The sequence below is a fragment of the Triticum aestivum genome, chromosome 4B (assembly GCF_018294505.1).
Source record: "Triticum aestivum cultivar Chinese Spring chromosome 4B, IWGSC CS RefSeq v2.1, whole genome shotgun sequence".
Classification (NCBI taxonomy): Eukaryota; Viridiplantae; Streptophyta; class Magnoliopsida; order Poales; family Poaceae; genus Triticum; species Triticum aestivum.
This window is the reverse complement of record NC_057804.1, coordinates 26,784,164-26,856,252: the sequence shown is the minus strand read 5'-3', so window position 1 is coordinate 26,856,252 and position 72,089 is coordinate 26,784,164. Positions and strand designations below refer to the sequence as shown.

General features: G+C 47.7%; 2 protein-coding genes across 3 annotated transcripts; both read left to right on the top strand.

The window, feature by feature from the left end:
* Positions 1 to 27,966: 27,966 nt before the first annotated feature.
* Positions 27,967 to 32,381, top strand: LOC123090737 (uncharacterized). Of its 2 annotated transcripts, none has more exons than XM_044512075.1 (4): positions 27,967 to 29,563; positions 29,720 to 30,352; positions 30,430 to 30,596; positions 31,920 to 32,381. In XM_044512075.1, the coding sequence occupies exons 1-4, from the start codon at positions 28,327 to 28,329 to the stop codon at positions 31,965 to 31,967; spliced, it is 2,085 nt and encodes a 694-aa protein (XP_044368010.1). In that variant the 5' UTR covers positions 27,967 to 28,326; the 3' UTR covers positions 31,968 to 32,381. The 2 variants fall into 2 exon arrangements, with proteins under 2 accessions (XP_044368010.1, XP_044368009.1); XM_044512074.1 differs by having other exon boundaries at positions 31,907 to 32,360.
* An 11,759-nt stretch (positions 32,382 to 44,140) lies between these two features.
* Positions 44,141 to 44,942, top strand: LOC123094286 (uncharacterized). Its single transcript, XM_044516328.1, has one exon. The coding sequence runs from the start codon at positions 44,194 to 44,196 to the stop codon at positions 44,719 to 44,721; it is 528 nt and encodes a 175-aa protein (XP_044372263.1). The 5' UTR covers positions 44,141 to 44,193; the 3' UTR covers positions 44,722 to 44,942.
* The last annotated feature ends 27,147 nt before the right edge of the window (positions 44,943 to 72,089 follow it).

Genomic DNA, 72,089 nt, shown 5'->3' with positions numbered 1-72,089 from the left:
CCGAATCAATGGGTTCTTGTTCGGCCTCTTCTATACTGGTAAGACAAGACATCGGACTTTGAGAAATATGAAACATGCCATGATCAACATGATATCCAGATGCTTGCTGTGCCAACTCATTTGCTTTCCAATTGTCATGTCTAGATATATGTGCAATGCTAAAACAATCCAAAGTAGAAATTATATCTAGACATTTATCAAGATAAACATTAAGTGATTCGTCAAAACACTGAAAGACTCTGGATATTTGCTGCACCACTAGTAACGAATCACCGTAAGCCTCAATATGTGTAACACCTATAGCAAGTAACATCTCTAGACCGAATAACAATGCTTCATATTCGGCTTGATTGTTTGTGCAAAAATATTCTAAGCGGCATGAGGCTTCAAAAACAGCACCATGAGGAGATATATAAACAATACCAACACCTTGGCCATTGCTACAAACTGAACCATCAAAGTACAATCTCCATGGCACTAATGAAACAAGGTTCATATCAACATCATGCTTGTCATTAATCCGATGTTCAACAATGAAATTAGCAACAATTTGGCCTTTCATGGATTTTAGAGATTCATAAGCCAAATCATACTCAATCAAAGCATAAGCCCACTTGCCAATTCTACCACTAAGAATTGGCCTATGCAACATGTACTTAATGACATCGGTTTGACAAGCTACTACACAAGCACTCGGCACTAGGTAATGTCTCAATTTTGTGCAAGCGTAATATAAGCATAGACATAGTTTTTCAATAAATGTATACCTTGTCTCGGCGTCCAATAAACGTCTGCTCAAATATGTAATGGCATGCTCTTTTCCTTCGGTATCTTGAGTCAAAACAGCACCAATAACACCTTCCTCTGCTGCGATATAAAGTTTGAAAGGCTCTCTATGCTTGGGTGCTTTCATCACCGGAGGAGTGCACAAATAATTCTTGATCATATCAAAGGCTTCTTGCTGTTTTGCCCCCCAAGTGAAATCAACATCATTCTTTAACCGAAGGATAGGAGTAAATGCATCAACTTTCCCTGACAGATTAGCTATGAACCTTCTCAAATAATTGACTTTGCCAAGGAACTTTTGCATATCTTTCTTGCATGTCGGAGCCTCCACTTTCTGTATGGCCTCTATCTTTTTGGGATCGATTTCGATGCCATCTTCATGAATAATGAAACCCAAAAATTTGCCAGCTGACACGCCGAATGCACACTTCAAAGGATTCATCTTCAGTCCATACTTTTTCATCCTTTCAAAAGCTAAACGCAAATCGGCCAAGTGGGATTCAAAAGCATCCGATTTGACAACAATATCATCAATATAAACTTCAAGTATGACACCGAGTAAATCATGAAAAATCAAATTCATAGCCCTTTGATATGTGGCCCCAGCATTTTTCAATCCGAATGTCATCACTGTCCACTCGAATAAACCAAGGAAACCAGGACATCGGAAAGCTGTTTTGTACATGTCCTCTTCGGCCATAAAAATTTGATTGTATCCGGCATTACCATCTAGAAAGCTAATAACCTTATGTCCAGAAGCATCATTAATAAGCATATCGGCTATTGGCATGGGATACTCATCTTTGGGTGTAGCCCTATTCACATCTCTGAAGTCAATGCACACCCTCAACTTGCCGGATCCCTTCTTCTCCACTGGGACAATGTTAGAAATCCACTCGGCATACCTGCAAGGTCGAATGAATTTAGCTTCAAGCAGTCGACCGATCTCTTCCTTGATCCGGTCATATGTTTTCGGATTAAACTTTCTGGCCGACTGTTTATAAGGTCTAAAACCGGCCTTTATAGGCAACCGATGCTCCACTAGCTCTCGGCTCAACCCTGGCATCTCATGATATTCCCATGCAAAGCAACAAACATATTCTTTCAATAGCTCGATTAATTTAGCTTTACAATCGGCTTTCAAATTTTTGTTTATAAATGTCGGTCGACTGACTGATCCGTCTCCGATATCTACCTCTTCTAACGGATCGGCCGATGTAAAACCTTGTCCAAGTTTATCCATGTCATCCAACTCCTCAATAGACTCATACATATCGTTCTCGCTGGACCGATATTTTGCAAGACGTTTTTGTAACCACTCGGAACTAGGATCCATTTAAACATATCATACCTTGGAGCCGATTGCATTCAGTCGGCTTTAAAGACACGGGCACAAAACCATTCTTGGTCGCGCTGAGAAAATCAAACTCTGATAAGTCACGTCCCGTCAAGCAAGTAGCATTGGGATGTTGCCAATCCACCGATGCATCGGCCAAAGCAACACAGACCGAGTTATCCGCATGAATGACTTCCACTTCATCATCAACCCACTGAATCAAAAACTGGTGCATAGTGGACGGCACGCACTGGTTTGCATGAACCCAATCACGGCCTAGTATAACATTGTAGTTACCTTGCACCTCAGCGACAAAGAATGCAGTAGCCAAAGTTTTGCTTCCGACTGTAAGCTCCACATACATTACACCTTTGGCTTCAGTTTTCTCTTTGCCTTCAAACCCGTTGAGCACCATATTGGTCTTGATCAATTCTTCATCAGGCAAACCCAATTTCTTGAAGACCGAATAGGGCATAAGATTTACCACAGCACCACCATCAACAAGCATCCGAGTGAGCGGCGACCCATTGATATGACCTCTGAGATATAATGGTTTCAGATGCTTTACTGGTTCTTTTGGCTTCTCGAATATTGCATTTTTAGGACCAAAATCCAGCTGAGCAACTTCCCCTTCCTCATCTACAGCACGAAACTCAGCAGGTAAGTAATACACCATATTGATATCCATACCTTCATGAACCGGTGTAGATTCATAGTCCACCATATCAGCCTCTTCTTCAAGCGGATCGACCGATTCTGAAATCTGGTCGAGTGAAGGAGAAGTAAGAAGTGTTGCAGACGATGTAATAGCTGTCGCATCGTCCTCTTTGGATGGTGTAGGCACTTCTGTGATAGATGTAGAAGCTGATGTATCTTGTATTTGTTTTGGCCTCCACACTTGTTTTGCTGGAACCATGGGCCGAGTGTCATTGAACAACTTATCTCTTTGCTTCTCGGCCTCCTGTTCTGCCATCTCTTGACTCCTTAACCTCTGTAGTTTCCTCTTCTGTGTCTTTGTTAGCCCTGGAGGACACCACTTTGGCTGAGTGTATTTAGGATCTCTCGTTTTTACTCGGCTGGTGCTTGCTTCATGGTCATTAGCCGAGTGCTTTGGCTCGATAGAAAGTATCGGCTCAGTCGGATTGCTATGCACAATAGGCTGCTTGTATGGCAAATGTTTCGGTGCCCAAGATAAGTGAGTCGACATCCATTTTCTCCTTGCCTTTTCCCGACTCAACTGCTGCAACACTCGGTGACTTAACACGCCATTCTTTCCGACTTTCCAGATGCATGAAATTTCCACTCGGGCGCACCTTTTTACTTGGATGGAATCCACTCGGATGGAACTCAGTCGGATGGAATCTACCCATGCCACATTTTTTCACTCGGATAGCTTCCACTGGGTGTATTCTTACACTCGGATAATTTCCACTCGGTCGCATATTTTACCAGCCGACTGATAGTCACCGATGTTGAGCCGGCCATTATATGAGTAATCAAGTCGATCCCACACAGGTTGCTTCTGCTCTTCTGAAAACTGCGCCCTTGGTCCACTTGGTTTTGTATACCGACTGAACATATCAACTGATGGTGACCTTGGTCGTTTCAGATGAGTCGGTCGATTGAAACTAGAACCGGCCGACTGGTTAGCATATTTGGACAGCAACATATCAAAAGTTGGCTTGATCCGCTTGCGCTGCATTTTAACTTCATTCTTCTTCCACTTGCCAACTTCTGGACTCTTGGGCTTGACAAATTTAACACGAGTATTTTCTTGCACTTGCGGTTGCCCCCCGAGTGTAGGATTCTTGATGGTGATTTTGATCACTTCCTTGCCATCGGGTTGCTTATCAAGCACAACCTGTCTCCCCAAGACCCTGTTGTCCTCCTTGTCTTTCCTGGGCTCACCAACAATGACATTAGCTTTATTAGCAGATTCGGCCACCTCCGGCCGAATGAGTAGCTTCTTCCCCTCCAAATCCATGGTATTCATGGGAAAAGGTTGTTTATCAACTTGCATCTCAGAAAAGTTCAATCGTCCGTCATTAATGGCCGATTGTATCTGTCGTCGAAAAACATTGCAATCGTTAGTAGCATGAGAAAAAGAGTTATGATACTTGCAATAAGCACGCCGTTTTAGCTCTTCAAACGGCGGTAAAGTATGAGATATTCTAATAATCTTAGCCTGCAGCAAAGCATCAAATATTCTATCACACTTAGCAATGTTAAAAGTAAACTTCATCTCTTCATCACGATTCTTATGAATCGGTTTCAGATCATTGCAAGTAAAGGGTTTGGCCTTAGATGGCCAAACAAATTCAGTAGCAAAAACATCACCCTCATCGTCCGAGTGATTACTATCATATTCCACCATATTCATCTTTGGACGATCGGCTTTGTATCTATGCACTTCTTTGAGGTCTTTGCTTCGGCTTTCCTGAGCCAAAGCCCTTTGTAAGACTTGGTTGATATTTAAGAACTCATAGCCTTCTAGCTTTTCTCTAATGGGAGTTCTCAAACCACTCAACACTAGGTCTGCCAAGTCTCTCTCGGTTATCACCAAACTAAAACACCGGTTTTTCGTTTCTCTGAATCTCTTGACGTAATCGGAGACCGATTCATCATGCTTCTGCTTAACCGATGTTAGATGTGACAACTTGAGTTCATTGTCGCCGCTGTAAAAGTGATCATGAAATTTCTGCTCTAGCTGCGACCAAACTCGAATGGAACCATGTGGTAAAGAAGAAAACCATGAAAATGCGGTACCAGTTAATGATAAAGGAAATAAACGCACTTTCAACTCATTTAGTGAACCTGCCTCACCTAATTGTGCTAAGTATTGACTAACATGCTCCCATGTGGTTTTTGTGCCTTCTCCATTGAACTTAACAAAATCTGGAATTTTATATCCTGGAGGGCACTGGATGGCATCAAAGTACTCGGGGTACGGCTTTTGGTAAATCCGATTCCGAGGTAACTCAACTCCAAAATTCTCTCGAAGCATCTTAGCCATCTCCTCTCTAAGATTAGCTAAACCATCATCCATAGTGGACGATGAAGCTTGTGGCAGTGGCATAGGAGGAGTAGGATTACTAGCTGTAGGTAGGAATTGTGGCAGGTATGTCGACCCATAATTTGGTAGTGGTCGAGTGGTTGTAGCTGTAGGTAGGGTTTGGTTCGGCGTCACCACCGAACCTGGCATGCTCATAATAGGATTAATGGGTGCAGCCACAATCTGATTTGTTTGGGTAGGATAATAAGTCATCGGCACGGGAGGCGCCGATGAGATAGGTAAAGCCAGATTAGGGTTTTGCACACTAGCAGCTACACCATCATTACCACTAGTCGATTGAGATGTATTCTTCTGAGCATTAGTATTTTCTATGAAAGTTTGATAGACTAGATTGTTACCATCAGCAATACGACTTTCAATCTCAGCCCACTGCTCAGGAGAAAAGGCAGTACTTACAGAGGGTTTAACCTGCTTGGCTTGCAAAGGAGGGAACTTGATTTCTTCAATCGGAGTGATGTTGCCTTGGCGATCCTTCTTGAACTTTGCAAGGAACTCCTGCAAGTCCTTCTCCTCGCGCGCCTTCTTGTACTCCTCATAGACTTGGCGATGATCGGCCGATATCTCATCAAGACTGGGCTTAATGATGTTATCGGCGTCTACCTCAGATGGCTTGGGAAGATCAGACATGGTGGATGATGATGATCGATCTTCGTTCCCCAGCGGAGTCGCCAAAAAGTGTGTTGACACACGAACACGTCACGTGTACCCTCGACGCCGGGGGTGATGCACCGCAGCTCACGTCGAAGGAGACCCGACCAACAGCGCGATACGCAAGACAGTCGGCGGGTGCTTTTGCAGACCCGAAACCCCGCGCACCCGGGAGGGACCCCGTCAGGGATTGCGGCGGCTATGGGCTGCCCTAGGTCGATTCGCTCGCCCCTAGAGCCTCGGGATTCGCAGCTCTCAAACACGAAGAACAGCGAAGAACGAGAGAGAAAAACGGTGGAGAGATAAAAAGTAGACAGGAAAAAGTAGTATATTGATTTGTTCGATTGTGTGTTGTTCAATCGGCCGTCACCCCCAACATATATAAGAGGCGGCTGGACTTCCCGTACAAGTAAAGGATTCATCTAGGCTTTCCTTACAAGAAAAATTACATCAATTCGCGTCCTAGAGTCCTAGTTCTATTCCAACTCGGATTCAGTCTGAATCTGGCCCAACTTCTGTCTTCCTCCTTGTGCAGGCCGCCGAGCCTCCATATGACCTCCGATCAAGATGGCCCAAACATCAAACTTGTGCGCCTCGACGATACGAACAACTCTCATGTTGACCACTTTTTCAAATAAAGCCATCTTGAATACTTTTCGAGGTCGTTTTTACCTTCCAGTCGGACTCGGTCTTGCGGTAGACTGAATTATCCGAGTGTTGTAGTGAATTTGCAGGTCATATACTATCTCTGATGACGATGACTCCAAAACCAAAGTTTACCGTCTTGATGATACGCACAACTTCTGTATTGAACACTTCTTCATCCGAGATTATCTTGATAAACTTTTGGGCACATGTTCAGTTTCACTCGGATTTGAGCTCATCCACTCGGATATTAGAGTCTTTCACTCGACTGGACCTTTTCACTCGGATGACTATATTTTCACTCGGAAGACAATCTTTCACTCGGATGATGACCACATTTTCAGTCGGAAGACAATCTTTTACTTGATCGACCAATTTTCACTCGACCTTTTACTCAATCGACCTTTTACTCGATCGGTAGGTTTTCACTCGACTTTTTACTCGATCGGTAGGTTTTCACTCGACCTTTTACTCATCGGTAGGCTTTCGACCTTTTACTCGATCGGTAGGTTTTCACTCGACCTTTTACTCGATCGGTAGGTTTTCACTCGACCTTTTACTCGATCGGTAGGTTTTCACTCGACCTTTTACTCGATCGGTAGGTTTTCACTGACCTTTTACTCGATCGGTAGGTTTTCACTCGACCGGTGAGTTTTCACTCGGATGGTAAGTTTTTCACTCGACCAAAAACATAGCCTGATCTTGATTTGTCTCTCCAAGTCTCATACGACCTCGGATTGAGACGAATTATATATGAAAATCGATCGGCTCGACGAGACGAAACTTTTCCGTGTTGAAGGTTTTTCAATTCAAGGCCGTCTTGAAGGCCGAATTGCTCATGTATTGCGTCAGACACTTATCAACATGTGTCTGGTGTCAAGCGTAATATTTTGGTCTCTGACCTGTCCAGACCGTATTGACTATAACTTTTGCATATGAACCCGGATTGAGATGATTTATATATGAAAATCGACTGTCTCGATGAGACGAAGACAATTCCTTTAGAGCACTCCTTCATCTGAGGTCATATTGAGGACGTAATCGGCCGAAAAGCACTCAGAATATTAAATTTTGTCACTCGGAGTACAGCTTCGGCCACTGAGATGACGTCGAATGTCGATAGCCTAAACATCAAAGTTATTCCACTCGGCGATATGAAATTTTCTCATGTTGAAAACCCTTTCACTCTGTATATTGCCAAAATCAGTTGTCAACAGGAGGATGACGCTACCCGGTGCGGTCGCAAGGGGCCAGATTCGGCCGCCACTTTAACAAGAATCTTATCCGCTTTGTACAAGGGGGAAGAGGAAGAATTCCTCCATGTCAACCCGGAAAGCGGATTCTCCATGTACAATCCACCTAGTTGGGTGAGCGGACACTGTCACTCGCCTATCCACTTCTGAAATTCCCGTGGTTGAGTACTTAGTCTAGTAATGTTTAACCGCAGGAGCTGCGCCAGGCTGTGAAGGAAATAAGCAGCCCTGCTCCACAACCCGAGGACCCGGAACGGTCCCTCGATCCGGACTCCCAAGAAGATTCAGACTTATGCGTGGAGTTGATTGATGGAGTATTTCATCAATTAAGCAAGGATAACTCCTGGGTGGCCATCATGGCCGACTATCCCGGACTACTTCCAGCCTCCAAGGTAACTAAGGCCGAAGTCCCCATATTCTCATGCTTTATCTTGCATGTCGTAAACTAATAGTGTTACACAGGGTAAATCCTTGAGGCGGAAGGTCGAGCCCACGGTGAGCAGCCAACAAGGGCCGCCGAAACCAGGCGGGCCAAAAAGAAGTGCGGACCAGATCGAGATTCCGGTGCCATGGTATGGCGTGCGAATTTGACGCCTAGGGTGTATGCCCTTGAGTCTTACTAATGCTCATGATTTTCTTAGAAAGAAGAGAGCCCGCCGGACTATGTCCGCCGGCCAAGGTTCGAGGCCGGGTCCGGAAGCGGAGGCGGACATGGGACGCGCCTTGGGCGTTCCTCCGACAGAGGACGCCGATGGGCTATCTGCCACCAATTCAGAGGTGGAGAGCACCCTAAACCATAGGCGTCGCCGGACTGTTCTTTGTGACGCGTGTTTTTCCCCAGAGGCGTTGAACGCCTTTAATACAGGAGATGCGTATCTCCATGCTGCTCAAAATGGTCTAGCCAGAGCCACGGAGAAGTATGTGAAAGACATATAGGTGAGTAGAATTGAAGGTTATATATGTCAGTAGCCCCTGAGACTTGAAACAGTGAAGATAACTGTTTGAAGGATCATGTGCTATGCAGTGTCTTACAAAGAAGAATACGCAATTGTCCCAGGAGCTCGAAGAGTGCAAGGCCCAGCTTGAGGCCGCATTGGCTACTTCGGAAAATGTCACGAGGACGCCCGCAGGTAATATATGCTTCGAAAGATACTTCCGTTTTGAAATGCGGTAGGCGTGCAACCTGACGATAATAATGCAGATGAGGCCGGAGTAAATCCGGACAAGCAACAACTCCTACGCAACTAAAGGCTTGGCGAGAGCGTGCTGACGAGGGTGAGGCAAGAGAAGAACAAGCTTCAAGACACCAATACCCAGCTGGGCGAGGAACTGAAAGATGTTCGCGTTCAGCTGTCTTCTGCCGTGAAGGAGAATCGGCGACTTCGACGCGGCATTTTTAGTAAGTGCTTAAACGAATCTTCAAAAAAAAGAATTCGGCGAGGAAGTCGATTAACAGAGCTATGTCTGTAGGTCTGCTGACGGGTCATCCTGCGGAGGAAATGCCTGGTTCAATGGGAGACCTTCTTCCCGAGCTATTGCAGCCACACGAACGAGTTCGGCAGGCAATGCAAAGCATCATCCAGGCTATGTGGCCATCCCTCTCCGTGCCCGAAGGCCTTGAGGAGCTTACAAAGAAGCTGGAGGGAGTGCGTCAGCGCTTCCGGTTGTGGAAGATATCGGCTTGCCGTCAAGGTGCCAGGGAGGCCTGGGCCATGGTGAAGACTCGGTACACGAAGGCTGACCCAAACCACATGGCCGAGGTCGGCCCTATAGGTCCGGACGGAAAGGAGATCCCAGTCAGCTTAGCATATGGCCAGGTGGAGCTGGCTGCAAAGTATTCCCAGTAGGACTGTAAATTAGACCGCCTGTTGGATGGTATTGAAGAAGAATATGCCGAGTCGGATTGACTCTGTAAAAATGACATTAAAAATGCCTTCTAGCCGGATTGTAGATCGTTTGTCATTGCGGACCTTTTCGCTTCGACCTCTGGACCCTATAGTCCGGAGTGTGTCCGAATACCCTCTCGATTATGTAAGAACCGGGGCATGCATGGAGACAAGGCGTAGGGGTCATAAGTGCTTTAGCAGACAAGTGTCCAACTAGTTATGTTATATTACATGGTTAGTAAGAAACATCTTCCAGGGAGAATAGTTCTGTTAGGGGTTCCTTTCCCTGGGAGGCATGCCCTAAAGTGCATGTCCGAACTGCCAGAAAGAGCAGAAAAGCATCTGGGGGCGAATGAATAAATACAAAAGATCATCTTTTAGTTCATCGACCGAATATTCCCTTAAGAATGCTAGCTTTCGGCTTCACCCAGTCTGAGGTACACATCCGGCTGATCCGGCAGTAACAATCGCAGAGGTGCTCCCTTTACCACCTAGCCGAACGAATGGGAACGTAGGGGTAAGCACAGGAGCCAGGCAACCCAGCTTGGCCAAAACTTAAGTCATATCGATGCATATAATGGTGTATAAAAGGTTCATGCGGAAGCATCACACATGTTTTGGGCATGAGGCCCGTTTTATATAAACTTCTTGGTAAAGAAGCCCCCAGGTATTATGAGCGCGGGTAGCGTGTTGGGTATGTGCGAACAGTGCACAGGCAAGCCCCTAAGGGCTTGTAAGAAAAAGGGGTAGGGAGAAGGAACAAAATCCCGGACTGCCAATAAAAAGTAAAAATAAAAAATAAAACAAAAGGGACGAAGGAAGGAAACGAACACGGAGTCCGGCGCTAGGCGTAGAATCTTCGTAGGCGTGCTGTGTTCCATGGGTTCGGCTCGAGTCGGTTATCCGATGCGTTTCACAGACGGTACGCTCCGCCGGTCAGTACTTGTTCGATTATGAAGGGGCCCTCCCATTTGGGCTTTAATTTATCCTTTTTCTTGTCCGGCAGGCGTAGAACTAGTTCGCCAACATTATAGGTTTTGACCCGTACTTCTCTGCTTTGGTATCTTCGAGCCTGCTGTTGATAGAATGCGGAATGGGCTTTTGCTACGTCGCGCTCCTCTTCCAATGTGCCCAAGTTGTCCTGCCGATCGAGCTCGGCTTCTCTTTCTTCGTACATGCGCACTCGAGGTGAGTCATGGATTATGTCGCATGGCAGTACTGCCTCTGCGCCATATACCATAAAAAATGGTGTGAATCCGGTAGTGCGATTCGGCATGGTCCGCAGCCCCCAGAGTACGGAGTCAAGCTCCTCTACCCAGTGCGTGTTAGATTCCTTGAGGGATCGCACTAGTCTGGGTTTGATGCCGCTCATAATGAGATCGTTGGCCCGTTCGACTTGACCGTTAGTTTGAGGGTGATAGACTGAGGCATAGTCGAGCTTGATGCCCATGTTTTTGCACCAAAGTTTGACTTCATCGGCCGTGAAGTTTGTGCCGTTGTCGGTTATGATGCTGTGGTGGACGCCGTAACGGTGTACGACCCCGGATATGAACTCTATCACTGGTCCGGATTCGGCCGTCTTTACAGGCTTGGCTTCTATCCATTTGGTGAATTTGTCCACCATGACCAGTAAGTATTTTTTCTTATGGGTTTCCCCTTTAAGGGGTCCAACCATGTCAAGCCCCCAGACCGCAAAGGGCCAGGTAATGGGGATTGTTTGGAGGGTGGTGGGTGGCATGTGGCTTTGGTTTGCAAAAAGCTGGCAACCGACGCAGCGTTGGACCAAGTCATGTGCATCTACCCGGGCCGTCGGCCAATAAAAACTTGTACGGAAGGCCTTGCTTACAAGGGCCCGGGCTGCAGCGTGGTGGCCGCCGAGTCCGGCATGAATTTCTTCCAAAAGCTTCCGCCCTTCCTCTTCGGAGATGCACCTTTGAAGGACTCCGGTAGTGCTTTTTTATACAGCTCTCCCTCGTGGACCCTGTAGGCTTTAGATCGCCGCACTATGCAGTGTGCCTCATTTTGGTCTTCGGGAAGTTCCTGCCTAGTTAGGTAGGCCAGGAATGGTTCTATCCACGGGGTGATGATGGCCATTATTATGTGGGCTGAAGGTGTTATTTCGGTGGCAGAGCCTCTGATTATGTCAGAGTATTCGGTATCGGGCATTTTGGCCAGGTCTGGACTATTGTTACCGGTGTCCCCTTCCCATACCACGGATGGCTTAAACAACCTCTCCAAAAGATGTTGGGGGCACCGCATCGCGTTTTGCGCTGATGCGGGCGAGGATATCCACCGCCTGATTGTTTCCAGAGCCACATGGTGAAATTCGAGCCCCTCGAACTGAGCTGACATCTTTAGGACGGCGTTGCGATAGGCCACCATTTTCGGATCCTTGGCATCGAACTCTCAATTTATTTGGGATATTGCGAGGTTCGAATCCCCCACGCACCTCCAGGCGTTGAATGCCCATGGAAACTGCCATCCGAAGACCATGTAACAGGGCTTCGTATTCGGCTGCGTTGTTGAAGTCTGTATACAGTATCTGGAGTATGTATTGAACTGTATCTCTGGTTGGGGACGTCAGGATGACACCAGCCCCTAGACCAGCCAGCATTTTAGAGCCGTCGAAGTGCATGATCCAATTGGAGTATGCGCTGTACTCTTTAGGGAGTTCGGCTTCCGTCCATTTGGCGACAAAGTCGGCCAATACTTACGATTTAATGGCTCGCCAGGGTTTGTATGTTATGTCAAATGAGAGGAGCTCAATGGCCCATTTGGCAATCCGGCCCGTGGTGTCACGGTTGTTTATAATATCATTAAGTGGCACTTCCGAGGCTACCGTAATTGAACACTCTTTAAAGTAGTGTCGCAGCTTCCGGGATGCCATGAATACCGCATAGGCTATCTTTTGATAATGTGGGTACCGTGATTTGCATGGAGTGAGGACAGTGGATACATAATATACCGGCTTTTGAAGGGGGAATTTATGTCCGTCCATTTCTCGTTCGACAACGAGCACTGCGCTTACAGCCTGATGAGTTGCCGCAATGTACAACAACATTGGTTCGCCGAAGTTTGGCGCGGCCAGGATTGGGTTGGATGCCAGTATGGCTTTTATTTCTTCCAATCCGGCCGTGGCAGCATCCGTCCACTTGAAGTGGTCGGTGCATCGCAGGAGGCGATAGAGGGGTAATGCCTTTTCTCCTAAGCGGGAGATAAAGGCGTCTTAGAGCCGCCACACATCCTGTCAATTTTTGTATTTGTTTGAGGTCCTTTGGGGTATCCAATTGTGACAGAGCTCGGATCTTGGCTGGGTTTGCTTCAATTCCTCTACCGGATACGATGAAGCCCAAGAGCTTTCCGGCTGGTACGCCAAAAACGCATTTTTCCGGGTTGAGCTTAATGTCATATGTTCGGAGATTGTCGAACGTGAGCCTCAAGTCATCTACTAGAGTATCGACGTGTTTTGTTTTGACGACCACGTCATCTACGTATGCTTCAACTATTTTGTCGATCTGGTTGGCCAGACATGTCTGAACCATGCGCTGATATGTTGCGCCGGTGTTTTTGAGCCCGAAGGGCATCGTGTTGAAGTAGAATGGGCCGTATGGGGTGATGAATGCTGTTGCGGCTTGGTCTGACTCTGCCATCTTGATTTGGTGGTAGCCAGAGTATGCATCGAGGAAACACAATGAGTCGTGTCCTGCGCTGGCGTCGATGATTTGATCAATTCGAGGGAGTGGGAAAGGGTCCTTTGGACAGGCCTTGTTTAAGTCTTTGAAATCGACACATAGGCGCCAAGATTTGTCCTTCTTTGGTACCATCACCAGGTTTGCTAGCCTGTCCGGATGTTTTATGTCTCTGATGAATCCGGCTTCCAGCAATTTTGCTAGCTCCTCTCCCATGGCTTGTCTCTTGGGTTCGGAAAAACGCCGTAGAGTCTGCTTGACGGGTTTAAACCCTTTTAGGATGTTCAGGCTGTGCTCAGCCAGCCTGCATGGGATTCCTGGCATATCTGAGGGGTGCCAGGCGAAAATGTCCCAATTTTCTCGCAGGAAGTCTCTGAGTGCGGCGTCTACATTGGGTTTTAGTTGTGCCCCGATGGAGGCCATTTTTGTAGGGTCCGTTGGATGGACTTGGAATTTGACTATTTCGTCTGCTGGTTTGAAAGAGGTGGACTTGGATCTCTTGTCTAGTATCACATCGTCCCTGTCCACCATGGAGCGCAACGCAGTTAGTTCCTCGGCCGCTAGGGCCTCGGATAATGCCTCCAGGGCCAGTGCGGCTGTCTTGTTTTCAGCGCGGAGCGCTATGTCCGGATCACTTGCGAGAGTGATGATTCCGTTGGGTCCGGGCATTTTGAGCTTCATGTATCCATAATGGGGTATGGCTTGGAAAATTGTAAATGCTTCTCGCCCTAGCAGAGCGTGGTATCCGCTGCTGAACGGGGCCACTTGAAACGTGACCTCCTCGGATCTGTAATTATACGGCGTGCCGAACACCACATCCAATGTGATTTTTCCTGAACAGCACGCTTCCCGGCCTGGAATTATTCCTTGAAAAGTTGTGTTGCTTCGCTCAATGCGGCTCCAGTCAATTTCCATTTTTCGCAGGGTTTCCTCGTAGATGAGGTTGAGTCCGCTGCCGCCGTCCATGAGTACCTTTGTGAGTCGGAAGCCGTCCACTATCGGACTGAGGACCAATGCGGCTGGTGCTCGGGCTGTCCGGAATTTAGGTTCGTCACTGGCATTAAATGTAATAGCCATGTCACTCAATGGGTTTATTGTTGCTACTTGGTAGACTTCGGCAAGGTTGCGGAGCGTTTGTTTCCTTGCATTGTTTGATGTGAAGGTCTCAAAGACTGTCGACACCGTACTGGGGGGTGTTCTTCGGGTGGTGGAGTTAAAAGCTCCTCGCCACTTCGGGCCACCTGCCGTAGTACCCAACATGCTCTAAGGCCGTGCATTGGTGTGGCTTCCCCTGAATTATGAATTTTACAGGGTCCATTGAGCCATCCTTCCAGTACGGTCCCGTACCCTATAGAGGGTTTTTGTTTTTTGATGTTTGGCTTAGATGCCTGGCGATAATACGCCCTTTTGTTTTGGACTGGTGTTGTATTCGGGGCTGGATTGTCCCAGAATTTATCTTCGGTTTTCCGAATGCTTTCAGTCGCACAGTACTTTCGTACTATGGATGTCAAGTCGGTGAATCGTGTAATTTCGCGGCAACTTATTGCGTTGAGGATTCCGATGTCCGTGCAGTTGTTACAGAAGAGTGAAATTGCTTCTTTCTCGCGGCAGTCCTTTATCCTGTTCATAACCAGGAGGAATCTGGCCCAGTAGTGGTGTACTGTTTCACCGGGCTCTTGCCGTATTAGGGATAAATCCCGCATAGTTGGGTGGGAGGGTGGAATTAAATTCGGAACCCTGCCCGATGTAAGATTCAGGGGCCAAGCGGTTTCCGAATTCGGAAGCTTGCTTTCTTGGACATTATTCAATGAATCGGGCCTGCTGCCTGACTTTAGGTTCAAGGTTTGGGAAACATCGTCCCCTCCGCGGGTGTCCGGCTTGGAGGGATCGGGAATCCGGACACATCTGGTCCTTAGGGCGGGCGAAGACTCGCCGCATTGTTCTTCCACCACTTCGACGTGATGGGTGACTGGGGAGAGTCAATCTCTCTCTGATCGGGTTTAAGCCCAATCTGGTCGTAATCAGTAGCGACTCCCAGGGCCGCGATGCGATCCAAGAGCTCGTTCAGGGAGAGGAGCTCCATCGGATCTAACTGCTCGGCAAGCTCCGAGCTGATGTGAAGATTGCTTTCGATGGCCCGAGAGGTCATCGTCGGCGCGGCGGCCGGACAGGCGGTCATCAAAAACCTGCCTAGCCGGAGAGTTTGGCCGACAGCCAAAGCTCCTTTAGCAACGACGCCGTCTTTAAAGACGGGATGCGGCATCCTTCCTGATGGTGACGACACAGCGGAACTCTCAATAAAAGCACCAATGTCGGTGTCAAAACCGGCGGATCTCAGGTAGGGGGTCCCGAACTGTGCGTCTAGGCGGATGGTAACAGGAGACAAGGGACACGATGTTTTTACCGAGGTTCGGGCCCTCTCGATGGAGGTAAAACCCTACTCCTGCTTGATTAATATTGATGATATGGTAGTACAAGAGTAGATCTACCACGAGATCGGAGTGGCTAAACCCTAGAAGCTAGCCTATGGTATGATTGTTGTTCGTCCTACGGACTAAGACTCTCCGGTTTATATAGACACCGGAGAGGGCTAGGGTTACACAGAGTCGGTTACAATGGGAGGAGATCTTCATATCGTATCGCCAAGCTTGCCTTCCACGCCAAGGAAAGTCCCATCTGGACACGAGACAGAGTCTTCAATCTTGTATCTTCATAGTCCAGGAGTCCGGCCAAAGGTCTTAGTCCGGCCAGCCGGACACCCCCTAATCCAGGACTCCCTCGGTACCATTACCAAGTTCGCCAGCCAATCCGGATGTTTGATATTTCTGATGAATCCGGCCTCCAGTAGCTTGGCTAGCTCCTCCCCCATGGCTTGTCGTTTGGGCTCTAAAAATCGCCTTAGGGTCTGTTTGACAGGTTTGTATCCCTTTAGTATGTTAAGGCTGTGTTCGGCCAATTCGTGCGGGATGCCCGGCATGTCCGATGGGTGCCAAGCGAAAATGTCCCAATTCTCGCGTAAGAAGTCTCACAGTGCGGCGTCCATAGCAGGGCTCAACTGTGTCCCGATGGAAGCTGTCTTCGTGGGGTCCGTTGGGTGGACTTGGAATTTGACTATCTCATCTGCGGGTTTAAATGAGGTAGACTTGGGTCGTTTGTCGAGTATCACGTCGTCCCTGTCCACGGTGGCACGCAGGGTTGTTAGTTCTTCAGCTGCTAGGGCTTCAGACAGTGCTTCCAAGGCTAGCGCTGCGGTTTTGTTTTCGGCACGGAGTGCGACGTCCGGATCACTAGCTAGAGTGATGATTCCATTGGGTCCGGGCATTTTAAGCATCATGTACCCGTAATGGGGTATAGCTTGAAAGCTTGCAAACGCGTCCCGCCCTAGAAGGGCGTGGTATCCGCTGCTGAAAGGAGCCACTTGGAATGTGTTTTCTTCGGACCTGTAATTCTCTGGGGTGTCGAATACCACATCGAGTGTGATTTTTCCCGCACACCATGCCTCCCGACTGAGGATAATTCCCTTGAAGGTTGTGCCGCTTTGTTCAATGCGGCTTTTATCAAGTTCCATCTTCTTGAGTGTTTCTTCATAAATCAGGTTTAATCCGCTTCCGCCGTCCATGAGTACTTTAGTGAGCCCAAAGCCGTCCACTATTGGGCTAAGGACCAGAGCGGCTGGTGCCCGGATGGTCTGGAATTGGGGTTCATCACTGGCGTTGAAAGTTATAGTAGCGTCGTTCCACGGATTTACTTTTTCCACATGGCAGATTTCAGCGGAGCTTCGATGAGCTCGCTTGCGCCTATTGTTCGAGGCGAAAGTCTCAAAGATTGTTAGTACCATATTGTGTTCCTTGGCGGGATGTTGTTCTGCTTTATGGCTCTCGAGGAGATCCTCGCCACTTTTAGCTACCTGCCGGAGTATCCAACACGCCCTAAGGCTATGGGTTGGTGTTGCATTCAGCGTACTGTGAAGCTTACATGGCCCATTGAGCCATCCTTCCAATACGGTTCCATGCCCTGGGGCGGGTTTTGGTTTCTTGGGAATTGAATTGGTCGACTTACGAGAGTTCGGCCATTTAGTTCGGACAAAGGTTCTGGTGAGGGCCGTACTATCCCAAAATTCTGTTTGGGTCTTCCAGGTGCTTTCCATCGCACAATACTTCTGTACTATGGTTGCTAAGTCCGCAAAGTGTACTATGTCACGGCGACTTATAGCATTAAGGAGTCCTTTGTTCGTGCAGTTTTTCAAAAAAGTGAGACTACGTCCTCCTTGTGGCAGTCCTCGACCTTGTTAAGCGCAAGGAGGAATCTGGCCCAGTAACGGTGTACCGTCTCTAGGGGCTCTTGCCTAATGCGGGAGAGACGGTTTAAGTCCGAGCGAGTGTCATTGGCTGAATCCGGATTTTGATCCGATCTGACACCTGGGGGCACGGAAGGTTTCGAGCCCGACAGTTCGGGGTCCGGAGTATCACCCGATCTCTTCGGCCCGATGCCCGATCCTAAGTCCGGGACTCGGGTCATGTCTTCCTTTGAATAGGTGTCCTGCTTACTGAGTTCGGTGATCCGGACATAATTTGTCCTCAAAATTGAGGGGCGGCCCGTGTGTGGTTCCTCCACTACCGCTATCTCATGGGTGACCGGCGGGGATCTAATGTCCCTCTGGTCGGGTTTAAGCCCAATCCGGTCATAGTCCGTAGTGACTCCAAAAGCAGCGATGCGATCCAAGAGCTCATTAAGAGAGGTGAGCTCTATCGGATCCATCTGTTCGGCAAGCTCCGAATTGATGCCAAGGTTATGCGTGATGACCCGAGAGGCCATCCTTGGTGCGACAGCCAATGGGGCGGCCATAATGAAGCCGCCAAGTCGGAGAATCTGGCCTACAGCCAGCGCTCCTCTAGAGATGATGTCGTCCTTGACAATGAGACGAGCCATCGAGCCTTGCAGCGACGACACAGAGGAACTCTCAATGAAAGCACCAATGTCAGTGTCAAAACCGACGGATCTCGGGTAGGGGGTCCCGATCTGTGCGTCTTAGGCTGATGGTAATAGGAAGCAAGGGCCACAATGTTTACCCAGGTTCGGGCCCTCTCGATGGAGGTAAAACCCTACTTCCTGCTTGATTAATATTGAAGATATGAGTAGTACAAGAGTAGATCTACCACGAGATCGTAGAGGCTAACCCTAAGAGCTAGCCTATGATGGTATGATTGTAATTGTGATCGGCCTTCTAAGGACCATCCTCTCCGGTTTATATAGACACAGGAGAGGGCTAGGGTTTACATGGAGTCGGTTACAAGGAAGGAAAGATAATATCCGGATCGCCAAGCTTGTCTTCCACGCAGAGGAGAGTCCCATCCGGACACGGGCCGGAGTCTTGTGTCTTGTATCTTCACGCTTCAATAGTCCGGACGATGTATATAGTCCGGCTCTCCGGATACCCCCTAATCCAGGACTCCCTCACTCCTCCCTCCCCCTACTTATAGCCCTCGGGCTGTGAAGCCGAGGGGACGGGACGTGGGTCGTGGGATTAACTGTGCCCACGACCCCATGACCCCACGTTCGCCACCACACATACTGCACCGTGAATGCCCGCGGGAATCGCAACCGCCCGCCTCGACACAGCGGATCCGCCCATGTGCTGAGGCCTGGTGGTGGCGGGCCCAGCCCACTGTCACGTCCCATCAGGAGCATGGGATGGCAGGCTGGCCGGGCTGGCATGCGCTGCGTGGTGTTCCCATGGTGGGCGGCGGCATGGGAAGCTTAGCCGGCACGCCACCTATTCTCCCACCATGAAGTTCGAAATCGGCCAACAACCCCGCCTTGTCGAAGCTGGCCTCAAAGGCCGATGCGCCACAATTCGGACCAAGGTGTCGGAGCGTCGCAAAGCGGATCATAGCACTCTCTGGAGCTCGGTGAGGGGAGAAGCCGCTGAGTCTTCACGGCCCCTCGACAGCGACGCCTCGTCGGCTTCGGGGACTACTGTCGGAGTAATGGGTCATAGGTAGCCTCACCCGAGTCCCTTGTCACATCAAAACTTTGGGCCAGCTTCGTCCCATAGAGACCCCAGTTAAAAGCGCCGCCCTCCGGAGCCCGGCTATCTCAGAGGCCAGCCACCGGAGGATGGCCAAAGCACCGGAAGATGGCATTGGGAGCGGCCGGCTCCAGCAGGCCGGCTCGGAGAGAGGGCGGCCACCCAGCACCCTCAGAGTCTGAGCCCCCATCAAGAGTACAAAATGGCGCATGGCTACAGTGGAGAACAACGCTCCCGAAACCCAGAACCGGCATGGCTACAGTGCTCCGTACAGGCGGAGATCTCCGCACGACGGGGCACTGTGCCATGCCCCCCCTGATGTCGCCCCGAGCACGCAGAGTCCTGTTCCCCATGACGACCTATCGGTACGGCCTGCCAGCGGCAGGCCCCATCAGGCAGTGACGCGGAAGCCCAATCAGCCGGGCACGGGGAGGGTCAGCTTCCAGCAGGCAGTTGTCCCTTGTCCCGAGGCAAGCACGCCATTAAGTTGATGAGACCAGGTGTGGCTATAGTGGTCTCCCACCAGGCGGTGGGACTGTAGCCGCACTGGGATGACCAAGCCCTCGTCATCAACAGCACGGCTATAGTAAGCAGGCACCAACCAGTCGACGGGGCCCACCAGGCGGCGGACCCCAACAGTCGACGGAGAAGCCAGAGGCCGGAGACACTGACAGCCAGGCCCAGCACCCTGACGGATTACCATTGTACCCCTGGGGGGTAGGCCTATATAAGCCCCCCAGGGCACCCATGCAAAGGGTTCCAACCTGGGTAGAACTAGCCAGTTACCTAGGGTAGGGAAGAGCTTGCCTTGCCTTCTCCTACCTCTAAACACAGCTCAAGGAGCAACTTGTATGACTAGTGTCATAGTGATCATGCGGAGACCCCGCAGGAGCAGGAGTAGGGTTATTATCTCCACGGAGAGCCCCCAACCTGGGTAAAGTTCGCCGGCATACGTGTCTATGCCTTATCCCGCTTCCAGGCACCGGCGACGTTCTACTCGCTCCCACCATGATAAGCCATCCTTTGGCATATGTCGCACCCAACCCCCGACAACTTTCTTGGGTTCAGAGAATGAGACGAATGCAAAATGCCCACATAAATTTGTTAGTTGTGTTGCTCTTTGAGTAGCTCTTGAACGAGTGAGTGGACCAGGTGCATTGATGTTGTCTATTATCTTCTCAATCTGTACTTCATTAGCAACACGGGGATGTACTGGACGAAGATTTTGCCCTTGTAGATCATTATCTTCAGCTTCAGTATTGACTTCAGGCTGAGCATTGTCTTCTGGTTGACTTGGTGCAATGATGAGTTCATCATCAGCCTAAGGTTCGGACGGTATGATCTCTCCAGTACCCATGAGCTTGATAGATTCACTAGGAGGTACTTCATCTAGCACATTTGGCAGGTGCTCTCTTTGCGAGCCGTTAGTCTCATCGAACCGCACATCCACAGTTTCAATCACTTTATAGTGAAAGAGGTTGAAGACTCTATAGGAGTGTGAATCCTTTCCGTAACCAAGCATAAAACCTTCATGTGCTTTCGGTGCAAATTTTGAAGTGTGGTGTGGATCCTTGATCCAACACCTAGCACCAAATACTCTAAAGTAACTGACATTTGGCTTCTTATCAGTTAGGAGTTCATAGGATGTTTTCTTCAGAAGCTTGTGAAGATAAACACGGTTGATGACATGGCATGCAGTGTCAATGGCTTCAGGCTAGAATTTTCGTGGAGTCTTGTACTCATCAAGCATCGTTCGGGCCATCTCAATAAGGGTTCTATTCTTGCGCTCCATGATGCCATTCTGCTGAGGTGTGTACGAAGCAGAGAACTCATGAGTAATGCCCAAAGTATCCAGATAAAGGTCGAGGCCGGTGTTCTTGAACTCGGTGCCGTTGTCACTTCTGATATGCTTGATCTTGATGCCATAGTTCATCATGGCACGATTGGCAAAGCGTCTGAAGACATCCTGCACTTCAGTCTTGTAGAGGATTATATGCACCCAAGTATATCTAGAGTAATCATCAACAATGACAAAGCCATAGAGGCAAGAAGTGGCATTGAGAGTAGAGTAGTGAGTAGGGCCAAATAAGTCCATGTGTAGCAGCTCGAAGGGTTGAGATGTAGTCATGATTGTCTTCAAAGGATGCTTGGCTCTTGTCATCTTTCCAGTTTCGCAGGCACCACACAGATGATCCTTCTTGAACTTGACGCCTTCGATGCCCACGACATGCTTCTTCTTCATGAGAGTGTGCAAGTTACTCATGCCAGCATGCCCTAGCCTTCGATGCCAAAGCCAGCACTCTGAAGCTTTTGCTAGAAGGCATACGGCCATCTGTGGTCCTGCTGAGAAATATACCATATACAGATCATCTTTCCAATACCCTTCAAAGACTAGAGACTTGTCAGATTCCATTAGTACAAGGCAATGATATTTTCCAAATAGCAGAATCATGTTTAAATCACAAAGCATTAAGACAGACATTAAGTTGAAACCAAGGGATTCAACAAGCATTACTTTATCCATGTGCTGATCCCTTGATATTGCAACTCTGCCTAGACCCAATACCTTGCTTTTACTAGTGTCAGCAAATGTGATGTGACTCTTGTCTGATGGATGTAGCGTTGAATCCATCAGAAGACTTCGATCGCTAGTCATGTGGTTAGTGCATCCATTGTCCATAATCCATTCTGAAGTACGAGGTGTCATAGCCTACAATGTAGTTTGGGGGATAGGCTTCACCAAGCGAGTTGTGAAGCAAAAACATTTGGCGAACAAGTGGAACATGGAAATTCAGATCTTGGTTAGGATAGATAGGATGAGTGTCAAGGAATCCCACAATGAAATACATAGTAAGACCATTTGGGCATTTTATCTTGCGCCCCATAAGATTTTTAAGGTCCCCAGCATTAGCATCGGACGCCTTTGATTTCCGGCTGGAGACCTTTCCCTACAAAAGAGAGTTAAGTTTTCTTAACCACCCACATTTTCAGGGGTGGCTTAGAAGCAATGAGTCTAAGTGCAGCATCTGAGAACTTCGGCTTTAGAGCCCTAGTAAATAGCCTTGCAGGTGGTGAATAATACTCATAGGAATGATCAGAAAAGTTCTTTGTTCTATGAACATAGCATTTTAAGGAAACACGCTCATATTCATGGGTCTGAGTATGATTTCCCTGCAAAACATTGACGTTAGGGTGACTCAGATGAGTCCTCGGTCTGTATGAAGCTTCAGTACCATATGAAGCCTTTGGTATGGGGTTTGTCTTCTTCACAGGTGGTGTCATGATGACATTCACTGGAATATTCTCAAGACAGCTTTTGGGTACCCATATCTTCTTCATAGGTGGCCCATTCCTGCAGTTAGTACCAATGTACCTGGCAAACACTTCGCCATTCTGATTCTTAAACAGTTTATAGTTTGCATCAAAGGATTCATCAATGATAATAGGGTTAGCACAAGTGAAACCAGGTAAGGTGGATGGATCTACTGAAGGTACCTTCACAGCAACCCATGTGGTTTTGGGGTACTGCTCAGGCTTCCAGTAAGACCCATCAACATTCATTTTCCTCTCGAACCCAACACCGTCTTTCCTAGGGTTTCGGTTCAGAATCTGCTTTTTGAGGACATCACATAATGTCTGATGCCCTTTGAGACTTTTGTACATCCCTGTCTCAAGCAGTGTCTTCAACCTAGCATTCTCATCAACAATAGTAGTGGTATCCTCAGCAGAGGGATTAGTTACCACATTAGCAGTTGAAGATATTGCAACAGGAGTAACAGTAGAACATTCAGCAACAGAGACAACGTTATCACGCTCAATGCATTTTAGGCATGGTGGTTCAAATCCTTCCTGAGCGGGACTGATCTGTTGAGCGCGAAGTGACTCATTCTCTTTTTGAAGATCTTCATGAGCCGATCTCAGTTTCTCAAATTCCTGCTTCCTTTGAAGATAATCATAGGAAAGCTTTTCATGAGAAGTTGAGAGCGATTCATGTCGACCTTCAAGTTCCTGGTACTTAACATGAAGATTTTTGATGTCTTCAATTAAGGACTGAGATCGGTTCATTTCCGCGTCCAACAGGTCATCCCTTTTGTCTAACAATTTTTTAATATGTTCCATAGCTTTCTGTTGTTCAATTGCAATTTTAACAAGTGTTTTGTAACTAGGTTTGGATTCACCATCGGAGTCATCTTCACTTGATGTTTGAAAGTAGGCATCGCGTGAATTTACCTTGGCACCACGTGCCATGAAGCAGTAGGTGGGAGCCGAGTCGTCCTTGTCATTATCATTAGCTTTGGTGACGGAGCCATTGTCTTTAGTGTTGAAGATGGACTGGCGATGTAGGCTGTAGCTAGAGCCAGACTCGCAACACCAGAGTCGGACTCCCCCTCAGACTCCACCTCCGCCTCCTCAGAAGCAGACTCCTCCTCTGAATCCATCTCCTTGCCAACAAAAGCACGAGCCTTGCCAGATGAGCTCTTCTTGTGTGATGAAGACTTGGAAGAAGACTTTGAGGATTTCTTCTTCTTCTTCTTGTCATCAGAATCATATTCTTTGCTCTTCTTCTTCTTCTTCTTCTTCTCATTGTCCCATTGTGGACACTCAGAGATGTAGTGACCAGGTTTCTTGCACTTGTGGCAGGTTCTCTTCTTGTTGTCATGGGTGGAAGCTTCATCATTTCTTGAGCTGGATCATGAAGACTTTCTGAAGCCTTTCTTCTTAGTGAATTTCTGGAACTTCTTCACAAGCATAGCAAGCTCCTTTCCAATGTCTTCAGGATCACCAGAACTGCAGTCAGATTCTTCTTCAGATGAGGAAACAACCTTTGCCTTCAAAGCGCGAGTTCGGCCATAGTTGGGGCCATAGATATCTCGTTTCTCAGATAGCTGAAACTCATGTGTGTTGAGCCTCTCAAGTATGTCAGACGGATCGAGGGTCTTGAAGTCAGGGCGTTCTTGAATCATCAAGGCTAAGGTGTCAAATGAGCTTTCAAGTGATCTTAGTAGTGTCTTGACTATTTCATGCTCCGTGATCTCAGTGGTGCCGAGTGCTTGAGCTCATTTGTGATATCAGTGAGGCGATCAAATGTGAGCTGAACGTTCTCATTGTCGTGTCGCTTGAAGCGGTTGAAGAGGTTGCGGAGAACACTGATCCTTTGATCTCGCTGAGTTGAGACGCCTTCATTAACCTTGGAGAGCCAGTCCCAGACTAGCTTCGATGTTTCCAGAGCACTCACACGGCCATACTGTCCTTTGGTCAGATGACCACAAATGATGTTCTTGGCGGTAGAGTCCAGTTGAATGAACCTCTTGGCATCAGCAGGGGTGACACCTTCACCGGTCTTGGGAACACCGTTCTTGACGACATACCACAGATCGACATCAATGGCTTCAAGATGCATGCGCATCTTATTCTTCCAGTAGGGGTATTCTGTGCCATCGAAGAGGGGGCACGCAGCGGAGACTTTGATTATCCTTGCAGTCAACATAGCTAAAACTCCAGGTGGTTAAACCGAATCACACAGAACAAGGGAGTACCTTGCTCTGATACCAATTGAAAGTGCTAGTTATCGACTAGAGGGGGGTGAATAGGCGATTTTTATGGAAGTCTTCAAAACATGGGAGTTTCGAAGACAAACAATAGAAATGACACTATTCGTATGCAGCGGAAGGTAGACTACACTCGGGAAGCCATAGTCAAGTATTCAATAAAGTGAAAGCACGAAGACTATCAGCAGCTAGATAGTAAGGATCAAGATGGAAGATAGTATGAAGCCAATCAGACCAAGTAGTCACACAGTGAAGTCAAACAGATAATGCAAGCAGGCAATGACTTCACGAAGACAAACTGTAAGTAAAGAGAAGTGAGAGATAGAACCAGTGACTTGGAGAGGACAAAGATTTGTTCGACTAGTTCTAGTTGCTGTGACAACTGTACGTCTGGTTAGGGAGGTTGAGATTCAACTCAGAAGACCGCGTCTTCACCTTATTCCCCTTGAGCTAAGGACACCTAGTCCCCGTCCAATCACTCAGGTAAGTTTTCAAGGTAGACTTCCAAACCTTCACAGACTTCGTTCACCGGCAATCCACAATGACTCTTGGATGCTCAGAATGCGACGCCTAACCGGCTGGAGGATTCACAGTCCTCAAGTGTAACAAGTCTTCAGATCACGCGGACAGAAAGACTTCAGTGATGCCAAACACTCTTTGGGCTCTGGGTGGTTTGGGCTTTGTCCTCGCAAGGATTCTCTCTCAAAAGCTTCGGGGGTGGGTTGCTCTCAAACTACAAAAGCCATGCACTAACTTTGAGCTGCCACCAATTTATGGTGTAGAGGGTGGGCTATTTATAGCCACTGGGCAACCCAACCTGATTTGTCCAAAATGACCCTGGGTCACTAAGGAACTGACACGTGTCCCAACAGTCAGATTTCAAACACACGCGGCATCTTGACTTGGGCTACAAGTAAAGCTGACTCATCCAAATCTGGATAAGATTTGCTCTCATTGTCTTCGCTCGAAGACATAGGATTGGTTGAGCATCACTTCAGTCACTCTGACTTTGTTCACTTGGAACCCACTTAACAGTGCGGTGGTTCCTATGACTCAACAAGGAAGAAAAGGAAACAACAAAACAACTAAGTCTTCACGCTCTATAGTCTTCATGCAATGTCTTCTCATGTCATAGTCTTCAACATGAATAGCTTCACAGACCACCATTGTCTTAATGTCTTCACACATTTTTAGGGGTCATCTCCGGTAGGTAAACCGAATCAATGATGGACTACTATCTGTGTTATCCTGCAATTCTCACAAACACATTAGTCCCTCAACCAGATTTATCGTCAATACTTCAAAACCAACTAGGGGTGGCACTAGATGCACTTACAGATCCAATTATGTTATTATTGTTGAGAGAACTTGCACTAGTGAAAGTATGAACCTTATGCCTTGTTTCCTACCATTGCAATGCCGTTTACGCTCACTTTTACAACTTGCCACCTTGCTATTTTTATATCTTCAGATTACAAATACTCATATCTACCATCCATATTGCACTTGTATCACCATCTCTTCGCCGAACTAGTGCACCTATACAATTTACCATTGTATTGGGTGTGTTGGGGACACAAGAGACTCTTTGTTATTTGGTTGCAGGGTTGTTTGAGAGAGACCATCTTCATCATATGCCTCCCACGGATTGATAAATCTTAGGTCATCCACTTGAGGGAAATTTGCTACTGTCCTACAAACCTCTGCACTTGGAGGCCCAACAACGTCTACAAAAAGAAGGTTGTGTAGTAGACATCAAGCACCTCTTCCCATTGCAAGTTAAATAGAACAAGTTGGCCGTATGAAACCCAAATATCAGAGAAGAAATACGAGGCTATAATCAATCATGCGTATAAGAGATCAAAGAAAACTCAAATAACTTCCATGGATATAAAACATAGATCTGATTATAAACTCAAAGTTCATCGGATCCCAACAAACACACCGCAAAAAGACTTACATCATATGGATCTCCAAGAGACCATTGTATTGAGAATCAAGAGAGAGAGAGAGAGGAAGTCATCTAGCTATTAACTACGGACCCGTGGGTCTACAAAGAACTACTCACGCATCATCGGAGAGGCACTAATGGACATGATGAACCCCTCTGTGATGGTGTCTAGATTGGATCTGGTGTTTCTGGAACTTGCGGTGGCTTGAATTAATTTTCGTCAACTCTCCTAGGGTTTCTGAAATATTGGGGTATTTATAGAGCAAAGAGGTGGTGCAGGAGGCCACCGAGGTGGGCACAACCCACCTGGGCGCTACGGTGTCTTCTGGGCCAGAAAAAATTCACAAAAAGTTTCACTGCGTTTGGACTCCGTTTGGTATTGATTTTCTGCGATGTAAAAAACAAACAGAAAACAACAACTGTCACTGGGCACTATGTCAATAGGTTAGTGTCAAAAAATGATTATAAAATGATTGTAAATCATCCAAGAGTGATAATATAATAGCATGGAATAATAAAAAATTATAGATACGTTGGAGACGTATCACGGACATGCACATGACTCAATCTATGTCCAGTGGCCATTTGAAACACTGAGCCTGCCCGTCATCCGTGTCGCAGGTTGGTCACTTTGTCTACAAATCACGAACATAGGCCTACACCCCATAAACCCCAACGTTGCCTGCACACCTCGCATGCACTGAACCGCCAGGGAGAATAGCGGCCACTAGATAGGCATCAGACGCTTCTGGAGACTCCCATATTTATTAAAAAAAATGTAACGTTCATCATTTACTAAAATTGCTTAAAAATGTTCAGAAATATAAAAAAGTGTTCATACTTTTCATAAAATGCTCACAAACATATTATAAAATATTCTCAAATTTTCAAAAATGCTATGTATTTATTTAAGAAATATTTTTTTAATAAATAAATAAATCTCGTGTTTTCCTGGAAAATCAAAATAAAAAACCCACTGAAAACTAATAAAACTGAAAAAAAAACCTCAAAAAAAAGGAAAAACAAACTCACTGGAAACAACTCGCTACTGAGAGCCTTACACTACATGGGCCGGCCGCCCGGGCGTTCGAGATGTGTTAGCGACCGATCTGTCAAAATGATCTGTCTCGCTCCTTCGGTTCTTCCCCTCGCTCAATCTGTCTCCCTCGTGCCGCCGCCTCGCTAGGGTTTGGCTCCACCGTCGCCGCCGCGCACCGCGACCGCCTGCCGCCACGCACCTCGACCGCCTGCCGCCGCCGCCACCACCGCCATCCCGGCGCTTCCCACCTTCGGCCTTTGCCACGATGCTCCGTCTCCGGCCGTCCGCCCTGCCTCCCAGGCAGCCATAGTCCGAGCTCATCTACCCTGATTCCCTGACATTGCCCCCCGAGCTTCTTTCCCGTCAATTCCCAGGGCTAGGCCATTCGCCGCCTTCTACGATCCATATCTTCATCGGCGCCCTTTCACTCTTCCGTGAGGCCAATGCCCGACCATCCTTCTCCGTGTGGCCGCCACCCCCAAATCCTGCTGGATCGAAGATGTTTAGTGGGCCAGTTGAAAAATTCCACCACCGCAAAATCCAAGAACAGCAAAGGGGTTCATTTGGAGGTTTCTTTTGAAGCAGCTGACCCTCCAGCCATCTCACTGTGCCTGGTCAGTTGCGTTGATCAGACCGGGGATCGCTTGGCAGCACAGCCTCGTATACTTGGCGTAACTGGAGGCTTTGTACTGCTGGCTATCACCTTCTCGGACAGTGTCAACCCTTACTTGCGGTTCATCGACTATTTTGTTTACAAAGCAGGGCCGGATTTCGCCTCTCTTCATCTTCTTGCAAGGCCATATCCATCTTCTTTTTCGCCAAATTTGGCTGCCATCTTGCCGGTTTGTGATAACAGTGAAGACTTTGCTGTCATTTTTCCTCATGTTGAATATTTCAGACTTGAGTCTCGCAAACATTACACACTCCACATATATCGATCCGACACGAATGATTGGCACTCTCAGGTCGCTTGTATCGCTGAGGATGATGAGACAAGGAATGCCAGGGATAAGCTATTGCTTCATAATACCATGAGCGTAGCATATGCAGAAAAGGGTATCATAGGTTGGATTGATCTCTGGTGGGGAATTCTCTTATGCAATGTTTTGGATAAAAAGCCTACCATCCGTTTTGTTCCGTTGCCAGTTCCGGAACCGTGTGATACGTCTGAGTTCCATTTGATGTTCGAGAATCTCACTCCAAGACCACACCGTCATGTGACGATATTCAATGATTTGATCAAGTGTGTTGAGTTAGATTTTCATGTGCAAGATGCTTTCTGCAACATGAAGCGAGCAAAGGATTATGGCTGGATAGCTAAAACATGGACTAGATCAATTTATTCAGATGTTTGGTGTGATGGCTTGACGATTGATACGTCTGAGATATCTTTCACCGACTCAAGTTTGCCGAATTTGTTGCCTGGGATGTTTGATGAGGAAAACAATTTGACTTGGAAGAAATTGACTAGTGCTGGTCCTACATTAAGCTTGCTTGATGACAATGTTATTTACATTATGGCGAACGAGAGCATGTGCCATCCGACAGCATATGTACTTACTGTGGACACCAAAAGTTTGAAGCTCGAGTCTGGTGCGCAGTGTGCTCCTCAAAAGACGGCGTGGTTCGAACCAACATATGAACCGTGTGTTCTTTTTAGCTCTTTTGGCACGACTTCAGGTACTCGTCCCTAATAAATTTACGGAGTTAACAAAAAATTGTAATAACCGGAAAAGCACTAGTTAATATGGTAGTCTGATAACACATGTAATTAGTTGCTTTTTTGTTGATGAAAACATTACTGTTGCCTTACATTATGTTTTGCATTTTTTGCAGAGTTGGTTAAAGAATTTGAAACCAAAGGGACAATATTTGAAATCAAGGAAGGGCCGGTGCTCTCGGTGGTGTCGAAGCGTCTCCGTGTGCTGCGGAAGAAGCAGAATCGCATCGCGCAGATGGAGGAGTCCGTCGCTGCCGGCAAGATGCTTAACCAGGAGCAGAAGGAGCTCATGCACTCCAAGCCCGTCATCGCCGCGCTCATTGACGAGCTTGAGCGCCTCCGCGTACCACTCTCCACCGCTCTCACCCAGGAGCTCTCCACCGTCCCTGCACCTGCTGCCGGTTCCTCATCCTTTGGCTCCGATTTGTCCATCCAGGACCTCCTCGCACTCATCTACTTCGGCTCCCTTTTTTATGTCAAGTCACCGAACGAGTTCATCGCCACCATGGTTGCGCGCAAGCACGAACGGAGCAGCTGCATCACCCACGGCTACGTATGGGATGATACCGTGGACCTGCTCGTGGAGAACGACCTTGACGCAGTGTCTGCTGTGGCGGCCCTTGCCGCGGCTCGCCCTTCTTCCGCAGATGGTGTCTCCCACCACGACGCACTCCAGGCCTGTGTCCATCATGCCCGCCTATGGCTAACCCGTGCTGATGCGCCGATCCACCCTGGCTCCTCTGTTACATGTGAGGGTTGATGTAGGTTTGTAATTTGGTTTGATTTGAGGTGATTGCTGATTGAAATCTGTGGCCTTTTGCTGTAGATGCTGCGGTGAGGTCCAAGTTAGACAGGATCATGGCATCAGACTACTACACAGCACCTGCAGTTGCTGGGAACCATGGAGCTGAAGGTCTGCAGGCACAGATGAGCATGACCGACTCACCAGAGGGACCATCACTCAAGGAGATCCTAGCTGCTGAAAATCACAAGGTGAAATAGCAAATTGCACTCTTTAGTATTTTAATACTCCATCCATCCGGAAATACTTGTCGGAGGAATGGATGTATCTAGACGTATTTTAGTTTTAGATACATCCATTTTTATGCATTCTCCGACAAGTATTTCTGGTCGGAGGGAGTATATGCTTAGCATGGTGAAGTGATCATTGCCCTGAAACTTTGTTCTGATCTTTGTCAACGATTGATCTGCTGTAGTGCACAGTGCTCCTAGTATTATTATTATCATCATTGTTGCTGCTGCTGGTGCTTTTTGTGCTGATTCAGTAGTAATGATCAATGTGGATTATAGCTTTAACTGAAAAACTGTAAGGTCGATCCATTTGGGGTGTATATTATGCTGTTTCATATGGATGTTGTGCGCCGTTGCTTAGATATAACAGACAGTGCCTGTGCATTGGTGTTCTGGAAAAAAACGCTGAAAATAATAACTTAACAACTATGATCTTTGTATAATATTATGTGTAGTGCTACCACTATCTAGGTACAGGATGGTCTCTATTCTGATGGGTCTTTGCAGTTTGCAAACATAGTAATTGAGTTTTTGTTGTATTAAAGATTATAAATATCACGCGCTACAATTCATCATATTGCAGTCATGCAATAACATGATTGTTTATTGTACATTTGTTCCTTTTTTACTTTGTTGGCCATTACTTAATGCTGGTTGAAAAGAACAGCAATCCCAATCCCTGATATCAAAACATTCTGAAAAGGATACACATGTAAATTCTCTTGTATTTTATTATGTTTGTAAATTTAACGGAAAAGGCTGGCATTTCTGCAGCATGAGTAGAGAAACCAAGTTTAGCGCTCTGACAATATTTGTACCCATTGTGTAAAACAAGTTTCGAGGCGGCCTCTCTGCATTGCAGTGTGCAGGGGTAAGGCTTTTGCCTCATATAATCCTTCCCCAGACGGCCAGACCCCACCTGGCGTAGGAGCTTCTAGCACTGGGTCTCCTTTTTTCTGTACAAGTTTTGTGCTTCTAAAGATTACATTTTAGAGCCCAGATTTGTTTCTTTTGCTCAGGCGCAAAAAAGTGTTTGTTTTTCCAAGAAAACCTACTGGAATCTGAATGGTTCAAACATTTGCATGTGTAATTTTACCTGAATTTTAGACACTCAGAATTATTTATTTACCGTCCACTGAAGGAGCACATGCTGCTGGGACCTGGGTACCATTTTACTCCTATCTGTCATTCTTACTTCTTGTTGCTTATCTACTTTATGATTACAAGTCTAGGACTTGTGACCAACATTACTTTGATAACACAATTAATAGATCCATGATGTAGTTTGTGGAGCAAGCAATGCTTGCAGAAGAAGATGAGTGGACCACCTGATGAGTTCACTAGTAGAGGGTGGTTGATTTCAATGGAAAACACTCTCACAGATTGGTTTGGAGTGATGCAAGATTGGGAGCATGTTGTTGGAGGGGGCTTGGGTGAGCGGCGACGGGAGAGGAGGCCACTCCGCGGAACCGTCTCCGTCTCCCCCAGCGAGCAGTTATTTCATGAACTCGTTGCTGCCACAAATGCCAATGCACCTGCTGAGCAAGCTGAGAAGGCTGAAACTCTGTCTGTTTCAGCGAGCACCAAGGGCCATCTGTTTCAGCAAGCTCACGTGAGACTACTTTTGCACAGTTTTGTAACATGGTTGAACTGAGAGTACTTGTGCATGAAAAGATATCAATACATGTGCAAGAATATTGCAATTGAGACTGAACTGAACTTGTGCATTTATAATATCAGTGCAACAGTGCTTGTGCTCAAAAGATCTGAATTTGACTAAATCTTCATGAACCACAACACATCTGAACTGAAGATGATAAAAATTCATATATGATAAAAGGACAAATTACGAGAGAGTATTGAATACAGTTTCTAGAAGGCGACTGCGTATCCGGCTGGGGGAGGTCACGTTGGATTACATTAATGTCATTGGCCCCAAGGAAATCGTCGTGTAAGATCAATCACAATGCTCTTTCTCACTCATTTAAAAAGACAGTTTCTACCTTGTATATCAAGTGTTTTTCTTAGAAGAACTCAGATCTGCTATAAAAAAATATATACACCTCAAACGTAAAAATAAAATAAAATATCGAGGTCCTTGGACCACTAAATGAGCACCGTCGTCGTTAGAGATGAGCCATTGACGCGTCGTTGTCGTCACTCCCATACCGGAGCTAGTGTCGATGATTGGCAGAAAAAAGTCTTTATACACGTGCCCCTAAGGACTCACCCTCTTTACACCTACAAAGTACTTGTAGTTTTATTCTTGTTCTAGGTAAAGCAAACTTTAAGTGTGCGTAGAGTTGTATCGATGGTCGATAGAACTTGAAGTTAATATTAATTCTACCTTTAGCTCCCCGTTGGGTTCAACACTCTTACTTATCGAGAAATGCTACAATTGATCCTCTGTACTTGTGGGTTATCAAGGTGGTCCGAAGGGTCCAGACGGAACCTCCGGATGACCCGATATCCAGATGGTAGTTCAAAAATATTTTGGTTCGACTCAATTGCTACTTCATTGGCCGAGTGTTTTCTTTGGGTGGTTTGGAGCAAAGTCGCTAGGTAAGCTCAGGGAGCCCCAACGGGAAGATTTAAGGAGGTCATCTTCACCATCAGGAGACAACTTTTGGATATGACATTTGCCTAGACTTTTGATCTCTTTCCTCCACTCTCAAAGAACTAATTTCCTAAAGTGAGGGAAGGTAGATAAGAGTAATTTATTGACTTCATCAATTGTTCCTTCTATTTTCTTTCTCATTAAAAATCATGCCAATTATTCCAACAAGATGCGAGTATTTCAACAAGTGCAAGAGGTGAACCTTCTATATTCATTTTAAGGTTGGTCATTGAGGGGTTGAGCATGCTTCTCTCGCGACTCACGAGTCTTGACTAGTTTTTCTGCTCATTTTAAGGTTTGTGCACGGTTGTCCTCCAATCAATCAGGTTGTCATGTGGTCTTTGACCTAGTTTTCTTTATAAACTGGGCCAACTCTCTTCTTCTTGGTTAAATCGTAGGAGCACCCTGCCCTTTGATGAGATTCTGTAAGAAAAAAACGCACCCTTAAAATACATTTGTAATTTTTTTAGATTTTTCTCAATCTCTTAAACATGAACTTTACACGTTCTTTACCACAAGTTGGTTTTACAGAATATTTTCTATTACTTTAAGATTTTTAAAAACTCCCCAGTGGTATTTTCAACACTGTTTGGACTACAAGCATGGATGCACCGTTTATGTTTCCCATGTCCAGCGGCCATAATCCAGTTGCCGTTACTCAAAGTGCATGTAACCCCAAGTGTGGTTTTGATGGTTTGCCGTTACTCAAAGTGCATGTAACCCCAAGTGTGGTTTTGATAGTTACTTGCAATCCTTATGCACTAATATTTTTCATCCAGATGTATACGAAGGAATGTTCCATAGGTAATTCATGAGGACTATTGTATGGGTGTGTGAATGAAAGCCACCAAGATGAAGATGTCCATTGAGTTTTGGTAATGAATAGCAATTCCCGTGAACTTGAGGTTTTACTGAGTTATATATGAAGAAATGTTCCATGAGTGACACATCAAAGATATTAGATGGATTATGGAGTTCACTGGGGGAACCCAAATTGTCTAGAATGGGCCTATTAGCTAAGTCATGCAGGAGCTTTAGAAAATGGTGAAGAGAAGAATTATAGGCATGGCCTGAAGATAAAGGTTGGTCATTGAGGGGTTGAGCATGCTTCTCTCACGACTCACGAGTCTTGACTAGTTTTTCTCTGCAACCTTTACATAGAGAAACACCACAGGAACAATTTTAGTTACATGAAATTTATTGCAAGACCAATATATCTTCAAATGCTCTTAGCAACACTCTATCGTGTGAGTCATGTATGTGCCCTAGTCCCTATTGGATGAGCCACAAGTAGACATGTGCTTTTGTCGGTTAGACTTTTCAAGATGGGCTTTGAAAAGCGTGAACCTAAAAATCCGAGCTCAGGCCTAGCCCGCTTTAAAAATATTATGGTAATCACGTCCGAGGTATATAAAAACATTAAATTTAAGTTTTGTTTTGTGTGTGTGTGCGTGTGTGTGTGTGGGGGGGGGGGGGGGGGTTGAGTGTGTTTGCAGCCAGCCTAACAGGCCCAAGTCTTGGCCCCGAGCCCGACCCAACTAGCGAGCCATTGGGTCAGGCCCCTGACCACCACCGATCAACCCCTTCATTCTTCCTTCATCCAGGCCCTTATCCTCCCTCTTTTCTCTAATGCCCCTCACCTTTCTCAGGTACTCCCTCCGTCCGAAAATACTTGTCATCAAAATAAACAAAAAATGATGTATCTAAAACTAAAATACATCTAGATACATCCCCTTTTATTCATTTTGATGACAAGTATTTTCGGACGGAGGGAGTAGATGACACGGTAATGCTCATTCTCTAAGACTACAAAGCAAACATTCTGACTAGATATTTCCCGTAAAAACACCACGTGCATATTGGCACTTATCATTTGATTGGTGAATTAAGCTTAGTTCTTTCGGTGATATGGCGTATCCGATAAATGCGTGAGGTGCCTCTGGCAACTTCATCAATATTGAGGATCCGTCACCTTAATCTCTTGTGGATGTTTATAAAATAAGGTGTATGCTCGTACATTACTGTCATAGGGGTGGATAGGACGCATGTACTGTATGTGAACATGTGAACGTCTGTATTGATACGCAAAAATAAAAAGAACATATGTATTGTGTCTATACAAAAATCATACGTAGCATCGCTTTCTATGCAGATGTGGTACTGGCCACAGCAATTTCAGCATCTGTCTGCCAGCGTTGGACAGACATAATTGGCAATCAAGCCCAACCAACTTCTGCTACCTGCTGAATGTCGCCTTTAATACTTACAGCTCGATATTTTTTTCTGTGGGAGGAGACAATATCTTTCGCCAATGGCTCATACTCCGTGGACAGAATCGGCGCGCATTGGCCGTGTAGCACCCCTTCAACTAAACTAATATGCAAATCCGTGGACAGAATCAGCGTGCATTGGCCATGTAGCACCCCTTCAACTAAACTAGTATAGCTAGTTTGCCAAAAAAAATGTAAAAAAAGCTAGTTTGCCTCCAAAAAAAGTTTTTTTTAAAAGAAAAATTAACTAGCTACTCCCTCCATAATACATCAGTTTAAGCGTCAACTAATTCTGGATGGAAATGATGATAAGATGTGGGCAAATTATGAACGAGCATTGGATACAACTTCTAGAAGGCGACTGTGTATCCGGCCAGGGGAGCTCAGGTATGTACACATTATTTTGGTTCGACTACTTTAATTTTATTGGCTCCAAGGAAATCGTCGTGTAAGATCAATCACAATTCTCTATCTCGGTCATTTCAGAAATAAAAACAGCCTCTACATTGTTCATCAAGTGTTTTTTCTTAGAAGAACTCAGATCTACTATAAAAAATATATAAACACCTCAAATGTAACAAAAAATATCGAGGTGCCTGGACCACTAAACGAGCATTGTCGTTGTCAGAATGAGCCATTGACGCGTCACTGTCGCCACTCCGCTACCAGAGCCAATATCGATGATTGCCAGAAAGTCTTTATGCACGTGCCTCTGAGGACCTGCCCTAGAGCCACACTCATCATCGTTGAACCCTTGAATCGACCTAAAGAAACTAACACCGAATCTCGTCGTCGAGCGTCTGTGCACGAATCCACGATTTAAGTTTTCTTGGGATTTGAACCGTGTCTATACCTTTACATTCTCTAAGCTCCCTGGGGTAGGGACTGTTTAGTTCCTGCTTGAGTAAGGCCTTCCAAATTGAATCACGAAACTAACTAACACTCTCATTCTTCCAACATAACTCAACTCCCAAATATTTGTGGTTATCCGGTAGATTTGTTATCACACATGTGAATTAAAGCCTTAAAGGTCATGATGTCAGTTCGATCTTGAAAGATAATAAGCGTTCCTACTCCCTCGAGGGGAGCCGCGGTCTATATATATTGATATGGGCCGAAGCCAAGCCTTGGCGTACAAGGAAGACTACAAGGAGTTTGAGTAGAACAAGTAAGGAAAGGAGTTGGAGATAGCTACGGTGATTTGGAGATAGCTACGGGAACAATATTCTCTAACACCCTCCCTTAATCTTAACTATCCTAGATTAAGATTACTCTTGAACTCCTCAAATGGTCTTGCTGGTAATGCCTTTGTAAAGCCGTCTGCTACTTGATCCTTAGAAGGAATAAACCGTATCTCAAGTTTCTTTGCTGCAACTCTCTCTCGCACAAAGTGAAAATCAATTTTGATGTGCTTTGTCCTTGCATGAAACACAGGATTTGCAGACAAATATGTTGCTCCCAAGTTATCACACCATAAACATGAGATACAATTCTTCTTGATTCCCAATTCCTCAAGAAGTGATTCAACCCAAATAATTTCAGTAGTTGCATTCGCCAAGGACTTGTATTCAGCTTCTGTGCTTGATCGTGAAACAGTGGCTTGCTTTCTAGCACTCCAAGAAACAAGGTTAGGCCCAAAAAATACTGCAAAGCCTCCAGTTGATCTTCTGTCATCACTACATCCTGCCCAGTCAGCATCAGAGAATCCACTCACAAGAGAAGAATTAGAACGTTTAAAATGGAGTCCTATTCCCATAGTATGCTTCACATATCTTTTAATCCTCTTGACAGCTGACCAATGTGCAGAAGTAGGTGCATGCAGATATTGACAAACCTTGTTGACAGCAAATGAGATATCTGGACATGTGAGAGTTAGATATTGTAGTGCTCCCACAGTACTCCTATACCTTGTGCTTTCCTCCTCCTAAAGTGGCACACCTTCATATGCTGAAAGTATTTCTGAGGAAGACAAAGGTGTAGGAACTGGCTTGCAATTTTTCATTCCCATGAGAGACAGAAGCTCAGTGATATATTTCTCCTGATTTAACACAATTCCATCTTGAGTTTTCTTGACCTCAATACCTAGGAAGAAATGCAAATCACCTAGGTCCTTCAAGGCAAACTCTGAGCTCAAATCATGCAGAAGTGCATTAGTAGCATTTTGTGAAGAACTTGCAACTATGATATCATCAACATATATAAGCACAAAAATGACTACTCCAGCCTTGTTATAAATAAACAAAGATGTATTAGCTTTGAAGGCAATGAAACCAAGATATTTCAATTGTAAGCTCAATCTGGAGTACCATGCTCTGGGTGCTTGTTTTAAACCATAGAGTGCTTTGTCAAGCTTGCAAACATAATGTGGTGACTTCTTATCCTCATAACCAGGTGGTTGTCTCATAAACACTTCCTCTTCTAGAATGCCATGCAAAAACGCATTCTGTACATCTAGCTGTCGTAGACTCCAGCCCTTGGATACAGCAATGGCTAGCACAAGTCTGATAGTTGCAGCTTTAACAATAGGACTGAAAGTGTCCTCATAATCAATACCATAACGTTGTTTAAAACACTTTGCAACTAGACGTGCTTTGTACCTGTCAATGGAGCCATCTGCCTTCTTTTTAATTCTGTGAACCCATTTGCAATTGATGATATTTTTACCTTTTTGATTTGGTACAAGATGCCATGTCTTGTTCCTCATAAGCGCAGAATATTCCTCATCCATTGCCTTCTTCCATTTGGGATCATCAAGTGCACTATTCAATATTGTTGGTTCTCCTGAAATACACAACATTCCATACGGTATAGTCCCATCTTTTCTTATTTTAGGATTTTGTATACCTTTCTGTAACCGAGTCATAACTCGTGAAGGAGCTGTTGGCTGGACCACAGGAGCACTTGCCGTAGAAGATCCTGAGGAATCTGCATGTGCTGACACAGGCGAATCTGACGCCTCGTGCACAAAAGATCCCGTAGCTGTTGGTGTAGCCGCCTGTGTGTCCGCCTCCTCTGAGTGCACACGGGTGCCAGCCACCCGAGCCGGCACAGCGGATCGACCACCCGACCGCGGTTGCAGGCGCACGATGGGCGAGGGGGATCCGGCCCCGCGGCTGGTCCCGCCTGCTGCTGATGTGTCGGTGCAGGAGTGGCGCACGCTGGGCGAGGGAGATCCGGCCCCGCAGCTGGTCCCGCCTGCCGCTGAATCAGCGCTCAGCTGGTGGGGGCACGATCCGAGGCTGATTTGGTCGCGTGATCCGAGGTCTGGACGCGCACAGGAGTTGCGGGCGCCGCCAGATCAGCTTCGTCATCCATGTCGGGTTCGTCTCCTTCCTCAACATGAAATATAAGATCATCTTGGGCTATATTTTCGAAATTTTGATCATTTTGAGCGCCGTTTTCACCAGGGACCTGCACATGCAACAGAGAAGAACAAGTACCAGCAGGAATATCATCACTTTGATTAGTACAATTGTCGCCCTCATGATCAAAAGACCGAAGATATGGAGGAAGAAGGAAGATTTCCTTGCGGAGAAGTGCACCGACATTGGGATGAAGGGAAGCAAAAGGAAACACAGACTCATCGAAAACAACATCTCTGGATATGTAGACCCTACCAGTAGGAACATCTAGACATTTAACTCCTTTATGCATGGGACTATAGCCTAAGAAGACACACTTTTTTGAGCGAAAAGCGAGTTTGCGTGTGTTGTAGCGTCTAAGGTTGGGCCAACATGCACAACCGAAAACACGAAGAGATGTGTAGTTGGGTGTGACACCAAGGAGTCGTGTAATGGGTGTTTCAAATTTGATGACTTTACTTGGAAGCAAATTGATAAGATATGTGGCAGTTAAGAATGCTTCATCCCAGAATTTGAGTGGCATGGATGCATTTGCTAGCAATGCTAGCCCCATATCAACTATGTGACGGTGCTTTCTTTCAGCAGATCCGTTTTGTTGGTGAGCATGAGGGCAAGAAACATGATGTGAAATACCAAGTTTTTGGAACAAAGAGTTCAATTTTTCATATTCACCACCCCAGTCACTTTGCATAGCAATGATCTTGGAGTTCAGTTTGTGTTCAACAAGATTTTGGAAATTGATGAAGACTTGGAATACATCAGACCGTTTCTTTAACAAGTAAATTCAAGTAAATTTACTATAGTCATCAATAAAGCTTACATAGTAAGAAAATCTCCCAACTGAAGTAGGGGCTGGCCCCCATACATCTGAAAATATAAGTTGTAGAGGAGCAGTAGACACACTAGTAGAGATGGGGTAGGGTAATTGATGACTTTTTGCTTGTTGACATGGATCACAAACTGACTCAACACTATTCTCATAAGAGAGTTTATTTTTGCTAAGAACATATTTAACTATGACTGAAGATGGATGACCTAATCGACTATAACACCTTGATGATGATGGCTTGGTGACAATGTTTGCTTGTTTATTGGACCACGAAGATGATGATGATGATATGAGTGGATAGAGGCCTCCCACGCACCGTCCTCTAAGAATGATTCTCCTTGTTCTCAAATCCTTAACCAAGAAAAAGTAAGGATAGAATTCTATAAGAACATTGTTATCAAGGGTGAATCGATGAAAAGAAACAAGATTTTTTGAAGTTTGAGGAACATGCAAGACATCTTTAAGGTGCAATTTTTTCATGGGGTTTTTAACAATTGAACTACCAATGTGGGTGATATTCATACCAGAACCGCTTGCCGTGCGAATTTGGTCGCCTCCGTTGTATTTCTCCCGTATTGTCAACTTGTCAAGTTCACCTGTAATGTGATTTGTTGCTGCACTGTCGGCGTACCAATTGGTGTCCACGCCGTAGGAGACGGCATGCACCTCCTTTTCTTCTTGATCATTCTCTTCAAAGCGCCACCAGCAGACACGTGCACCTCCTGGATGATGTCTGTAGCATATCTGGCACTCAGGATAGTCATGCTGCTGCTCGCGTACCTGCTGTTGCTGTTGCTGTCGAGGGCATCCTCTGAATCCGCCGCCTCTATTTGCAGGAGAAGGCCGGCGGTCAGCGTGGTCACCGCGGCCGTGCCCTCTTCCTCCTCACCCGCGGGGTCTGCCACGGGACTGGCCGCGGCCTCTGTAGACGGCGTTGGCAGAAGAATGAAACCCGCCTGAGGACGAGTCTCCCAGCATCTCCATCCTCTGATCAAAGGTGAAGATCTGAGCAAAGAGGTCATCGACGATGATTGTGTTTTTGACAGCGCCGATCGCCGCCAGCACGGAGTCGTAATCGCGGTCGAGTCCTGCCAGTATGTAGTCCACCATCTCCAGATCAGAGACGGGACGACCAGCGTCAGCTAGTTCATCCCCAAGGCTTTTCATCTTCGCCATATACGCCGAGCTCGACATTGTGCCCTTCTTGGTGTTGGTGATTGCTATCCTCAGATTGGTGATCCAGGACTGTGATTGCGAGGCGAAGAGATTGTTCACCGTCGTCCAGAGCTCATAGGTGGAGTCCTTCCCGACGACTTGCGCAAGGATTTCTGGAGACATGGAGTTGAGAAGATATGACAGGACCTGCTGGTCTTTGGCGATCCAGGGCCCGTATAGAGGGTTCGGCTTTAGGGCCGTCGTCTTGTCCGCCTTCGTGATCTCCACAGTCTTGGGCGGAGCAGCGTCAGAGTTGTCCAGGAGCCCGGTTACCTGCGCACCTTGCAGGGCTGGGAGCACCTGGGTCTTCCAGAGGATGAAGTTTCCTCTTGCTAGCTTCTCAGATGGCGGCGAACCGAGGTTGAGGGCGACGCCGGCTGAAGAAGCCATGGAGACGATGATATGTGGTTCTAGGGTTTTGATCTGTGGCTAGATGTAGGAGAAGAGGTGGCTCTGATTACCATGAAAGATAATAAGCGTTCCTACTCCCTCGAGGGGAGCCGCGGTCTGTATATATTGATATGGGCCGAAGCCAAGCCTTGGCGTACAAGGAAGAGTACAAGGAGTTTGAGTAGAACAAGTAAGGAAAGGAGTTGGAGATAGCTACGGTGAGTTGGAGATAGCTACGGGAACAATATTCTCTAACAGATCTCATGTGCTTTTTTCTTAAGCTTCGGTGCGAGCCGGTCATCGGAGCCACTTGCCAGACTCCACTTAAGTTTGTTTGTTCCATTTTATTTGGTGATCATAATATGTTTTCTGATAATGATATCCGAACAAATGTTTGGGTAACCAAATGTTTTTTTAGTGAATGCCACTTTCTGTCCAATGTTTGTATATTTGTGAGTCTTTACCACATTTAAATTTCTCTGCCACATTTTACCCCAAAGTTGTTATATTTTGTGAAGTTTAACCTAGTTGAACAATATGTTTCAATTCTGACCGACTGGGTATACTTGTAAGGCTGATGTGGTTGGTGATCCTTATTCCAACTCAAAAGCGTGAACCAACTAGGTGTGTCCTTAGTACTCGTGAAAGCTAGCCTACAAATTGTGGCAAATCCGGCAGTGGTTGCCAGGGAGCTCTTCATCACATCGCTCCTCCTCGTGGCATCTTTGTTCATCCCCGACTCACCACTCCTAGCCTCACAGAGTGGGTTTGGCTTAGGGGCGGGGATGCATGTATGGTCGTGCGGGTAGGGAGGACAATCCTATACGGATTGTGCTTCCTAGTTGGCGGACAATCCTATACATATTGCTTTTCCTAGTTGGCACCCAAGTCACCGACCATGTCGGCATGACAAGTGGGCCTAGCCAGCCATAATCGAAGTAAATTGTTAAATGTGGTAAATCTTGACATGATGTAACGACTTAGATGAAAAGTGACAGAAAAATTTAAATAGGGCAATGTTGTCGATAATATACAAACGGGGAGTAAATGTGATACTGTTGGACAATTTTTGTGTGTGTCTAGATAAAGGAGGCAATGTCCACCGCAATTCCACAACAATGTCAAGATGAAGCAAAGGGTGGACGATGCAATCGATGTATGAAATATGATGCATAGTTGATTTTAATCTAATGATCGCAATTTCTTTTCGCGATGATATATAGGACAAGAAAGCTGCGTATTCTTCAAGTGGGAGAGGGAGATATTATTGCTTGGCACCACGAGAAAAGTGGCTTGTTCTCGGTGAAGAGTGCATATAGACTGGCTCTGAATCTTAAGGAACCGAGGATTGATTCTGGCAATTCCAGTGATGCCATAAATGGGGATAGGAGGCTCTGGAATATTATTTGGAATGCTAATGTCCCTCAAAAAATTAGAATTTTTGCCTGGAGGGCTGATTCTAATAGTTTGGCGGTTCAACTCAATAGGGTTAAACATCATCAAGCTACTCTAGATACATGATCAATATGTGGTATTGACGATGAGTGTATTTTTCACGCGTTGGTGGTTTGTCCCAAGGCTCGTGTGTTCCGTATGGCATTGAAGGAAGTGTGGAAATTACCAGCGGAGGAGACCTTCAAATATTCTGGACCGGACTGGTTCCTTATTTTATTGGATCAATTATCTTCGCATGTACGCGAGCAAACTATATTCATGTTCTGGAGAGCTTGACACTTGAGGAATGATTTGATCTTTGGTAGGGGAATGGAATCCATATCAGCCTCGGTGAGTTTTGTCAAAAATTATTGGGCATTTTTCTCGTCTTGTCATGCTAAAATGCAGGTGGAGATATGCAGTAAACAGAAGCAAGTGGAGCTGGAACTTTAGCCAACCAATACCATTGTGATGAAGGTTGTTCCTTGGAGGCCACCCACCCCAGACTTCTACAAGATTAATGTCGACGCAAGTTCTGTGGAGGCCATTGAAGCTGCGAGCGTGGAGGTGGTTGTTAGAAATCACTGTGGACAAGTGATCCTTTCCTCCTGGGATTATATTGGTGCTTGCTATAGCGTCGAGGAAGCGGAACTTAGAGCGGCCTTGTCCGGCCTATATATTGGTATGACACTAGACATGCCTGTCATTTTAGAAACTAATTGTTCCTTTGTGGCCTCCGTTTCTGGAAGAGACTGTGGACAGATCATCCCTTGTTGATCTAAAGAAGAAAGCTGTAGATGTCGCAAAGTTGTTGGTGAATTTACAGATTTCTAAGATCAACAGGAGGGCTAATATGGTGGCTCATGATATTGCAAAGTTTAGTTTTGATAATAGATCTGATGGTTTTCTTTTTCATTCCGTTTCGCCCTGCGTGGCAAAGTTTGTTACGAATGATTGTACGGACATCTTAAGTTAATTAATACATGGTGGGGTTTTTCTAAAAAATGTTTGTTAGTACAATGTACTGAAATTGATTTGCTAAACACGTCGATTTTCTAATGCATGCTTAATGATAGTCCACAAAAGTTTATGAGATATACTACGAGTACTACTATATGCATGATTGGTTCTTTCAACAACCTGTTATTATTGCGTGGTCACGGAAATAAAATTGCGTAATATTGTCCTGTCCATCCATCGTTATCAGACAGAGAGAGAGAGAGAGAGAGAAACAGTGACAAAATTTCATAACTCCGGGTAGTTGTGAACGGTGGTGATCGTGAACGGTGGTGATAGCATGCTGTGGTACCAAGATTTGAATACGCCCACATGACCGATCACGCTCGCGATCCCATCGCACGAGATCATCTATAAAACCCACCGGAATTCCCACGGAAAGGCAGACCAATAGCCAGACTCCCAAACCCGAACGACGACGGCCATGTCTCCAATGACCATCCTCCTCGTCCTCGCCGTGGCCGCGACAGCCGCGCCGATCGCACAGGCTGCATGCGCCGACGGCAGCGGCGCCATGCTGCACGGCGTGGCGAACGACGTCCTCCTGGAGTACGGCCTCCCCAAGGGCCTCCTCCCGGACTCGGTCAAGTCCTACACCTTCGAAAACGCCACCGGCGACTACCAGATCGAGCTCGCCAGCAGCTGCTACGCCTGGTTCGGCGACCACTACGTCTACTTCGACAAGAACCTCAGCGGCACCATCTCCCACGGCGCCATCACCAACCTCTCCGGCGTCATGGCCAAGAAGCTCTTCATCTGGGTCTCCATCACCAGCATGACCGCGCACCTGGAGCGCGGGGTGATCGAGTTCCGCGCCGGCTTCATCACGGAGGACGTGCCGGCGTCGCTGTTCCAGGAGATCCCCGTCTGTGTCGACGGCGTCGGCGGGCAGCTCCGCGGCGCGGCCGGGGTGGTCCGGGAGCTCGGCCTGCTCCCCGTCGCCGAGGTGTGAGTGACTTCCAAGTCCAGAGTTCGAACGCGAGTTGCTTCCATGCCTTTTGCTGAAATTTACTACGTATGGTTGGCAAAAAATATTTGCACTTTTCTTGGTAGAAAAAGAGATATGAGACTATGAGAGGTACAAACTATGAGAGATACAGTCGGGGTGCGATCTGCGATGTAATGTGGGGAATTGCATATTTGAAGTTCAATAAAATAAATCTTTTATAAGAATATACGAGCAGAAAGACAAACGGTGGTGAATCAAATGCTGGTATGATGAGATATCCAGTGATCATTGAATGTATGGTAGTACTTCTACTACGCCTTTTCATTGAAATGGAGGGAGCACCAACATGACCTCCGTTAGAGGCGGAGCTATTCGAGCTTGCGTTCCTGAGTTTTAACACGGGCTTTTTCGATCGATCAAATAGTGTTTCGAGTCGGATATAATTTAGCAGGACTGCTTACTAGCACCTGATACCGTGGTCTCATTCGATTAACCATGAGTTTTGCCACTTAGGTACCTCCCCCCATGCTTCAAACGAACTCGCTCAACTGCTCGGGCACAGCGATCTCATGAATTACGGTTGTGTGCATTGTTATGATGCACCAGACGGATATCTAAATGGCCAAACAAATTGACCACCCTCCAAGGTCGGATTCCATGATGGAGCTTTCAGGTCGCGGGGCTGCGCCAATGTGTCGACCGACAATGAGAAGACCATGCTACCCCACAACGTGCCAGTAGAATCATTGATGGGCTTTGGCCCCGCGTGAATCAATTATTTTCCTTGGCCATCAACAGTGGAGGATGGTGTCAATGGCGGCCTATGTGGCTTGGCAAATTTGGAAGGAGAGGAACCTCAAGATTTTTCAGAAGGACAAATCTACGGTTCATGAGATTTTTGTGTGAATTCATGCTGACATTGAGGCCCTTGGGCATGTGAGTAATTGCTTTTGTTATCTAGGTTTTCTTTCCTCTTTGTTTTTTCCCGATCGATGACAGCATGTACAGTCCCCCCCCCCCCCCCCCCCCCTATGATGAATTGGCAGAGCTCCTGCCGTTACCCCTAAAAAAATCAATTATTTTTGGGATAATCTCAGAGGGCTCTTTTTGTGGTGTAGTGACATGGGTAGAGAGTTTAGTCCCACCTTAGTCTCATAGCGAAAGTGTCCTTTCAGTTTGAGCTCGAGTGAACAGTAAAATCCAAAAAAAAACTGAATTTTTTTATGACAAACTTCAACAAATGTTTTCAATGCTTGCACATCATGAAATGGCATTCGTGGAATTCATGGCAAAAATAGCATGTACAAAACATTTGTCAATACCCTTCGCCCCTCCCCCGTCAAGCGGGGTTGCACTATCTTTGATCCATGACTCGAGGCATTAAAAAACAAGATGCACCAAACGGAAGAAGTTATATAGTTGTTGGAGTAAATGATCACGGGTAGCCTAGCCGGCTCCCTTTGGCCCTTAGAAAAAACAACAGGCCGATCGAGCCTTGGAGCACCCAAGACGCGGGGCCGCCTTCCTCCGGCCGGCTGTCTCACAGGCCAACTACCGGAAGGCGGCCCAGCCCTAAACTCTCTTGAAGAACGCCATGATAGGGCTGACTCCAAGAAGCCGGCCCAAGAAGACCGACTCCAAGAGGCCGGCCCCTGGCAAGCGGCCAGGGCCGTGCCCTAAAAGTCTGCATCCCCATAATGATGATGGGACAGGGCGTGGCAATAGTGGACCCTGCCACCCCCGAATCCCGGAACATGCATGGCTACAGTACGCCGTACGGGACAACCATCACCCGTCCGGCGTGGCACTGTTGCCATGTTGATCATGACGCCCTCCACGATGGGCTGCCAGTACAGCCCGCAGGCGGCCGGCCCCTTCGGTCAGAGAGACGCCCGAAGGTGGCCTTGCCTCCCCCAGCCGGCCTGAGGCATGGCCGGCTTCCTATGGCCGGCTTGCTCCCCTCCTCGGGGCGCGTGCACCATTAAAGAGACAAGACGAGGTAAGGCTACAGTGAGAGCCCGCAAGGCGGCGGCACTGTAGCCATGCTTACCTCGACAAAGCCCTCGTCATCAGAGGCGAGGCAACAGTAACCAGCCCCCGACAAGACCCCCAAGTGGTGGGGTCGGCCTGTCGACCAATGAGCCGGCAGCCGGCGGGACCGACCAGTCGGCGGGCCCGAGCGGCCGGCGGAGAAGACGGCGGCCATAGACACTGACGGCTAGGGCCCGCGCCCAGCCGGATTACCATTGTACCACCGGGGGGTAGGCCTATATAAACCCCCCGGGGCACCCATGCAAAGGGTTGATCTCATAGAGTTTCAGACACTACCGTAGGGAGAGAAGAGAGCTAGCCTTGCCCTTCTTCCTCCTCCCACCGAACAGCTCAAGGAGCCTCTTGTAGCTTCTTGTTGATCTAGTGATCATGCGGAGACCCCGCAGAGCAGGAGTAGGGGTATTATCTCCACGGAGAGCCCCCAACCTGGGTAAGATCCGCCAGCGTGCATGTCTTCACCTCATCCTGTTTCCAGGCATCGACGATGTCTTACTGGCTCCCACAATGATAAGCCATCCGTTGGCATATGTCGCACCTACCACCCGACATTTGGCGCCCACCGTGGGGCCAGGTGCACCGTCGTCCGGAGACCTGCACTGGACGGGAACCCTTTTCCTCCCCAGCGAGCGTAGCCAGCCCGGCACGCCCGATGGCGCTTGCCCCGACGCGCTGCAAAGCGTCGACGACGCCTGCGCAGTGAGCTGCCTCGCCGGATCTTCTTGGCGAGGCTCGCATCTCCGACGGGCCCGCATCCGATGCGGGCACAGGCTGCCCCGAGAGCTGCCTCGTCAGCCTCCTCGACCAACTCCACGTCTCCAGCGAGCCTGATAACCCACAAGTGTAGGGGATCGCAACAGCTTCCGAGGGTGAAGTACAACCCAAATTTATTGATTCGACACAAGGGGAGCCAAAGAATATTCTTGAGTATTAGCAGTTGAGTTGTCAATTCAACCACACCTGGATAACTTAGTATCTGCAGCAAAGTATTTAGTAGCAAGAGTGGTATGATAATAATGGTAACAGTAGCAACAGAAAAGGTAAATGTTTTTGGGTTTTTGTAGTAGTTGTAACAGTAGCAACGGAAAAATAAATAAGCGAAGAACAATATGTGAAAAGCTCATAGGCAATGGATCAGTGATGGATAATTATGTCGGATGCGATTCCTCATGCAATAGTTATAACATAGGGTGATATAGAACTAGCTTCAATTCATCAATGTAATGTAGGCATGTATTCCGTAAATAGTCACACGTGCTTATAGAAAAGAACTTGCATGACATCTTTTGTCCTACCCTCCCGTGGCAGCGGGGTCCTAGTGGAAACTAAGGGATATTAAGGCCTGCTTTTAATAGAGAACCGGACCAAATCATTAACACATAGTGAATACATGAACTCCTCAAACTACGGTCATCACCAAGAAGTATCCCGATTATTGTCACTTCGGGGTTGTCGGATCATAACACATAATAGGTGACTATAGACTTGCAAGATAGGATCAAGAACACACATATATTCATGAAAACATAATAGGTTCAGATCTGAAATCATGGCACTCAGGCCCTAGTGACAAGCATTAAGCATAGCAAAGTCATAGCAACATCAATCTCAGAACATAGTGGATACTAGGGATCAAACCCTAACAAAACTAACTTGATTACATGGTAAATCTCATCCAACCCATCACCGTCTAGCAAGCCTACGATGGAATTACTCACGCACGGCGGTGAGCATCATGAAATTGGTGATGGAGGATGGTTGATGATGACGACGACGACGACGAATCCCTCTCTCCGGAGCCCCAAACGGACTCCAAATCAGCCCTCCCGAGAGAGATTAGGGCTTGGCGGCGGCTCCGTGTCGTGAAACGCGATGAAACTTTCTCCTTGATTTTTTCTCCCCGAGACGGTATATATGAAGTTGGAGTTGAGGTCGGAGGAGGTCCGGGGGGCCCACGAGATAGGAGGGCGCGCCCCTCGGGAGGGGGGGGCGCCCCCTGTCTCGTGGACAGTCGTGGGCCCCCTAGCCTTGATTCTTTCACCAAAAATTCTTATTAATTCTGAAAAGTGCCTCCGTGGATTTCCAGGACATGCCGAGAACTTTTCTTTTCTACACATAAAACAACATCATGGCAGTTCTGCTGAAAATAGCGTCAGTCCGGGTGAGTTTCATTCAAATCATGCAAGTTAGAGTCCAAAACAAGGGCAAACGTGTTTGGAAAAGTAGATACGTTGGAGACGTATCAACTCCCCCAAGCTTAAACCTTTGCTTGTCCTCAAGCAATTCAGTTGACAAACTGAAAGTGATAAAGAAAAACTTTTACAAACTCTGTTTGCTCTTGTTGTTGTAAACATGAAAAGCCAGCATTCAAGTTTCAGCAAATATTATGAACTAACCATACTCACAATAACACATAGGTCTCACAATTACTCATATCAATAGCATAATCAGCTAGCGAGTCATAATAATAAAACTCGGATGACAACACTTTCTCAAAATAATCATAACATGATATAACAAAATGGTATCTCGCTAGCCCTTTCTGAGATGGCAAAACATAAATGCAGAGCACCTTTAAAGATCAAGGACTGACTAAACATTATAATTCATGGTAAAAGAGATCTAGTCAAGTCATACCCAATATAAACCAGTAATAATGAATGCAAATGACAGTGTGCTCTCCAGCTGGTGCTTTAATAAGAAGGGTGATGACTCAACATAAAAGTAAATAGATAGGCCCTTCGCAGAGGGAAGCATGGGTTTGTAGAGGTGCCAGAGCTCGATTTTAAAATAGAGATTGAATAACATTTTGAGCGGCATACTTTTGCTGTCAATGCAACACCCATGAGATGGCTGTATCTTTCATACTACATGCATTATAGGCAGTTCACAAACAGAATGGTAAAGTTTTATACTCCCCCAACCACCAACAAGCATCAATCCATGGCTTGCTCGAAACAACGAGTGCCTCCAACATACAACAGCCCTGGGGGAGTTTTATTTAATTATTTTGATTTGCTTTGATCTTTTTGGATCATGGGACTGGGCATCCCGGTTACCGGCCCTTTCTCGTGAATGAGGAGCGGAGTCCACTCCTCTGAGAATAACACACCTAGCATGAAAGATATAGGCAGCACTAGTTGTAACATGAGCTGCTCGAGCATACAAAACATAATTTCATTTGAAGGTTTGGAGTTTGGCACATACAAATTTACTTGGAACGGCAGGTAGATACCGCATATAGGAAGGTATAGGGGACTCATATGGAACAACTTTGGGATTTAAGGAGTTTGGATGCACAAGCAGTATTCCCGCTTAGTATAGGTGAAGGCTAGCAAAAGACTGGGAAGCGACCAACTGAGAGAGCGACAAAAGTTGTAAGCATGCATTAAAATTAATTCATACGGGATACAAGCATGAGTAGGATATAATCCACCATGAACATAAATATCGTGAAGGCTATGTTGATTTGATTCAACTACATGCGTGAACATGTGCCAAGTCGAGTCACTCAATTCATTCAAAGGAGGATACCATCCCATCATATCACATCATAATCATTCTAATAGCATGTTGGCACGCAAGGTAAACCATTATGACTCATAGCTAATCAAGCATGGCACAAGAAACTATAATCTCTAAATGTGATTGCAAATATGTTTACTTCATAATAGCTGACTCAGGAACGATGAATCATCATATTTACAAAAACAAGAGAGGTCGAGTTCATACCAGCTTTTCTCATCCCAATAAGTCCATCATATTTCATCATTATTGCCTTTCACTCGCACGACCGAACGAAGTTATAATAATAAGAGTGCACGTGCATTGGACTAAGCTGGAATCTGCAAGCATTCAACTCAAGAGAGAAGACAAGTAATATGGGCTCTAAATATAAATAATCAATCATGCATATGAGAGCCACTAAGCATTTTCAATATGGTCTTCTCGACCCTCAAAAGAAAGAAAAGAAAATAAAACTATTTACATGGGAAAGATCCCAAAAAGTAAAAGAAGAACGAGAAATCTTTTTGGGTTTTCATTTTAATTTCTATTACAAGCAAGGAAATTAAACCAACTATTTTTTTGGTTTTTCTCAAGGTTTATCAAACACACAAGATGAAAACTAGAAAAAGAGATTTAAACTAACATGGATAATACAATGAAAGGGTATGAGCACCGACGACTAGTGTGTGAAGATGAATGTAAAGTCGGTGAGAAATACGTACTCCCCCAAGCTTAGGCTTTTGGCACCATGTACACGGAGGCGGAGGCCAAGGAAGCACGAGAAGACGGCGTCGACTTGCTGGAAGAAGGCCGGCTGTTAGCCCTCAGCCGGTCCGCCATCTACCAGCAGGGTCTACGCCGTTACCACAGCCAGAAGGTCAAGCCGAGATCCTTCCAAGAGGGTGATCTTGTGCTCCGGCTGATCCAGCGAACAGCCGGCCAGCACAAGCTCTCGGCCCCTTGGGTAGGCCCCTTTGTCATCAGCTGGGCCCTAGGCAACGACTCCTACTACCTGATCGACGCGCAGAAGCCGAAGGCACGCAAGAGAGATGATTCCGGCAAGGAGTCGGAGCGACCATGGAACGCCAATCTTCTCTGAAGATTTTACAGTTAAAATGCAGTATGTACCACGCTACCTTTTGTATTAAGTACGAGACAACGGCCACCCCGAGGAGTACTCGGGGACTACCCTCTTTTATCAATGGGTGATGGGTATCATACCCATGGTTATGCCACTACATTCATTTTTTCGTCCGGCACCGGGTTCGACTAGTCGGCCCAGGGACTTGCCGCCTTGAGTTATGTCCAAGTTCTACCTGCAGTCAGACAAGTAATGTGCCGGCACCCAAGCCCTCTCTTGTGAAAGTCGCAGCTCGAAGAATCGGCTGTCCGACTAGCAAGAGCCAAAGGCGGAAAAGGAGGCCCACATGAAAAACGGCTAAGGACTAACGAACTTACATAACGCAAGTCGGCTCCCCTCCCCCCCGCCAACCGGCTGTCGAAGCAGCCGGCTGGCCGGCTTCCCTTCTTACTCTGCTACAATCTAAGAAAGCTCGAGTACTTGCCCTCCCAGACGGCCAATTCCTTACCCGGCCACAGACTGCAGAGCAGCTGTCCGGCTGGGAAGGCGGCGACCAAGGGAGGGCGGCAAAGGAAAACAGCCAAAAGATAAAAAGCAAGTAGGAATGGAAACCATGCACATGCATAATTATATTTACACAAAAGGCCTTCGAAAGGCCGGCATTCGACAAAGTTTGAATACACCCCCAGTGGGTGGAACTGCGCAAAGTTAATAAAAAGTTGTTCAAGGAGTAACGAGCAGGAAAGTAAAGACGGCGAGTCAGGCCAAGGGAGCAACTGGGGCATCGGGCAGATCGGTGGAGACGGCGGTGTCGGCTGGAGGAGTGGCCGGCCGGCGAGTCTCGGCTTGATCGTCACCTGCGGCAGGCGGTGCATTCGCACGCGCCTCGTTGCTGGAGGCACAATCAGGCTGAAGCTGGCTGGCTGCTTCACCATCCTGCACAATGTCTTCACCGTCTTCCTCCTCCTCCTCTTCGCCCTCGTCGCTGGAGTCGATCTCCTCCGCCGAGTCTTCACCGTCGGCCGGGTTCAGCCCGAACCATTCCTCCGATTGAGCGATGCCGTCTTCGTTTACCTCAAGAGCAAAGGCCCTGGTGTCGGTGAAGTCGGCGATCGCCGATGCACGTTGGATGATAGCCGACCGCACCGCCTCCAGCTCCTTGTCAGCCTCCTGCCGCCAGGTGCGCGCTGGTCCAAGTTCAGCCCAAGATACCAAGCCCGGACGAACTCTAGCACCCGTCGAGCGCCAGACCGAGTTGCTGAAGCCTTCCAGGCCTCGAGGCGGCTGACTGCTACCTCCAGCCAGTCGGCAATCCGGCTGGGGGTGCGGGGAATCACCTCGCTGGGCCAGAGGGCGGCCAGCACCTGCGCTCCAGCACGCTGAAGACGGCGGAGCATGCGGTAGGCCGGCTGGAGGCGGGCTTGGATCGCCAGAAGCTGCTCCTCAAGCGACCGGTTGGCGTCCGGTGCGATCTCAACCCCAGCCTGCCGCCGGGCCTCACGATGAGCTTCGATGGCTTGGTTGGCGGCAACGGAGTAGCCGGGGAAGTATTCTTCACAAAGAAGAAAGAAATAGAATAAATCAGAAGATAAACCAAATTATAAGGACGAGCAAAGGAACGAAGAAGAGGGCGGCCTACCGTCAATCAAATCTTTAATCCGGCTGTAGCCTTCGCTCAGAGCCTGCCTCGCCTCGGCCCAGCTCGCCGCCTCGGTCTCATACTCGGCTTTGAGGGTGGCCTCGCTGTCCTGCGCCGTCTTCAGGGCCGCCTTGTGGTTCTCCTCTTGGTCGGCCAGTTTCTTGGCCAGGCGATCATGCTCCTGAACCAAGGCACTGAGCTCGCCCTTCCTAGTGCAAAGGGCGGTCTGGGCCACGCCTAGCTGCTGCCTCAAGTCGGCATTGGCTCCTGCCGATTTGGAGAAGAAGAAGTTAAGGAAGAAGTCGTCAGGAAAGATCCGACCCGACTGCTCGGCAGTCGGCCCGAATCTCGGGGACTACACCCAGTGGGTGCGCTGGCGCGCCCCCACATGAGATAAAAAACAAAAGCACTCACTCCGGATTTCCGTCAGATCGACGGTCTTCTGATTCATCTCCCGGGCCTGGGAGTTGAAGGTAGCGGCGTGGAGGTTGTGATAGTCCTGCAAATAGGACGAAGGTGCAAACAAGAGAAAATCATTAAATCAAAGTCTTCTGAGAAGTTCCAAGCTGCCTGCTCAGCAGCCGACTTGGAACTCGGGGACTACACCCAGTGGGTGCGCTGACGCACCCCATGGAAGAAATCAAGAGTAAGAAGACTCACCCGAATGACCGACCGCGTTGCAAGGAACTCTTGGGTACACTGCTTCAGAGCGGTGGCCTGAGACTGAAGCCGGCTCCGGACATCCTGCACTGCCAGATTCAGCGCGGCCGTCCCACCGCCCGCGTCCACCCTGGCGAGCTAACGCTGGCCGTCTCCAGGTCATGGGACAACGGGCTGGAGCCCGCGGCCCTCTGCGGGTCCGGCTCTGACGCCGCCCTCCCCGCGCGCCGACGAGTCAGCGACAAGACCACAAGATCTGCCCTCGCAGTCGGCTCGCCTCCAGCCGGCTACTCAGGCGGCGCCTCGGGCTGGCCGCCTTGGCCTGTCCCGGCCAACGGTGGCGGTACCGCCTCTCCCTCCGGGACGACTACGTCGCCCCCCTCCCTCTTCATCATCGGCTGGTCACGGCTGGCTTCCTCTGGCGGGGGCACCGGGATTTTGGGGGCCACGGTGCGGAGGGGGATGACAAGTTGCGGAGGCTGGCTATGCAGGGCCTCCGCCGCCCTCTCTGCGGTCGCGGCCTCTGCCTGGGCCTTGGCCGCCGTGTTGGCCTGTGCCTCAGCCGACTCCGCCGTCGTCTCCTGAGCCACCTCGGCGACGGCTGCCCTCTGCTCCTCCGCCTCCCACTCCCCTCGCGCCTCCCGCGCGTTCCGCTCCGTCGCCGCTTGGAGCTCAGCACGGGGATCTACGCGGCGGGAACTTGAAGATCCTCCCGCCCCTCCGACTATGGAGGCAGCTGTAGTCCGCTCAAGAGAGAGCGGAGCCCTGGTTGATAAAACAAGAAAAGGCTTAGAAGAGCGCCGACTGAAGAAAAGAAAGAAAGGTGTGCAAGAATCAACACTTATGCCGAAACCGCCTGCAGCTGCTTCACCACCTTGCGGAAGCGGGCCGCCTTCGCGGCCGCCTCATCCCGCTTGGTCGCCGCCGCGGAACCCTTGGACTTCTTCGGCCGACTGCCGAAGAGACTCGGCGCTGCCCGACGTTTCTGTGCGCCGCCCCGTGCGGCCGGCCCGCCTGAAGGGCCGACGCCTTGATGGTCGGATGCCGGCTGGCGGCGCGGAGTAGGCTCGGCCTCGTCATCATCAGGCCAGTCATTGAAACCGGCGGTGAACCCGGAGCCGCCTGCATCACCGCCTCCCCCCACGGCGTCGTCGTCCAAGGCGGCCGCCTCCAAGTCGGGGTCATTAGGGTCGTCCGCCACACGGTCGGGAGCGAACTCGCGTTCCGCCCCCGCGGTCCCGGCCGATGGATGAAGGAGGGGGTTCTGATTAAAAACAAGCCGACTGGTCAGAAGCCGGCCAAAGAGAACTCGGTAACAAGAAAAGAAGAAAAGAAGGAAGGCTTACCATAGGCGAGGGGTTGGCGCGAGAATATGGCTCCTTGCCGTACTGCCACTCCTCGGTGAGCTTGCAGTTGGCGATGTAGTTCACCATGTAAGATACCTCGTCATGAGGCATCTCTTTGGTGCTCAACCGGCTTGGGTCGAAGCGGCCGCTCATCTGGCAAATCAGATGAGGGCGGCCTTGGAGCGGGAGCACCCGGCGCTCCACGAAGGCGGCTATCAAGTCGGACCCAGTCAGGCGCTCCGACTGGATCAGCACCCGAAGCCGGTCAACGGCACCAGCCCCAGCCGGCGTCAGCGACCTGGCCTGGTAGGACCACGAGGGCTGCCTCCCAGCCGGCGGGCCGGCTACGTAAGCCGGTAGGTTAACGTAGTCGCCCTGCGGAGCGGCGTTCTTCACATAAAATAGGATTTCTGCCAGAGCTTCACCGGCTGGATCAGCGCGATGGGCGGAAACGGGTTGTCGGCTGCCGATCTCCGGATGGCGATGAAGGCGCCGCATGGAGCCGGCACGCCCGCGACGACCGTACCGAGCTTGGACTGGAAGAACTCCCCCCAAAGTTCGATGGTGGGGAGGACGCCGAGGAAACCTTCGCACAAGGTGATGAAGGCCGACAGCAGCACCACCGTGTTTGGAGTGAGGTGGTGCGGGTGAAGATGATAAAATTCAAGAAACGAGCAGAAGAAGCCGCTCGCGGGAAGGCCGACGCCGCGCAGGCAATGCAAGTAGAAGATTACTCGCTCACCCTCCTCCGGCGCCGGCGAAATTTCCCTCGCCAGCGCAAGACGAACCCGCACGAGATCTTCGCCCGGCAACCGCCACGTCTTGCGGAGGAAGTCGATGTGGTCGTCGCGGACATTAGAGCCGTCCTAGGAGCTCAACGTTAGAGCCATGAGGACGGGAAGGCGACGGAAAGCGCGGCGACGGAGAGCACGTGGTGCGGCGGCGGCAAGACTGCGGCACGCTAAGAAAAATGGCGGAATGGTGGCGTCGTGGAGAGCCGCTGCGGCGATGGAGAGGAAGAAGAAGAAGGTGATGGCGGAGCGAGGGCGAGCGTGCGAACGACTGCCGCTCCCCCTCCCCGACCCTACTTATAGCCTCGTGCGGCGAAGCCGAGGAGGCGAGACGCGGGGGGGGGGTGTGGGATTAACTGCGCCCACTCCCCCACGTCCCGCGATTATTGCGCCTTTACAGCGAGTGGAAATCGCCGTCAGAAGACGTGTGGTCAGTTCGGGCCGCAAAAGATCCGCGCACGGGCCGAGGCGTGGAAGTGGCGGGCCCCGGTATGTAGCGGCGTCCCGTCACGTGCGTGGGCTGGCAGGCCCTTCCAGCCGAAGGGTGCCATGTGGCGCGCAGGTAGCGGGCGGCCAGCCCGTAGCCTGGCTAGTGCGCCAGCTGGTTCCCGCCTTCAGATTTCGAAGAGACTTCGCCGAGAAGGCACGCATAAGAGAAGCCGACTCCTAGCTACCGGCTCTTCGGGATAGGAAGCTGACTGAGCTTCTCGATTCCCATTTCAGCCACAAAGCCCAACCAGCTTCGGGGACTACTGTTGGAGTAAATGACCACGGGTAGCCTAGCCGGCAGGCCCTTAGAAAAAACAACAGGCCGATCAAGCCTTGGAGCACCCAAGATGCGGGGCCGCCTTCCTCCGTCTGGCTGTCTCACAGGCCGACTACCGGAAGGTGGCCCAACCCTAAACTCTCTTGGAGAATGCCATGATAGGGCCGACTCCAAGAAGCCGGCCCAAGAAGACCGACTCCAAGAGGCCGGCCCAAGCAGACCGACTCCAAGAGGCCGACCCCTGGCAAGCGGCCAGGGCCGTGCCCTAAAAGTCTGCACCCCATAACGATGATGGGACATGGCATGGCAACAGTGGACCCTGCCAACCCCGAATTCGGGAACATGCATGGCTACAGTACGCCGTACGGGACAGCCATCACCCGTCCGGCGTGGCACTGTTGTCATGTTGATCATGACGCCCTCCACGACGGGCTGCCAGTACGGCCCGCAGGCGGCGGGCCCCTTCGGTCAGAGAGACGCCCGAAGGCGGCCTTGCCTCCCCAAGCCGGCCTGAGGCATGGCCGGCTTCCTATGGCCGGCTTGCTCCCCTCCTCGGGGCGTGTGCACCATTAAATAGACAAGACAAGGTAAGGCTACAGTGAGAGCCCGCAAGGCAGCGGCATTGTAGCCATGTTTACCTCGACAAAGGCCTCGTCATCAGAGGCGAGGCAACAGTAACCAACCCCCGACAAGACCCCCAAGCGGTGGGGCTGGCCTGTCGACCAATGAGCCGGCAGTCGGCGGGCCCCAGCGGCCGGCGGAGAAGCCGGCGGCCATAGACACTGACAACTAGGGCCCGCGCCCAGCCGGATTACCATTGTACCCCCGGGGGGTAGACCTATATAAACCCCCCGGGGCACCCATGCAAAGGGTTGATCTCATAGAGTTTCAGACACTATCGTAGGGAGAGAAGAGAGCTAGCCTTGCCCTTCTTCCTCCTCCCACCGAACAGCTCAAGGAGTCTCTTGTAGCTTCTTGTTGATCTAGTGATCATGCGGAGACCCCGCAGAGCAGGAGTAGGGGTATTATTGTTGGGGAACATAGCAGAAATTCAAAATTTTCCTACGTGTCACCAAGATCTATCTATGGAGAGACTAGCAACGAGAGAGAGGGGAGTGCATCTACATACCCTTGTAGATCGCTAAGCGGAAGCATTCAAGAGAACGGGGTTGAGGGAGTCGTACTCGTCGTGATCCAAATCACCGAAGATCCTAGTGTCGAACGGACGGCACCTCCGCATTCAACACACGTGTAGCCCGGTGACATCTCCCACGCCTTGATCCAGCAAGGAGAGAGGGAGAGGTTGGGGAAGACTCTGTCCAGCAGCAGCACAACAGCGTGGTGGTGATGGAGGAGCATGGCACTCCAGCAGGGCTTCGCCAAGCACTGCAAGAGATGAGGAGGGAGAGGGGTAGGGCTGCGCCAGGGAGAGGAAAAACTCATGTGTTTGGCAGCCCCAAAACCCCCACTATTTATAGGGGAAGGGGAGAGGGGCTCGGCCCCCTCCAGATCCCATCTAGAGGGGAGGGGCAGCGGCCAGCAGGGGTGCCTTGCCCCCCAAGCAAGGTGGAGGCGCCCCCTCCCCTAGGGTTTTCAACCCTAGGCGCCTTGGGCCCTGGTGGGGGGGGCGCACCAGCCCACCTGGGGCTGGTCCCCTCCCACACTTGGCCCACGCAGCCCTCTGGGGCCGGTGGCCCCACCTGGTGGACCCCCGGGACCCTCCCGGTGGTCCCGGTACGTTACCGATAGCACCCGAAACTTTTCCGGTGACCAAAACAGGACTTCCCATATATAAATCTTTACCTCCGGATTTCGGAACTCCTCGTGACGTCCGGGATCTCATCCGGGACTCCGAACAACATTCGGTAACCACATACAAACTTCCTTTATAACCCTAGCATCATCGAACCTTAAGTGTGTAGACCCTACGGGTTCGGGAACCATGCAGACATGACCGAGACAACTCTCCGGCCAATAACCAACAGCGGGATCTGGATACCCATGTTGGCTCCAACATGTTTCACGATGATCTCATCGGATGAACCACGATGTCAAGGATTCAATCATTCCCGTATACAATTCCCTTTGTCTAGTGGTATAGTACTTGCCCGAGATTCGGTCGTTGGTATCCCGATACCTTGTTCAATATCGTTACCGGCAAGTCTCTTTACTCGTTCCGTAACACATCATCCCGCGATCAACTCCTTGATCACATTGTGCACATTATGATGATGTCACACGGAGTGACAAATCCCAGTCTCGATTCGTGCCAACCCAACAGACACTTTCGGAGATACCCGTAGTGCACCTTTATAGCCACACGGTTACGTTGTGACGTTTGGCACACCCAAAGCATTCCTACGGTGTCAGGGAGTTGCACAATCTCATGGTCTATGGAAAATATACTTGACATTTAGAAAAGCTTTAGCATACGAACTACATGATCTTGTGCTAGGCTTAGGATTGGGTCTTGTCCATCACATCATTCTTCTAATGATGTGATCCCGTTATCAATGACATCCAATGACCATGGTCAGGAAACCATGACCATCTGTTGATCAATGAGCTAGTCAACTAGAGGCTCACTAGGGACATGTTGTGTTCTATGTATTCACACATGTATTGCGGTTTCCGGTCAATACAATTATAGCATGAATAATAGACAATTATCATGAACAAGGAAATACAATAATAACCATTTTATTATTGCCTCTAGGGCATATTTCCAACAATCTCCCACTTTCACTAGAGTCAATAATCTAGTTCACATCACCATGTGATTGTAATGAATCGACACCCATGGGGTTTGATCATATCTCGCTTGTGAGAGAGGTTATTAGTCAATAGATCTGAACCTTTCAGGTCCGTGTGTGTTTTGCAAATTCTCTATGTCATCTCCTAGATGCAGCTACCACACTCTATTTGGAGCTATTCCAAATAACTGTTCTACTATATGAATCTGGTTTACTACTCAGAATAATCCGGATTAGTGTCAAAGTTTGCATCAGTGTAACCCTTTACGACGAACTCTTTTACCACCCCCATAATCAAGAAAATTCCTTAGTCCACTAGTTACTAAGGATAAGTTTGACCGTTGTCCTGTGATCCATTCCTGGATCACTCTTGTACCCCTTGACTGACTTATGGCAAGGCACACTTCCGGTGCGATACACAACATAGCATACTATAGAGCCTACGTCTGAAGCATAGGGGACGACCTTCGTCCTTTCTCTCTCTTCTGCCGTGGTCATGTCTTGAGTCTTACTCAATACTCACACCATGTAACACAGCCAAGAACTCCTTTGCTGATCTATTTTGAACTCCTTCAAAATCTTGTCACGGTATGTATTCATTTGAAAATACTATTAAGCGTTTTGATCTATCCTTATAGATCTTAATGCTCAATGTTCAAGTAGCTTAATCCAGGTTTTCCATTGAAAAACACTTTTCAAATAACCCTATATGCTTTCCAGAAATTCTACATCATTTCCGATCAACAACATGTCAACAACATATACTCATCAGAAATGCTATAGTGCTCCCACTCACTTCATTGGAAATACAAGTTTCTCATAAACTTTGTATAAACCCAAAATCTTTGATCATCTCATCAAAGCGTATATTCCAACTCCGAGATGCTTACTCCAGTCCTTAGAAGGATTGCTGGAGCTTTGCATACTTGTTAGCATCTTTCAGGATTTACAAAACCTTTTGGTTGTATCACATACAACCTTTCCTCAAGAATATCGTCAAGGAAACAATGTTTTGACATCCTATCTGCAAGATTTCATAAATCATGCAGTAATTGCTAATATAATTCCAACAGACTCTTAGCATCGCTACGAATGACAAAGTCTCATCACAGTCAACTCCTTAAACTTGTCAGAAAACATCTTAACGACAAGTCGAGCTTTCTTAATGGTGATACTCACCATCATTGTCCGTCTTTCTTTTAAAATCCATCTGTACACAACAGCCTTACGACCATCAAGTAGTTCTTCCAAAGTCTATACTTTGTTTTCATGCATGGATCCTCTCTCAGATTATATGGCCTCGAGCCATTTGTCGGGATCCGGGCCCACCATTGCTTCTCCATAGCTCGTAGGTTCATTGTTGTCTAGCAACATGACCTCCAAGACAGGATTACCGTACCACTCCGAAGCAGTACGCGTCCTTGTCGACCTACGAGGTTCGGTAGTGACTTGATCCAAAGTTTCATGATCACTATCATCAGCTTCCACTTCAATTGGTGTAGGTGCCACAGGAACAACTTCCTGTGCCCTGCTACACGCCGGTTGAAGTGATGGTTCAATAACCTCATCAAGTCTCCACCATCCTCCCACTCAATTCTTTCGAGAGAAACTTTTCCTCGAGAAAGGACCCGTTTCTAGAAACAATTACTTTTGCTTCCGGATCTGAGATAGGAGGTATACCCAACCATTTTGGGTATCCTATGAAGATGCATTTATCCGTTTTGGGTTCGAGCTTATCACGATGAAACTTTTTCACATAAGTGTCGCAGCCCCAAAATTTCAAGAAACGACAGCTTAGGTTTCTCTAAACCATAGTTCATAAGGTGTCATCTCAACGGAATTACGTGGTGCCCTATTTAAAGTGAATGCGGTTGTCTCTAATGCCTAACCCATGAACGATAGTGGTAATTCGATAAGACACATCATGGTATGCACCATATCCAATAGGGTGCAGCTATGATGTTCGGACACACCATCACACTATGGTGTTCCAGGCGGTGTTAGTTGTGAAACAATTTCCACAATGTCTTATTTCTATACCAAACTCGCAACTCAGATATTCATCTCTATAATCATATCATAGACATTTTATCCTCTTGTCACGAAGATCTTCAACTTCACACTGAAATTACTTGAACCTTTCAATAATTCAGACTTGTGTTTCATCAAGTAAATATACAGCATCTACTCAAATCATCTATGAAGTAAGAACATAACGATATCCACTGCGTGCCTCGACACTCATTGGACATCACACATCAAAATGTATTACTTCCAACAAGTTGCTCTTTTGTTCCATCTTACTAAAAACGAGGCTTTTCCGTCATCTTGCCCATGTGGTATGATTTGCATGTCTCAAGTTATTCAAAATCAAGTGAGTCCAAACGATCCATCTGCATGGAGTTTCTTCATGCGTACATACCAATAGACATGGTTCGCATGTCTCAAACTTTTCAAAAAAATGAGTGAGTCCAAAGATCCATCAACATGGAGTTTCTTCATGCGTTTTGTACCAATATGACTTACATGGCAGTGCCACAAGTAGGTGGTACTATCATTACTATCTTATATCTTTTGGCATGAACATGTGTATCACTAGGATCGAGATTCAATAAACCATTCATTTTAGGTGCAAGACCATTGAAGGTATTATTCAAATAAACAGAGTAACTATTATTCTCCTTAAATGAATAACCGTATTGCGATAGACATAATCCAATCATGTCTATGCTCAACGCAAACACCAAATAACAATTATTTAGGTTTAACACCAATCTCGCTGGTAGACGGAGCAGGCGATGCTTGATCACATCAACCTTGGAAACACTTCCAACACACATCGTCATCTCACCTTTAGCTAGTCTCCGTTTATTCCGTAGCTCTTTTATTTCGAGTTACTAACACTTAGCAACCGAACCGGTATCTTAATACCCTGGTGTTACTAGGAGTACTAGTAAAGTACATATTTAATACAATGTATATCCAATATACTTATGTCAACCTTGTCAGCCTTCTCATCTACCAAGTATCTAGGGTAGTTCTGCTTCAGTGACTAGTCCCTCATTACAGAAGCACTTAGTCTCGGGTTTAGGTTCAACCCTGGGTTTCTTCACTGGAGCAGCAACTGGTTTGCCGTTTCATGAAGTATTCCTTCTTGCCCTTGCCCTTCTTGAAACTAGTGGTTTCACTAACCATCAACAATTGATGCTCCTTCTTGATTTCTACTTTCGCGGCGTCAAACATCGCGAATATTTCAAGGATCATCATATCTATCCCTGATATGTTATAGTTCATCACGAAGCTCTAGCAGCTTGGTGGCAATGACTTTGGAGAAACATCACTATCTCATCTGGAAGATTAACCCCCACTCGATTCAAGTGATTGTTGTACTCAGACAATCTGAGCACAAGCTCAACGATTGAGCTTTTCTCCCTTAGTTTGCAGGCTAAGAAACTCGTCGGAGGTCTTATACCTCTTGACGTGGGCACGAGCCTGAAATCCCAATTTCAGCCCTCGATACATCTCATATGTTCAGCGAGATTTCGAAATCGTCTTTGGTGCCTCAATTCTAAACCGTTTAACATTACTGAACTATCACGTAGTTATCAAACGTGTATGTCAGATGTTCACAGCATCCACAGACGACGTTCGAGGTTCAGCACACCAAGCGGTGCATTAAGGACATAAGCCTTCTACGCGGCAATGAGGACAATCCTCAGTTTACGGACCCAGTCCGCATAATTACTACTATCAACTTTCAACTAAATTTTCTCTAGGAACATATCTAAAACAGTAGAACTAAAACGCGAGCTACGACATAATTTGCAAAAGCCTTTTGACTATGTTCAGGATAATTAAGTTCATCTTATGAACTCCCACTCAGATAGACATCCCTCTAGTCATCTAAGTGATACATGATCCGAGTCAACTAGGCCGTGTCCGATCATCACGTGAGACGGACTAGTCATCATTGGTGAACATCTTCATGTTGATCGTATCCACTATACGACTCATGTTCAACTTTTCGGTCTCTTGTGTTCCGAGGCCATGTCTGTACATGCTAGGCTCGTCAAGTCAACCTAAGTGTTTCACGTGTGTAAATCTGGCTTACACCCGTGGTATGTGAACGTTAGAATCCATCACACCCGATCATCACATGGTGCTTCGAAACAACGAACTTTAGCAACGGTGCACAGTTAGGGGGAACACTTTCTTGAAATTATTATGAGGGATCATCTTATTTACTACCGTCGTTCTAAGCAAATAAGATGCAAAAACATGATAAACATCACATGCAATCAAAAAGTGACATGATATGGCCAATATCATTTTGCTCCTTCTGATTGTTGGGGAACGTTGCATAAAATAAAAAAATTCCTACGTTCACCAAGATCAATCTATGAGTTCATCTAGCAACGAGAGAGGAGTGCATCTACATACCACTTGTAGATCACGTGCGGAAGCGTTCAAGAGAATGGGGTTGAGGGAGTCGTTCTCGTCGTGATCCAAATCACCGGAGATCCTAGCGCCGAACGGACGGCACCTCCGCGTTCAACACACGTACGGTCAGCGTGACGTCTCCTCCTTCTTGATCCAGCAAGGGGGAAGGAGAGGTTGATGAAGATCCAGCAGCACGACGGCGTGGTGGTGGATGCAGCAGGGCTCCGGCAGGGCTTCGCTAAGCAACTATGGGAGCAGGAAGTGTAGCAGGGAGGGGAGGGAGGCACCAGGGTGTTTTGTGCGGCTGCCCTCCCACCCCCCTCTTTATATAGGGATCCGAGGGGGGGCGCCGGCCCTAGAGATGGGATCTCTAGGGGGGCGGCGGCCAAGGGGGGTGGAGTGCCCCCCAAGGCAAGTGGAGGCGCCCCCTCCCCTAGGGTTCCCAACCCTAGGCGCAGAGGGGGGCCCGGGGGGGGGGGCGCACCAGCCCACTAGGGGCTGTTTCCCCTCCCACTTCAGCCCATGGGGCCCTCCGGGATAGGTGGCCCCACCCGGTGGACCCCCGGGACCCTTCCGGTGGTCCCGGTACAATACCGGTGGACCCCGAAACTTTCCCGATGGCCGAAACTCGACTTCCCATATATAATTATTTACCTCCGGACCATTACGGAACTCCTCGTGATGTCCGGGATCTCATCTGGGACTCCGAACAACTTTCAGTTTGCTGCATACTCATATTCATACAACCCTAGCGTCACCGGACCTTAAGTGTGTAGACCCTACGGGTTCGGGAGACATGCAAACATGACCGAGACTGCTTTCCGGTCAATAACCAACAGCGGGATCTGGATACCCATGTTGGCTCCCACATGCTCCTCGATGATCTCATCGGATGAACCACGATGTCGAGGATTTAAGCAACCCCGTATACAATTCCCTTTGTCAGACGGTATGTTACTTGCCCGAGATTCGATCGTCGGTATCCCAATACCTCGTTCAATCTCGTTGCCGGCAAGTCACTTTACTCGTACCGTAATGCACGATCCCATGACCATACACCCGTCATACGGAGTGACAAATCCCAGTCTCGATCCGTGTCAACCCAACAGACACTTTCGGAGATACCTGTAGTGCACCTTTATAGTCACCCAGTTACGTTGTGACGTTTGGTACACCTAAAGCACTCCTACGGTATCCGGGAGTTACACGATCTCATGGTCTAAGGAAAAGATACTTGACATTGGAAAAGCTCTAGCAAACGAACTAAACGATCTTTGTGCTATGCTTAGGATTGGGTCTTGTCCATCACATCATTCTCCTAATGATGTGATCCCGTTATCAATGACATCTAATGTCCATAGTCAGGAAACCATGACTATCTGTTGATCAACGAGCTAGTCAACTAGAGGCTTACAAGGGACATGTTGTGGTCTAAGTATTCACACGTGTATTACAATTTCCGGATAATACAATTATAGCATGAATAAAAGACAATTATCATGAACAAGGAAATATAATAATAATCATTTTATTATTTCCTCTAGGGCATATTTCCAACAGTCTCCCACTTGCACTAGAGTCAATAATCTAGTTACATTGTGATGAATCGAACATCCATAGAGTTCTGGTGTTGACCATGTTTTGCTCGCGGAAGAGGTTTAGTCAACGGATCTGTGACATTCAGATCCGTATGTACTTTGCAAATATCTATGTCTCCATCTTGAACATTTTCACGGATGGAGTTGAAACGACGCTTGATGTGCCTGGTCTTCTTGTGAAACCTGGGCTCCTTGGCAAGGGCAATAGCTCCAGTGTTGTCACATAAGAGAGTGATTGGCCCCGACGCATTGGGTATGACTCCTAGGTCGGTGATGAACTCCTTCATCCATATTGCTTCATGTGCTGCCTCTGAGGCTGCCATGTACTCCGCTTCACATGTAGATCCCGCCACGATGCTCTGCTTGCAACTGCACCAGCTTACTGCTCCACGATTCAACATATACACGTATCCGGTTTGTGACTTAGAGTCATCCAGATCTGTGTCGAAGCTAGCGTCGACGTAACCCTTTACGATGAGCTCTTCGTCACCTCCATAAACGGGAAACATGTCCTATGTCCTTTTCAGGTACTTCAGGATATTCTTGACCGCTGTCCATGGTTCCTTGCCGGGATTACTTTGGTACCTTCCTACCAAACTTACGGCAAGGTTTACATCAGGTCTGGTACACAACATGGCATACATAATAGATCCTATGGCTGAGGCATAGGGGATGACACTCATCTCTTCTTTATCTTTTGCCGTGGTCGGGCATTGAGCCGAGCTCAATCTCACACCTTGCAATACAGGCAAGAACCCTTTCTTGGACTGATCCATTTTGAACTTCTTCAAAATCTTATCAAGGTATGTGCTTTGTGAAAGACCTATGAGGCGTCTCGATCTATCCCTATAGATCTTGATGCCTAATATGTAAGCAGCTTCTCCAAGGTCCTTCATTGAAAAACACTTATTCAAGTAGGCCTTAATGCTGTCCAAGAATTCAATATCATTTCCCATCAAAAGTATGTCATCTACATATAATATGAGAAATGCTACAGAGCTCCCACTCACTTTCTTGTAAACGCAGGCTTCTCCATAAGTCTGCATAAACCCGAACGCTTTGATCATCTCATCAAAGCGAATGTTCCAACTCCGAGATGCTTGCACCAGCCCATAAATGGACCGCTGGAGCTTGCATACCTTGTTAGCATTCTTAGGATCGACAAAACCCTCCGGCTGCATCATATACAGTTCTTCCTTAAGATAGCCATTAAGGAATGTCGTTTTGACGTCCATCTGCCATATCTCATAATCATAGTATGCGGCAATTGCTAACATGATTCGGACGGACTTCAGCTTCGCTACGGGAGAGAAAGTCTCATCGTAGTCAACCCCTTGAACTTGCCGATAACCCTTAGCGACAAGTCGAGCTCTATAGATGGTAATATTACCATCCGCGTCCGTCTTCTTCTTAAAGATCCATTTGTTTTCTATCGCTCGCTGATCATCGGGCAAGTCTGTCAAAGTCCATACTTTGTTTTCATACATGGATTCTATCTCGGATTGCATGGCTTCAAGCCATTTGTTGGAAACTGGGCCCGCCATCGCTTCTTCATAGTTCGAAGGTTCACCATTGTCTAACAACATGATTTCCAGGATAGGGTTGCCATACCACTCTGGTGTGGAACGTGTCCTTGTGGACCTACGAAGTTCAGTAGTAACTTCCAAAGTACCTTGATCATCATCATTAATTTCCTCTCCAGTCAGTGTAGGCACCACAGGAACATTTTCCTGAGCTGCACTACTTTCCGGTTCAAGAGGTAGTACTTCATCGAGTTCTACTTTCCTCCCACTTACTCCTTTCGAGAGAAACTCTTTTTCCAGAAAGGATCCGTTCTTGGCAACAAAGATCTTGCCTTCGGATCTAAGGTAGAAGGTATACCCAATGGTTTCCTTAGGGTATCCTATGAAGACGCATTTTTCCGACTTGGGTTCGAGCTTTTCAGGTTGAAGTTTCTTGACATAAGCATCGCATCCCCAAACTTTTAGAAACGACATCTTAGATTTCTTCCCAAACCATAATTCATACGGTGTCGTCTCAACGGATTTAGACGGTGCCCTATTTAAAGTGAATGTAGCTGTCTCTAGAGTGTATCCCCAAAATGATAGCGGTAAATCGGTAAGAGACATCATAGATCGCACCATATCCAATAGAGTGCGATTATGACGTTCAGACACACCATTACACTGAGGTGTTCTAGGCGGCGTGAGTTGTGAAACGATTCCGCATTTCCTTAAGTGCGTACCAAATTCGTGACTTAAATATTCTCCTCCACGATCTGATCGTAAGAATTTTATCTTTTGGTCACGTTGATTCTCTACCTCATTCTGAAATTCCTTGAACTTTTCAAAGGTCTCAGACTTGTGTTTCATCAAGTAGACATACTCATATCTACTTAAGTCATCAGTGAGAGTGAGAACATAATGATATCCTCCGCGAGCCTCAACGCTCATTGGACCACACACATCAGTATGTATGATTTCCAATAAGTTGGTTGCTCATTGTTCCGGATAACGGAGTCTTGGTCATTTTGCCCATGAGGCATGGTTCGCATGTGTCAAATGATTCATAATCGATAGACTCTAAAAGTCCATCAGCATGGAGCTTCTTCATGCGCTTGACACCAATGTGACCAAGGCGGCAGTGCCACAAGTATGTGGGACTATCGTTATCAACTTTACATCTTTTGGTATTCACACTATGAATATGTGTAATATTACGTTCGAGATTCATTAAGAATAAACCATTAACCATCGGGGCATGACCATAAAACATATCTCTCATATAAATAGAACAACCATTATTCTCGGATTTAAATGAGTAGCCATCTCGTATTAAACGAGATCCAGATACAATGTTCATGCTCAAATTTGGCACTAAATAACAATTATTGAGGTTCATAACTAATCCCGTGGGTAAATGTAGAGGTAGCGTGCCGACGGCGATCACATCGACCTTGGAACCATTCCCGACGCGCATCGTTACCTCGTCCTTCGCCAGTCTCCGCTTATTCCGCAGCTCCTGCTGTGAGTTACAAATATGAGCAATGGCACCGGTATCAAATACTCAGGAGTTACTACGAGTACTGGTAAGGTACACATCAATTACATGTATATCACATATACCTTTAGTGTTGCCGGCCTTCTTGTCCGCTAAGTATTTGGGGCAGTTCCGCTTCCAGTAACCCTTCCCTTTGCAATAAAAGCACTCAGTCTCAGGCTTGGGTCCATTCTTTGACTTCTTCCCGACAACTGGCTTACCGGGCGCGGCAACATCTTTGCCGTCCTTCTTGAAGTTCTTCTTACCCTTGCCCTTCTTGAACTTAGTGGTCTTATTGACCATCAACACTTGATGTTCTTTCTTGATTTCAACCTCTGCTGACTTCAGCATTGAAATACTTCAGGAATGGTCTTCACCATCCCCTGCATATTGTAGTTCATCACAAAGCTCTTGTAGCTCGGTGGGAGCGACTGAAGGATTCTGTCAATGACTGCCTCGTCCAGGAGGTTAATGTCCAGCTCGGACAGGCGGTTGTGCAACCCAGACATTTTGAGTATGTGCTCACTGACAGAACTATTTTCCTCCATCCTACAACTATAGAACTTGTCGGAGACTTCATATCTCTCGACCCGGGCATGAGCTTGAAAAACCATTTTCAGCTCCTCGAACATCTCATATGCTCCGTGTTGCTCAAAACGCTTTTGGAGCCCCGGTTCTAAGCTGTAAAGCATGCCGCACTGAACGAGGGAGTAATCATCAGCACGTGACTGCCAAGCATTCCTAACGTCTTGGTTCTCTGGGATGGGTGCTTCACCTAGCGGTCCTTCTAGGACATATGCTTTCTTGGCAGCTATGAGGATGATCCTCAGGTTCCGGACCCAGTCCGTATAGTTGGTGCCATCATCTTTCAGCTTGGTTTTCCCTAGGAACGCGTTGAAGTTCATGTTGACATGAGCGTTGGCCATTTGATCTACAAGACATATTTTGCTAAGATTTTAGACTAAGTTTATGATAATTAAGTTCATCTAATCAAATTATTTAATGAACTCCCACTCAGATTTGACATCCCTCTAGTCATCTAAGTGTTACATGATCCGAGTCGACTAGGCCGTGTCCGATCATCACGTGAGACGGACTAGTCATCATCGGTGAACATCTCCATGTTGATCGTATCTTCCATACGACTCATGTTCGACCATGTCTGTACATGCTAGGCTCGTCAAGTTAACCTAAGTGTTTTGCATGTGTAAATCTGTCTTACACCCGTTGTATGTGAACGTAGGAATCTATCACACCCGATCATCATGTGGTGCTTCGAAATGAAGAACTTTAGCAACGGTGCACAGTTAGGGGGAACACCTTCTTGAAATTATTATGAGGGATCATCTTATTTACTACCGCCGTTCTAAGTAAACAAGATGCATAAACATAATAAACATCACATGCAATTATATATAGTAGTGACATGATATGGCCAATATCATATAGCTCCTTCGATCTCCATCTTCGGGGCTCCATGATCATCTTCATCACCGGCATGACACCATGATCTCCATCATCATGATCTCCATCATCGTGTCTCCATGAAGTTGCTCGCCAACTATTACTTCTACTACTATGGCTAACGGTTTAGCAATAAAGTAAAGTAATTACATGGCGTTAAATCATTGACACGCAGGTCATACAATAATTAAGACAACTCCTATGGCTCCTGCCGGTTGTCATACTCATCGACATGCAAGTCGTGATTCCTATTACAAGAACATGATCTCATACATCACAATATATCATTCATCATTCATCACAACTTTTGGCCATATCACATCACATAGCAATTGCTGCAAAAACAAGTTAGACGTCCTCTAATTGTTGTTGCATCTTTTACGTGGCTGCAATTGGGTTCTAGCCAGAACGTTTTCTTACCTATGAATAACCACAACGTGATTTTGTCAACTTCTATTTACCCTTCATAAGGACCCTTTTCATTGAATCCGCTCCAACTAAAGTGGGAGAGACAGACACCCGCTTGCCACCTTATGCAACTAGTGCATGTCAGTCGGTGGAACCTGTCTCACGTAAGCGTACGTGTAAGGTCGGTCCGGGCCGCTTCATCCCACAATACCGCTGAAGCAAGGTAAGACTAGTAGTGGCAAGCAAGTTGACAAGATCTACGCCCACAACAGATTTGTGTTCTACTCGTGCAATAGACAACTACGCATAGACCTAGCTCATGATGCCACTGTAGGGGAACGTTGCATAAAATAAAAAATTTCCTACGTTCACCAAGATCAATCTATGAGTTCATCTAGCAACGAGAGAGGAGTGCATCTACATACCACTTGTTGATCGTGTGTGGAAGCATTCAAGAGAACGGGGTTGAGGGAGTCGTTCTCGTCGTGATCCAAATCACCGGAGATCCTAGCGCCAAACGGACGGCACCTCCGCATTCAACACACGTACGGTCAGCGTGACGTCTCCTCCTTCTTGATCCAGCAAGGGGGAAGGAGAGGTTGATGAAGATCCAGCAGCACAACGGCGTGGTGGTGGATGCAGCAGGGCTCCGGCAGGGCTTCGCCAAGCAACTAGGGGAGGAGGAAGTGTAGCAGGAAGGGGAGGGAGGCGCCAGGGTGTTTTGTGCGGCTGCCCTCCCACCCCCCTATTTATATAGGGACCCCAGGGGCGCGCCGGCCCTAGAGATGGGATCTCTAGGGGGGCGGCGGCCAAGGGGGGTGGAGTGGCCCCCAAGGCAAGTGGAGGCGCCCCCTCCCCTAGGGTTCCCAACCCTAGGCGCAGAGGGGGCCCAGGGGGGGCGCACCAGACCACTAGGGGCTGGTTCCCCTCCCACTTCAGCCCATGGGGCCCTCCGGGATAGGTGGCCCCACCCGGTGGACCCCCGGGACCCTTCCGGTGGTCCCGGTACAATACCGGTGGACCCCGAAACTTTCCCGATGGCCGAAACTCGACTTCCCATATATAATTCTTTACCTCCGGACCATTCCGGAACTGCTCGTGACGTCCGGGATCTCATCCGGGACTCCGAACAACTTTCGCTTTGCTGCATACTCATATTCATACAACCCTAGCGTCACCGAACCTTAAGTGTGTAGACCCTACGGGTTCGGGAGACATGCAGACATGACCGAGACTGCTTTCCGGTCAATAACCAACAGCGGGATCTGGATACCCATGTTGGCTCCCACATGCTCCTCAATGATCTCATCGGATGAACCACGATGTCGAGGATTTAAGCAACCCCGTATACAATTCCCTTTGTCAGACGGTATGTTACTTGCCCGAGATTCGATCGTCGGTATCCCAATACCTCGTTCAATCTCGTTGCCGGCAAGTCACTTTACTCGTACCGTAATGCATGATCCCGTGTCCAGACACTTGGTCACTTTGAGCTCATTATGACGATGCACTACCGAGTGGGCCCAGTGATACCTCTCCGTCATACGGAGTGACAAATCCCAGTCTCTATCCGTGTCAACCCAACAGACACTTTCGGAGATACCTGTAGTGCATCGTTATAGTCACCCAGTTACGTTGTGACGTTTGGTACACCCAAAGCACTCCTACGGTATCCGGGAGTTACACGATCTCATGGTCTAAGGAAAAGATTCTTGACATTGGAAAAGCTCTAGCAAACAAACTACACGATCTTTGTGCTATGCTTAGGATTGGGTCTTGTCCATGGCAGCATTCTCCTAATGATGTGATCCCGTTATCAATGACATCCAA

Excerpts from the sequence above, each read along its gene's own strand:
- LOC123090737 (XM_044512075.1), top strand. The coding sequence starts at position 28,327 with ATGCCCGACCATCCTTCTCCGTGTGGCCGCCACCCCCAAATCCTGCTG. Across the intron at positions 29,564-29,719 it reads CTCTTTTGGCACGACTTCAG|AGTTGGTTAAAGAATTTGAA; the intron begins GTACTCGTCCCT and ends CATTTTTTGCAG. Across the intron at positions 30,597-31,919 it reads TAGCTGCTGAAAATCACAAG|TTTGTGGAGCAAGCAATGCT; the intron begins GTGAAATAGCAA and ends TCCATGATGTAG.
- LOC123094286 (XM_044516328.1), top strand. The coding sequence starts at position 44,194 with ATGTCTCCAATGACCATCCTCCTCGTCCTCGCCGTGGCCGCGACAGCC.